The 66,965-nt window shown below is 43.3% G+C and overlaps 1 protein-coding gene across 2 annotated transcripts; it reads right to left on the bottom strand.

Moving 5' to 3' along the window:
* Positions 1-10,876: 10,876 nt before the first annotated feature.
* NCF4 (neutrophil cytosolic factor 4) lies at positions 10,877-45,766 on the bottom strand. Of its 2 annotated transcripts, XM_020982503.2 has the most exons (10): positions 45,423-45,764; positions 39,854-39,938; positions 38,499-38,652; positions 37,317-37,387; positions 31,367-31,494; positions 27,680-27,737; positions 25,684-25,782; positions 23,959-24,092; positions 20,607-20,672; positions 10,877-19,741 (listed from the first exon to the last, which is right to left on the bottom strand). In XM_020982503.2, the coding sequence occupies exons 1-10, from the start codon at positions 45,452-45,454 to the stop codon at positions 19,546-19,548; spliced, it is 1,023 nt and encodes a 340-aa protein (XP_020838162.1). In that variant the 5' UTR covers positions 45,455-45,764; the 3' UTR covers positions 10,877-19,545. The 2 variants fall into 2 exon arrangements, with proteins under 2 accessions (XP_020838162.1, XP_020838163.1); XM_020982504.2 differs by lacking the exon at positions 20,607-20,672 and having other exon boundaries at positions 45,423-45,766.
* Positions 45,767-66,965: the final 21,199 nt, after the last annotated feature.

Below are 66,965 nucleotides of genomic sequence, written 5' to 3'. Positions count from 1 at the left end.
TTTGTTTGTTTATTTGTTTCTGTTTTTGTGGCTAGGCAATGGGGTTAAGTGACTTGCCCAGGGTCACACAGTTAGTGAGTGTTATGTGTCTGAGGCCAGATTTGAACTCAGGTCCTCCTGACTCCAGGGCTGGTGCTCTATCCACTGCACCACCTAACTGCCCCGTAGTGCCTTCCCTCTCAACTACTTCCTATTAAATCCTACACAAAGCTTGTTTGCACCTATTTGTTGTTTCTTGTCTTCCTGGTTAGACTGTGAGCTCCTTGAGGGCAAGGACTATGTTTTCATATCCCCAACACTTACCACAATGTCTGGCACATAGTAGGTACTTAAGAAATGTTTGTTGACCGACTGACTGTAAGAAAGAATGAGGGAAACTACTAGAACATAGCAACTGAGATGCACTCGTCTAGAAATTCACCTCCACTTAACTCTACAGGGAACCACATATGCCATGGATGGAGACATGGAAGGACAGATAGAGCCTGGATGAAAGAGGAGGAAAAGGGATTTGGAGCCTCAAGAAGGAGAAGAGATGGAGATACATAATCTCATTCAAACCTGGAAAAAGGCCCACAGGTCATTCTATCTGTGAAAACGTTTGGCATATCAGGGACACACACACCGAGAAGTAACATGAACCCATCTCTTTGCTGGTAATTTAAGTCATATGGACTGTGTACACCCAGAGGTATGGTGGGATCCATTAGAAGAGAGGGGTTTTTCAGGGCTTCTAGAAAAGGAAGGAAAGGAATTTGAGTATGAACTCATTTCACATTTGTTTAGTTTAAATAAAACTGGTATCACATGCCAAGTCATTGTTGATGAAACTATGAATTGGTCCCAGCAAACAATTGAGAATTATGGAAGAAAAGTTACCTAAGTTTTTTAAAGTTACTAAATTATTCATACTCTTTGGCCTAGAAATCCCACCACAGGGAATAATACTCCAAAATATTAAAAGACAACAAGAAAACACCCATATGTATGAAAAATACTCATAGCAGTGTTGTTTGTGACAACAAAAAGCTGGAGGACCAAATATACCCAATGCTTGGAGAATGGCTGGACAAATAGTAGTATAATGAATATAATGGAAAGAAATACCCTGCTCCAAAAGGAATGAGGGATTTAGAGATGCCTAGGAAGACCCATGCAAAGTAATGTAGATCGAAGTAAGCAGAGCCAGCTGCTAGGGAAGTGTATTGCTCTCCCCTCAGAAGAGAGGTACAGAATACCTCCACGGGTGCAGGATATAGCAAGCATTGGAAGACCTTGCTGACGTATTGGTTTGTTTTGCTTAACTGTGATTCTTTGTTGTGAGCAAGGGTGTCATTGGAAAATGACAATTATGTGTTTTAAAAACTTAAAATTTTAACTTTAAATTAACTTTAAATGAATTTAAATTAAATTAAAATAAAATCTTAGTTTTTTTAAAAGAAAGAGAGCAGAGCCAAAAGAACACTATCCCAATGTCTACAAAGATCTAAGTAAGAAAAGACAACCCTAACTGCTAATAATACTCAATCCGATACCTTGAGTAATGTTAGAATCACGTCACCAAACTTAAAGCACACACCTTTCTTATATTCAGGAACTACATGGAAATCAACATGTGTTATCAGTAACAACCATATCACTGGACAATTTCACGTAACTCTTTCAGGCAATGTAATTTGTCTGAAGGTTGCCTGGGAATTACTTGGGAAATACACTTCCTTCTGTTTATTTCCCATTAGGCTGGAATCAATTACCACATTTTACTTAAATTTAACTTCAAGTAACATGAGTTTAAATACCTATGACCACTTCGTAGGATTAATTATTTGAACTAATTGGGACCTAGCTGTATCCGTTGGTTCCCTGGCTTCCTTCAATTCTGAGCTGACGTCCCACCTTCAAGAAACTCTTCCTGGTCCTCCTGAAATTTAGCACCTTTTTTCTGAAATTATCTTCAGACATATATACACACATACATATAGTACGTATATATGCATGCATGCTTTCATGTGTATACCGTGTGCATGTATGTGTATATTCGTACAGTTGTTTGAATGTTGTCTCCCCCATTAGACTGTGAGCTCCTTCCAAGTATGGAATTTTGTATCCTTCTTTGTATCACCAGAGCTTCACATAATGCCCAGCGTGTAGTAGGTGTCTTGGTAATTGACTTGACTTGACTGTTGTATCCAAATAAGATGTAACCAAGGTTGTTTTTTTTTTTAATCTTTAGTATCAGAGCGTCTTCCCTTGAATGTGTGTCGGGGTGCTGTGTCAATAATGATCTCCCATGGCTCATTATTATTATTATTATTATTATTATTATTATTATTATTATTATTATTAAGATAGCTCCCTCACATATAATACATGAGTGCGTTGCGATGCTATTATGCTATATGGAAAAAGGGATAGTTTCAGAGACTTCTAGGAAGACATGTAAAATAATATAGAATGAAGTGAGCAGAACTGGCAGAATGATTCATAATACAATAACAATAACTTTGAAAGACTGGAAAATGTTCATCGGTACAACATCTGCCGTGATTCCACAGAATTGTTGATGCAGCCAGCTGTCCATCTCTTGACGGAGAGGTAAGAATTGGAGACGAAGAAGGAATCAGACATCTCTGGACATGATCAATACAGGAACGTGCTTTGTGTGAGTCTGCACATTTATTGCAAGGATTTTAATGCCCTTTTTTTCTTTATTTAGCTCTTGTTCAATTGGGGGTGGAGGGAGATGGGAGGTGGGAAACAAATTCTGGCCAATACAAAAAAAATATCTAAATTTAAAAGACCTTACTCTGGGACTCCTCCCCTTCAAAAATTTTTAGCTCATATGTATTTTGTGCTTACGTAGCAGAAGTTGAATAGTTCTATAGGGCTAGCTCAGGTGAGTTTCTAGGGGAATTCCATCAAACACTGCTTGGGATCACCTTCTACAGACTAATTCAACATCTGCTGTACTTAAATTTTGCACCTGTTAACTCCTCCAATAGAATGTAAGCTCCTTGAAGGCAGCTGCTATTTCATGTTTGTCTTAGTATCTCCAGCGCATAGCTGTGGTTGGCACATAGCAGATGCTTAATGAATGCTTATTAATTGAACCAAACTGAATTGAAATGAATTCAATTTAATTATAGTTGATTCCTCCCTTGATGCTTCTCCTAGAGATACCAGGGACTGACCCACATTCCCAGTGTCACTGGGGGCCAGTTTAATGAAGTATAAAAAGTGACACAAAAATAAATATTGGCAGAACTTACCTTAAGGGGCTACAATCCCATAATGATATAATTCAAAAGTCCAAGGACAAGAACACAAGAGATCTGGGTTCTAGTGTCTATTCAGACGTGAATTTGTTATGGGATCCTCAGGAAGTCATTTAATATCCTTCAGTGTTGATTTCTTCATATATATAAATGGGAATAATAATTCTAGTCCTGTAGAACCAGGAAGAGAGCTAATGGGCACATTGGAAATGTTATAGAGAGTTTTTTAAAGAGCCTGAAAGTGACATGTTGAGAGCTGACATAACTGATGCCATTTTGTCTTGTGTTTGCCTTTTTTTTGCTTAGAATAGAGAATGTCAGAACTGGGAGGAACTTTAGGGCAGAAAATGCTATCTGTGAATAAGGCCTTAGCTTTCATATAATCCAACCTACACACACGCACACACACACACACACACACACACACACACACACACACACACACACCCATTCTACCCCTTTCCATGTGTGGCTTTTGGGAAGATAGTCACTCAGAGAACCACATCATGGAATGTTGAATCAAAATAATGATTGCCTTCATAGTATAGTGGAAAGAGCCCAGGAGCTAGTGTCAGAGGGAAGGGGAAGGAGAAGAGAGTGTCTACTTTGTGCTAGGCACTGTGCTAAACACATGACAAAGATTATCTCTTTTGATCCGAAGACCTAGATTCACATCCTACCTTTATGTTTGCTACCTTGGGCAAGTCACTTACCCCTCCCAAACCTTAGTTCCCCCATCTGTAAAATAAAGTAGTACTGGCTACCTTCTGAGGTTCCTTCTACTTCTAAATCTATGACACTGTGATTTTTTTCTCTCCCCATCCTATTTTAACCCCAACTCCCTGCCTGTTACACACACCAATCTTTTCTTCCTACCTTTTCTCCTGGAAAGGGTGGCATATTATAGACAAGTTCAATCAATAAGACCAGTTTAGAGGATGAGATGACTCAAAAAGGGGGTGATAGTTTCACAGAGAAGAAAAAGAGCATAGCTCTGGCTGGAAGAAATACAAAGTTGCCTCCATAGAATCATCACCTCTTAGAAGCAATGTGATATCCTAGGAAGAATGCTGGATTTGAAGTCAGAGAACGTGGGTTCAAATAGAAAGTGACCTTCTAGTCCAATTCCTTTATTTTACAAATGAAGAAAGTGAGGCAGGGGGCAGTGAAATGACTTTCAAGATGATGCAGCTTGTTAGTGGCCCAGGATTAAAAACTCACTTCCCAGTGCTCAAACAATCCATCAAAAAGCATTTATTAAGTACCTACTGTGTTCTAGGCACTGTGCTGTGAGCTGGGAAAGAAAATGATATAGTTCCTGCCTCCAGGGCCAGATCCATACAGAGATGAGTGAATACAACACGTATACAAAGTACACACAGAGTAATTTCCAGGGTGACAGCACTAGCAACTGGGGGAATCAGGATGGGCTTCCTGTAAGAGATGGTATTTGACCTGATTTTTTTTTTGGAAAAAAAAACTTCATTAATTAAGAACTTGCTAAATTTACATTTAAGCACTTCTTATGAGTCCAGAACTGAACTAGCACTGGAGATACCAAGATAAAAGTGGAAATAGAATTGTCTACTACACACTTCTCTCTTCCCTCACTAAAGGCACTATCTGAAATGGACCCTAGAAATTCACATGACCCAAACCTTGTCATGAACAGGCTTACAGAAATGGGTTAACCAGCATTTCACAGGAACATACGACCGTCTGGAATTTTTCCTAGGGTCACTCCCAGGCCTGCTATAGCTGTATCAGCATCCAGACTTACTAATCCCCTAGCAATGAGGTGCTTGGGAAATAGATAGTCACTGAAGGGAAAGGAAGCCTGCTCTATTTCTGAGTAAAAGGCTTTTTTATTATTAGAATGAGATACTTGGAATACAGGAAAAGGGAAGTTATTTTTCTAGAAATCAATTCACATTCTGGAGCAGCAGAACCACCAAAAGGTCACAGTGAAACAATTTTCCAGCGTAAGACAATTTAGAGGTCAGCAGAAAAGGTCTGTCTCACTGGAGTGCCGATCAGGATCACAGCAGTGTAGTGCAGGGCAATGCAGGCTGTGCCCCAGCAAGCCAGCAGCAAGCTTTGGAGACAGTGCTAGCAGCAGCAGCAGCTTCAGGAGCTCTCAGCCCATAGACAATAAGAGAATTGGACAACAGGTCAGAGGAGATTATAGGTACTCTTTGCTGGCTCTGGGCACAAGATGCTATTTCATTGCCCATACACAGTTCCAGGTCACAGTGCCAGGGTGAAGAGGAGCACTTGTGCACTAATGATTGCTGCTGCAGGGTAACAGGGAACTTGTTCACAGTTCCAGGAAGAAGAATGTCTGTGGTTGCTCACAAAGGAGCATGTATCCGGTCTCAGATAAAAGGTAGAAAGGAGTTTGTGGCTGCAGGAAAGCAGGGGCCCAAGTCACATTTCCAGGGACACAATGAATAATAGCATTTGCAGCTTCAGGGGAGAAGGAGCCCTGGTCACAGTTTCAAGGCACAGAAGGTTCTTGTGGTCACTCACAGAACAGAGTACAGACCAGGAAAGCAATGACCACACCTCCATTTAGACCGTAATACCTTGAAAGAGCCAAAAACTAGCTCTGAACTAGCTCTGAAAACAGCAACAAGTGGAGGAGTCACTGTCAGGTTTTTTGTGCTGAAGCTTGGGACAGTGACTCCTCCACCTTGGGAGCAGAGCTCACCTTTAATATAAAGCTAAAAGTCAAGAAATAAGATGGAAAAATGAGCAAACAACAAACAAAAAGAATCTGATCATAAAAAGTTACTATGATAACAGGGAAAATCAAGATACAAACTCAGACAACAATGTCAAAGCAGCTACAGGCAAAGCCTCAAAAAATGTGAACTGAACACAAGCCCAACAAGAATTTGTGGAAGAGCTCAAAAAGGATTTTAAAAATAAAATAAGAAGTAGGGGGGCAACTAGGAAAATAAATGAGAGAGATGCAAGAAAATTACGAAAAAAGAGTCAATAACTTGTTAAAAGAGGCACAAAGAATACAGAAGAAAATAACATCTTAAAAAGCCAAGAGAACATCATATACAGTAACAGCAATATTGTTCAAAGAGTGACTGTGAATGACTAAGTTATTCTGAGTAATATGACTATTCAAACCTACTGCAAAGAATTTATGAAGAAAGTTGCTATCTACCTCCAGAGAAACAACTGATATATTGAAATATGTATTGTATAGTTTCACATATATATCTTTGCCAAATATTGGCCTTCACTAGTGTGGGGTCGGGAGGGAGGGAAGGAAGGAGAGAACTCAAAAGGTAACAAAAATTACTTTTTAAAATTAGAATTGGGCAAATTGAAGCTAATGACTTTGTGAGACATTAAGAAACAATAAAACAAAATCAAAAGAATGAAAGAAATGGAAGAAAATGTGAACTATCTCATTGGAATAAGAACTGACCTGGAAAACAGATTGAGGAGAAATAATTTAAGCATTACCGGACTACCTGAAAGCCATGATCATAAAAAGATTATCTCAATTGATGCAGAAAAAGCTTTTTGACAAAATACAACATTTACTCCTATTTAAAAAAATCACTAGAAAGCCTACCAATAAGTGGAACTTTCCTTAAAATGATAAGTAGTATCTATCTAAAACCATCAGCAAGCGTCATATGTAATGGGGATAAACTAGAACCTTTCCCAATAAGATCAGCGTGAAGTAAGAATGCCCATTATCACCACTATTATGCAATATTGTACTAGAAATGCTAGCAATAGCAATAAGAGAAGAAAAAGAAATTGATGTATTAGAATAGATAATGAGGAAACAAAACCATCACTCTTTCCAGATGATATGATGGTATACTTAGAGAAGCCTAGTGAATCAACTAAGAAAAATCAGTTGAAATAATTAACAACTTCAGCAAAGTTGCAGAATATAAAATAAACCCACATGAATCATCAGCATTTCTACTTAATACCAATAAAGTCCAGTGGGAAGCTTCCATTTAAAATAACTGGGGACAATGTAAAATACTTGGGAGTCTACCAGCCAAGACAAAACCAGAAACTATATGTTCCAAGCCCTGCAGTCCCTTAATGTAGAAGCTCCTAAATCTTGTGTTATCCACAATACTTGTGTTTCTACAGTACTTGAATTGTTTCTTTCTGGCTGCTTGCAATATTTTCTCCTTGACCTGGGAACTCTGGAATTTGGCTACAATATTCCTAGGAGTTTTCCTTTGGGGATCCCTTTCAGGAGGTGATTGGTGGATTCTTTCAATTTCTATTTTGCCCTCTGGTTCTAAAGGTATCAGGGCAGTTTTCCTTGATAATTTCTTGAAAGATGATTTCTAGGCTCTTTTTTTGATAATGGCTTTCAGATAGTCCAATCATTTTAAAATTCTCTTTCCTGGATCTATTTTCCAGGTCAGTTATTTTTCCAGTGAGATATTTCACAGTGTTTTCTAATTTTTCATTCTTTTGAATTTGTTTTACAGTGTCTTGATTTCTCATAAAGTCACTAGCTTCCAATTGCTCCATTCTAATTTTTAAGGAAGTCTTTTCTTCAGTAAGCTTTTGGACTTCTTTTTCCATTTGGCCAATTTTGCTTTTCAAAGCATTCTTCTCCTCATTGGCTTTTTGGACCTTTTTTGCCATTTGAGTTAGGTTATTTTTTAAGGTGTTATTTTCTTCAGTATTTTTTTTGAGTCTCCTTTAGCAAGCTATCGACTTGTTTTTCATGATTTTCTTGTATCACTCTCAGTTTTTCCTCTACTTCTCTTACTTGCTTCTCAAAATCCTTTTTGAGCTCTTCCATGGCTTGGGACCAATGCATATTTTTCTTGAAGGCTTTGGACGTAGGAGCTTTGACTGTGTTGTTTTCTTCTGGTTGTATGTTTTGATCTTCTTTGTTACCAAAGAAAGATTCCATGGTCTGATTCTTTTTGTGCTGTGCATGATCCCAGCCAATTACTTGAGTTACAAACTCTTTGTTAAGGTGGGAGTATGCTTCCAGTGTGGAGAATGTACTGTCCGAAGCTTCAGGAGTTTTGTGCAGCTGTTTTCAGAGATACTTCTAGGAACCTGTAAATTTTCAGTTCTTCCAAGGTGCTATGATCAAGGGCTAGGTGTTTACTCCTTTCCTGTCTTGTGCTCTGCTCTATGAGTGACCACAAGCACTCTTTTCTGTCCTGGAACTGTGAGGAGGATTTCCTCTGTACCCACCACCACAAGCTCCACCACGCCAGTGCTCCTATTTGCCCCAAGACCACCACCCAGAACTGTGACCCAGATCCAAGCACTGCCAAAGCAAGAGAATCCTGCACCAGCAGAGAGATCCCTGCAATCCCCCTCTGATCAGCCACTCAATTCCCCCTCAGTCTGTGGGTGGGAAGCTCCAGAGGCAGCTGCTGCCCCGAGGTCACACTTGGGGAATGAGGCTGGGACCCTAGTTTCTCTCTCACCACCACAGAAACAGACTTTTCCCACTGACTTAAGTTGTCTTTGGCATTCGTGGGTTGAGAGGTCTGGAAACCACCAAGGCTGCCCATGATTCAGTTCTCTGAGGCCTGCTCCAGGTTCACTGTGGCCTGCATGCCCATGCTGAACTATGCTCCTCTCCCGGCTGGGCATGATATATCTTTCTGATCAACCATCCAGGTTGTCTTGGGCTGGAAATTTGTTTCATTCTGTCTTTTTGTGGGTTCTGCTGCTTTAGAATTTGTTTAGAGCCACTTTTTACAGGTATTTGGAGGGGTTTGGGGGAGAGCTCAAGCAAGTCACTGCTTTTACTCTGCCATCTTGGCTCTGCCCCCCAACCAGGAACTATATGAACACAATTACAAAACATTTTTCACACAAATAAAGTCAGATCTAAACAACTGAAGGACTCTTAATTGCTTGTGGGAAATCTGAGTCAATAAAATAAAAATGGCAATTCTACCTAAATTAATTTACTTATTCAGTGTCATATCAATCAAACCACCAAAAATTATTTTATAGAGCTAGAAAGAAATAATAACAAAATCCATCTGGAATAACAAAAGGTCAAGAATAACAAGGATATATATACATATATATATATATGTATTAATGTGAAAGATGGTGGCCCAGCAAATACCAGAACTGAAACTTTATTGCAAAGTTGGTGATCATCAAAACAATCTGGTACTGGTACTAAGACAGATTGGTGGAATAGATTAGGTGCACAATACATAGTAGTAATTGACCATAGTTATTTAGTGTTTGATAAACACAAAAATCCAAGCTTTGGAGACAAGAACTCAGTTTGATAAAAATTGCTGGGAAAATTGGAAATCAGGTGTAGCTATATACCAAGGTAAGGTCAAAACGGTACATGATTTGGACATAAAGGGCAATACCATAAGCAAATTAGGAGAAGCATGGAATATTTTACTTATCAGATCTATGGATAAGGAAAGAACTTATGACCAAACAAGAGATAGAGAGAATTATAGGATGTAAAATAGAAAAATTTTATTTATATTAAATTAAAAAGAGGTTGCACAAATAAAACCAATGCAGCCGAGATTAAATGAGAGCAGAAAACCGATGTGTGGTGGTGTGTATGTGGGGGAGATTTTACAGCAACTTTCTCTGAGACCTCCTTTCTCAAATATAGAGAACTAAAGAATAAGAGTCATTCTCCAATTGATAAATTGTCAAAGGATATGAGCTGACAGTTTTCAGATGAAGAAATCAAAGCTATCCATAGTCATATGAAAAAATACTCTAAATCTCCATTGATTAAGGAAATGCAAATTAAAACAACTCTCAGGTACCGCCCCACACTTATCAGATTGACTAATATAACAGAAAAAGAAAACAACAAATGTCAGAGGGTATGTAGGAAAAAATGAGGCACTAATGCATTGTGGTAGACTTGTGGACTGATCCAACTCTTCTGGAGAGCAATTTGGACCTATGCTCCAAGGACCATAAAACTGTGCATAGCCCTTTAGCGCAGCAATACATCTAAGTCTGTATTCCAAAGAGATTTTTTTTAAAAAAAGGAAAAGGACCTCTATTACAAAAATCTTTATAATAGATCTTTTTGTGGTGGCAATTGGAAGTTGAGAGGATGCCCATTAGTTGGGGAATGGCAGAACATGTTAAGTTGTGGAATATGAGTGTGATGGAAAACTGTTGTGCTATAAGAAATGATAAGCAGGATGGTTTCAGAAAAATCTGGGAAGACTTCTATGAACTGATGCAAAGCAAAATGAGCAGAACCAGGAGAACATCATACGCAATAACAGCAAGACTGTATGATGATCAGCTGTTACGCTGTTACTGTCTTAGCTATTCTAAGCAATACAATGATCTAAGACAATTCCAAAGGACTTATGTTGAAAAATGCTGTCTATCTCCAGAGAAAGAACTGATAAAGACTGAATGCAGATCAAAGCATACTTTTTAAACTTTCTTTATTTTTATTGCTTTTTCTTGTCTTTTTTCTTTTACAGCATGACTAATATGAAAATAAATTTCGCATGACTGCACTGTATAATCTATATCAAATTGCTTGCCTTCTCAAGGGGATGGGAAGGGTGGGAGACGAAGAAAATTCAGAACTCAATTTTTAAAAATGAATGTTAAAAATGGGTTTTACATTTAATTGAGAAAAATAAAGAAGTATAATCACTTAAGAAGCATATTAAACAATATTCAATTATGTAAATAAAAAACAACAGTAAAGGTGTTCTGAACCCCAAGAGCAACTTAATATACTACTCATTACATTCTTTTTTAAAATAAGTTTTTATTGACATTTTCTCTTATATCACCATAATTATCCCATGTATTCCACACTTTCCCCCTCCCAGAGAGCCATCCCATATGACAGTATTTTTTAGAGAGGAAAAAAAATCAATAGAGCCAACTGATACATCAGAAAAGTCCAATCTATGTGCAATGTGTAACCACTGTGAACCTTTCATATCCACAAAAGTGCAGGTTGGGAGTGTCTTCTCTTAGCTCTCCATTTAAGTCCTGCTTGATCTTTATAATTTTGTTACATTTGCCTTGGATTTTTGGTATGTAGTTGTTCTTTCCATTTACATTGTTGTAATTGCTGTGTATTTTGTTTTCTTGGTTCCATAATATTCTCTTAGATGTACTCATTAAGAGCATACAGTACCTAAGAGGATAACAAACTGATAATCCTTCAGATATGTCCATGCTTGTTGTCATAAAGGAAAACTATTTTATAATGTAATTGGGCAGTTATTTACTGAGTAAGGTGCCATGAAGGAATTTTTAGCATGAGCTCCTTGAGCCATCATCTTGAATCCCTCAGGAATTTGAAAATCACTAAATGGGAACCATTGCTTTAACCTATCCTTCTATGGCCTCAGCCAAAATGATATTTTCTCCAAATCCCAAGATCACAACATAATTTTTAAAAACCTGTGTTGAGGAGCTTCAAGGCAATCATCGTTTCTGATCCAGTTATTTTAAAAACTTGTTTATTTCATTAAATATTTCCCAATTATATGTAAAAAAATGAACATTTTTTAAAATTCTGAGCTGCAAATTCTCTCCCTCTCCCTCGGCCCCCTTCCTTGAGAAGGCAATCTGACCCAATTGTTGCCCAATAAGAGGAAATGTCAGAGACAAAGGAGTAAGTCACCCCCACTTCCTGGCTTCCCCTCCCCCAAGTCTTTCTCCTAGGGATAAGGTCAAAGGCATGACATTGGGCAGCACTTCTGTGGGGGAGGGGGAGGGAAAGCTGGAATCTCTAGATGTTGATGAAAATAGAACAAGGAAAAGGAGGGGCAGGTTCCTGCCATGCCTTTGGAATAGAACCAACTCATCACCCTCTTGGGGTTTAGATGAACTGGCCCCACTGCCTTGCCTCAGGTTCTTGTAAAGCCCTCAGTTGGACTGAGTCTCTAATCATCACTGGACACATTTCCTTCTCTTAACTCTGGCCCACCCAAACCCTATCAGTTTCCAGTTATCAGTCTGACTCAACAGAGAGAAGACAGATCCAGAGATTTCTGATGTGCTGGGTGGAGAGTGGGGGGTAGGAGAGAGTCCAATGCCTATCTCAGTCAGAGGCTTGAAGCTGAGGACCCAGGTCCGTGGCTCCCCTTAGAGAATTCGACCTGGTGCAAAGACAGCTGGATTAGGCGGCAGATTCACCAGCTCAAACCCTGGCCCTAACATGTATAGGGTGCATGAAACAGACATTTAACCTCGATAGATCTTGGCTTCCTGAAATTTAAAATAGAAATCCTGACACTTTCACTGCCCTCATCTGGGCTTCTTTCCCCCATGACTTCTAGTGATACAGAGCCCACTTGCCTCCTCAGGTAGCTCAGTCCACTTTGAGACAGCTGTTTGGTATGGAATCTTTGGTTAGAAGAGTTCTAAGTTTGCCTCACTGCAATTTCTGTTCCTCATTCCTCCCTCTGAAGCCAAAAAAACAACAACCACCACAACCACCAAGTCTTGATCTCTTCTCTATCTGTTAGCCCTTCAGACGCTGAAGGCAGCTTTCTTGCTCCTCCAAAACCTTCTATTCTAAAGAAACATCCCCAGTTCTTCAACTGAACGAAGGGAACAGAAATTTTTAAAGTGTCTACTATATGCCAAGCATTGTGCTAAGCATAAAGCACATCTCATTTGATCCTCACAACAATCTCGTGGAGTAGGGGCTATTATTATCCCCATTTTATAGTTAAAGAAACTGAGGCAGATGAAGATTAGATGACTTGCCCAGAATCACACAGCTAGTAAGTATCTGAGGTTGGATTTGAACTCAGGTCTTCCTGAGTCCAGACCCAGTGCTCTATCCACTTTGATAATGACCTCACTATGCTATAGTTGTAAACACTTCCTTAACTTCCCACTTTCCTCTTCAGATTCATGGATTTCCCCACAGTTCTTTGTTTATTTTAATGTTCTGTACTTAACAGTGCAGCTTTGCTCTACCCCACCCCCTTTTGACTGGTCATAGGGTCATAGATTTACAGTTGGGAGAAACTTTAGAAGTCACTGATTCTAATGCCTAGCCCTTCCTCCTATTTAATAGATGAGGGAACTGAGACCTCAAAGAAGTGGAATGACTGCTCAGAGTCACATGGATAGGGAGGGTCAGGGGTGAATGTGAGCAGACTGCAGTGTTTAACCAATAATGAATCCCAATGCAGACCAGCAGATGTCATCAAGGAAGCGTGTGCCAGGAAAAGAGAGTGGCCAAGTGAGAAGGGCAGAGATGACAGGCTGGACAGCCAAGAGATAATGAGGATGAACTCATTGGAATACACAGGATGGGCAGGTGGGGATCAACTAGTCAGTCAACAAACATTTATTAAGCACCTACTATTTGCTAGATTAAGTACTAGGAACACAAATCCCCAAATGAAACAGTTCCCATCATGCAAGCTTTGTCCAAGGTCACCCAGGTAGTAGATGTCAGTGGTGGGATTTGAATCCAGGTCCCTCAACTCAAGAGTGAGTTTCATAGATTGAGCCAATGCAATGAGATTATCCTTTAGCTCTTTCCATATTCCATGAGTCCCATCACTCAAGCTGTCCCTCTGTTTTCTCTCATTCTCATTTCAAGATCATCCCGCCTCCTCTTATGGACACACATCTCCTTCATGAGGCATCATTTACGCTATTCTTGCATGTAAGTTATAGTTTCTCATATGCTGCCACTTCCTCAAGCTGCCAACTACAGACCTTTCCATTTCCCTTATTTCTAACTATGACTCTATTTAGATTGGGGAAAACATGAGTAAAAACCACAGAGGGTCACTGAGAGAATATTGGAGTTTTAAAAAATGAGGGTCATCTTCTTTTTAACTCCACCTGCTATTCTGGCTAGATCCCCCTCCCTCCAACTTTCGTCCTGGCTCTGACTTGGGGAGGTACCTTTTCTGCAATACTACAGTTCTAATTTAATATCCTTCCTACTCAGTCTAGACCCTATGACCATGAACCGGGGGACCATTAGCTTTCAAGGCTTGTGGACCTGGCTATGATAGAATTAGAATTGGGAAGGACTTTCAAGATCACCCATCTCCTGCCTATTTTATAAATGAAACTCAGAGACAGGAAGGATTTACCCAAAACGAAAACTCTTTCAGTAGGGTAGAAATCTCAGGACCTTCCAAGAGGGAGCAAAGTGGCTTTTTATATAGAGTTTTATAATTGGAATCAGGAAGACTTGAGTTAAAATTTTGTTTTGTTTGGTTTTTGTTTGTTTTTTTTTTTGTGAGGCAATTGGGGTTAAGTGACTTGCCCAGGATCACACAGCTAGTAAGTGTCAAGTGTCTGGTCAGAGACTGGATTTGAACTCAGGTCCTCCTGACTCCAGGGCCCATGCTCTATTCACTGTGCCACCTAGCTGCCCCTTGAGTTCAAATTTTGCCAAAGGTATTTACTAGCTGTACGATCTTAGGGAAGTCAGCCTCTTCCCAAATCAGTTTCCTCATTTGTAAAACAGGAGTGATAATAGCATCTACTTCACAATGTTATTGTGAAGACCAAATGAGATACTATGTAGAAGGTATTTTGCAAACACATAGAAAAGTTAGCTAAGGTGCAATCTTCCAAGCACCAGGCTATATCCCAGGTAAGCCTTGCCGTGCCCATAGCCTGTCTCAAGTAAAATATTGCTAGTTATTATTGTTAATTGTCACTCTAGCTCCAGGGACTGGGACTGACACAAAATTAAGGGAAGTTTATATATAGTTTAATAGAAAGATGAGTCACAGACAGAGATAACTATGTAATAGAGGTTAAAGAATTGAGTGAAATACTGGAATTAATAGTTCAGATGAATAAACATTCATCCTGATCCGTGAGAGGAATTTGGGCCTCTTGCAATATTTGAGCCAGAAGGCAGTCTGGAATCACACCGAAGAGATCTCAGAAAGCCCCCCTCCTCTCTCTCAGTCTGAGTCTAACAGATTGGCTATATCCCTTTCAAGAATTCCTGGGTATTAGTCAAGTCTGCCTTATGATTCATAGACCTCAATAGTCCTACATGACGCTTATGGCTGAATTACAAATCCCCCCAGACTTCTATTTTAAGGATGGTGCTGGGGCCAAGCCATGTGTTTATGCCTCTACAGGTTATACTCCTGACACAACCAGGACTTTCTCCACCCTGCCCTCAGTGTGCATCTTCTTTCTCCCCTCTTTTCTGTTCACTTGAGTGTGCTATCTTCCCCTTTTAGAATGCAAGCTCCTTGAGGGCAGGGGATTGTCTTTCTGCTTGTGTTCCCAGCACTTGGTACAGTGCCTGGACCATATTATTGTCGTTCAGTCATTCGGTCCTGTCCAGCTCTTCATGACCCCATGAAGGTTTTCTTGGAAAAGATGCCAGAGTGGTTTGCCATTTCCTTCTCCAACTCCTTTTACAGATGAGGAAACTGAGGCAAACAGAGTGAAGTGACTTGGTCACATAACCAGTAAGTGTTGAAGGCCAGATCTGAACACAGCAAGATGAGTCTTCCTGACTCCAGGGCCAGCACTCTATTCACTGAGCCACCTAGCTGCCTACTATATGGTAGACAGAACACTTGATTTGGAATCACAAAGACCTCAGATGCTTTGAAGCTGTGTGTGACCCAGGGCAAATCACTGAACCTCTCTGGGCCTCAGTTTCCTCATCTGTAAAATGAGCGGATAGGACTTAATGCCCTCTAATATCTCTTCAGCCATACAACTGATAGTGAATCCTGATGTGATGTAGCAGAAAGAATTTTGGCCTTCTGTCAACAGACTCACGTTCAGACCCACACTCTAATTAATATTGACTCTCACAGGCATCTCTTAGCCTCTGTTTTTTTTTTTATATGTAAAATGGGGACAAAATAATGAAGTGCTTTCCTTCTCAAGGCTTTTGACACTAAACTAAACCACAGCCTAGAGGACTGAAGCTCAGAACACATCAAGAAAGACCCCTGCCACCTCCTAGCTAAGCAAGTGATTCCAGGAATTTGAAAGAAGCATTCTATCAAAACCCTGAGAACCTATCAGGATTATATTAAGAAGTGATTGTTAACAATTCAGGATTAGTGAGGAAAGTACTGAAAATATGCTTTATTAACCGTTGCCTGGGGCTAGAAAGTTTTTTGACTAGTGAGCAGAAACCACTTTGCATGGCAGTTTCAAACCCCGGAATCAGGCTGTTAACAGGGATTACAATGCTCATGATGTTCTACGGCCCAGTTCTCTCCCACCAGCCTCCTCTCATTTTGGTCTGTGCATGTGGCTTCAAAGACTGTTTCCACTTTTTTTTTTCAGCCCACTTGCTCAATACTGAACTTCCCTGAAAATATTCATGGAAAACACCTCACTTGAGGAAAGCTTTCAAAGATCTGTACGATGATCAACTATGAATGACTTAGTTATTCTCAGCAATACAATGATCCAAGACAATTCTGTAGGACTTAGGATGAAAAATGTTATCCACCTCCAGAGAAAGAACTGATGGAATCTGACTGAAGCCTACTTTTTAAACTTTCATTATTATTCTTGGGGTTTTTTTGGTTTGCTTTTTCTTTTGCAACATGGTTAACATGGAAATGTTTTGCATGACTGCATATGTATATTCTATATCAAATTGCTTGCCTTTTCTAGGAGGGGGAAAGGGGAAGGAGGGAGGGAGAGAATATGGAACTGAAATTTCCTTAATGAACTTGAAAATTTATGTTCACATGTAATTGAGGAAAAATAAAATAAATATATAGCATGTAAAGGGAGAGTGGAGGATCTATATTGTTCTGCCAAGTTAAAAAAATAATCAATGAATAACAAGCCCAGCAGGCTCATATAGCCCCTGATCCTTTTAGTGTGGATGATGTAAAGGTTTGCCCACTGTGGAAAATTATCTGCAACAGCCAGCTGTTCCCTTCTCATGTTTTCATCAAGGATACTCTTACTTTCTATGTAGACCATTTTTATCAAGATTCCATACAGGTGAGAAAGCAGCCATGAGGTGGCTTCTTCTTTGCCTTGTGTAAGGTGAAAGTATTACGTGAGCCCATAGTCACATGACAATCTTGAGGCACAGGTTAAGTTAATTTAGATCAAAGAGTACCAATCATTAAATTAATATTTGTAGATGATCTAAGAACTGTCTAATGCTAAACACCCTCTTTCCCATTTTATTTCTCTCTGTTGGCACCATAGGATCAGAATTGTAGAATGGGAAGAAACGTTCACTGCACACAGGAGGAGAACAAAGTCCCCAGAGGTGAGGTGACTTGTCTGAGGTAATAACGTAATCATATACAGAGCCAGAATTTGACCTCAAGTCTTTCGACTCCAAAGAACTTCTCATTATGCCACACTGACTGCCCTTCCACTCACAGCGGAAAGAGAAGGGAACCCAAAAGGACTATGAAGCATTTTGTGTTCTTGTTCATTTCTTGGTCCGCTGTGCTCAAAAATAAAAGTAAATTTAAAAATCCATCCTTTGATGGCCAGCCTTCTGGCAATGAGCCTCCCTGCTCTTAGCAAGGTTGCTCCTGGGACGAGACATGGGCTCCACTGCCAGGTTTGTACACAAAACCTTCCCAGCCTGGAAGGGACCACTGGCACTTTTGATCCACTGGCAAAAGCCTTCCAGAGCCAAGCTGAGGCTTCAGAGGAGAATGTCAGTAAATGCCAGAGGAACTCTGCTTGGATACCGCCGAAATGAGTTAGAACTGTTCTCCGTAAATAAAACAGTAAAACCATTTGGTCCCTCCCTCTGGAAAACTCACTGATGGATTCTAGAAACTGTTGCATGAGAGAGACAACAAAAACAGCAACAACAAAGCTTTCACTGATCAATCAACCAACAGAAAGGGCTGAGCCCTGAAAGCAGCCCCCACCCCATGGAAGGCTGCCGCCACCTGCCCACACATCAGCAGTTCCCAGCCTGGCTGAGCCTCGAAGGCACCAGGGGAGCCAGAGCAGGCACCTGCTCTTTTCTTTTCATCCCTTTTTTTTTTTAATAAGAAGCCAGCTTCTGAAAGTACAGAAAGGGCTCAGAAATGACCGCAGCAGTAACTGGGCACTCAGCAAATCGGAGCAGAAGAGCCCAGGTTTCCCCACCCCTCCCATCCCGATGGTTCTAACTTCCTTTCAAAAGTGACCTTGGACAAGAGACTACTTGTCTCTGAGTCTGTTTCCTCACTTGTGAAAGGGAGATGATAAAGGGGGCATGGGGTAAGAATTCAGAAGATCTGAGTTCAAATGTTACTTCTGTTCCTTACTCCCCGTGTGACTTTGGGTGAGCCATTGAATCTGACCTTTTCACTTTCTCCTCTGTAAAATGGGGGCATTGACCTAGCCAGCCTCTGAGCCCCTTGCAGTCCTAGATCTAGGATCCTATGATCTTTCTGGGCCTCAGTTTCCTTATCTGTAGAATGAGAGGGTTGGACTCAAGGGCCAATGAGGCTCCTTCCGCCTCTAAATTGATAATCCTATGATTGGCTTCCCCTCTGGCCCTTAGTTTCCTCAATGTTTTTTTTTAAGGCAGTTGGGGTTAAGTGACTTGCCCAGGGTCACACAGCTAATAAGTGTCAAGTGTTTGGTCTGAGACTGAATTTGAACTCAGGTCCTCCTGACTTCAGGGCCGGTGCTCTATCCACTGCGCCACCTAGCTGCCCCAAGTTTCCTCAATTGTTAAACGAGGCGCTTCCACACCTGCTTTCTAAAGTGCATCCTAGATCTCCAGTCTGGGGTGCTATTTAACCAAGCCAAGAACTCACTGACAGCTCCAGATCTACTTCGATAGCTCGCCTAGCCTAATCTCCTTTTTCCTCCCATTTGTTTAAAGTCTCTTAGAGAATAGCACCCGTAGATTGTAGATTTAGAGCTGAAACAGCCCTCAGACTCCAATCTAGTTCAATTCTCTCATTTTACAGATGAGGAAACTGAGGCCTGGAGAGAGGAAGTGATTCGCCCAATGTCACACAGGGAGTAAGCATCAGATATAGTACTTGAACCCAGGCTTCCCAGCTCTGATATTCTCTGGTCTGAGGGAAGCAGAAAGGAGTACGGATGGAACTTGAAACTATCTGTCTTTCAACTCCCCCACTGGGCTGCTTTGGGGCTGATGCTGCAGACTGTCCTCTGTTTATTTCATTCAGGCTGGGGAAGTTAGGGGGGAAGTGGTATGGGAGCTGAGCACCTGGAAGAAGAGGCTGGCTGGGCTTCATCAGGTCCAGGATGGGGAAGGTGCCGGTGGAGGGGATCATTGGCCTTTTTCGGGTCCCATCCCTGTCCTGCCCCAATAAATGCCTTCTCAAGGGGCTGTGTTGTAGACATGGAAAGCGTTCTCCTGTGTGATATGGAGCTTCCAAGGGAAGAGCTGCTTCTGAGTGGGGTGGGCCCAGGCCTGCTTCACCATCAGCTCCACGTCCTGGTCTGACAGCAGGCGCACCAGGTCTCCCTGGCTGTCCCGGTAATTCAGAGCAATGTCGCTGCGCTGGAACTCTCGCCTGGTGGGGAAAAACAAGGGGAAGGGGGCAAGGGCAGGAGGCTTATCAGACAGTGGTGAGGAGAAAAACATGGAAGAGATTGCTGGGTTTTGGATTAGAGGACTAGTGTTCAATACAAGCTTTACTGATCCTTAGGATTAATATATAATAAACATATTATATTATGTATAGTAAATAAAACATGAGTAACTGTTTATTGATTGATTCTAACTTTATCATTTGGTAGACAGGGAAACTGAGCCCAGAGAAGATATTTGCCCACTGTCTGTCATACAAGTGGTCACTAGTGGAACCAAGATTTGAACTCAGGTCTTCTGACTCCTATTTCATAACCTTTCTGCCGCACTGTCCAGATGTTTCTCATGAACTATCCCACTCTGGTACTTCCATTCTACATAGCCTTGACAAATCACTTCATTTACCTCTCAAAGCCTGTTTCCTCACCTCTGAAATGGGAATAATGGTGCCTACTTCATGGGATTGAGAAGAAAATTATCTACAAACTTTACAGAATGTGAATAAGTAGGACTTCCCCTCACTGAATCTGCACCTCCCCAAGCCCTCAGTTGGAGAACAAATAACCAGCTAGTTGGCATCTTGCCACCACTACACAGGGTTTGATTTCCCTTCTGGACTCAGCTTTTTACCAGGAAAGTTTTCTCTGCCCATTACTTGAGAATGGATCTTAAAGAACTGGAACTCATCCTGCTCAAAGAAGGCAGAGCCCATGACATTCCAATTCCTCAAGCCTCAGGACCCTTAGTGTGAAGGGCTGGCTGGGGAGCTGGCTTCTCCCATCTGCTGGACATCAGGTTACTGAGATGTCTTGAGAGCATTGCTTTTATCCTTTTGGGGGCCCCCTCACCTGATTAGATCCATCAGGTCTTTATACAATGGGGTGCTCCTGATGTCTTCTTCTATAGCAATGTCCCTAAGAAGGTGACACAGAGAAATAAGAGATCTGTCAGTGTGAGCTTGTGAAGATGGATGCCCACCTAGACCCTGCACCCCTTTCCTCTGCCATATTCTACCAAACATGAAAGAGGAGTTAGCTTTGGTCCCTTTCATCCAGGTGACAGAATCAAGAATAGTGGGTGGAACTTGTCTATTCAATGTTCCCAACATTTCATCTTCCTCCTCCATGGCTCGCACAAACTATCCCCAAGGGCTGCTCACCCTCTGTTTCCTGGAACGCTAAACATCCTTCAAAGTTCAGTTCAGATGCTGCCTCCTTCAAGAGGCCACTCATCCCTGATTCCCTCAGCTTGCCCCATCAAATAAATGTGTAATTATTTTGTATGAGAGATGTACACCCACTAATACCCTCCTGATGTCAGGAGAAAATGAGGAAGACTTGCAATACGTTGGGTGGATATCCCGAGGCAAGATGACAGAAGGGTCTCAACAAGAGTCAAACAGGAGGGGTGGGCAATAGAAGGGTCATCATTGGCACTGTTGGGCAGAACTCTCAAATGGAAAATACCATATATCTATGGGAGCTTTTCAGTACTCTGCACTGACTTCTCTGCAAATATGTTGCATTCTCTGTTGCCACTCTCCCCCGACACACACACACACACACACACTACCAGTGTGTGGGGGGGAGCTTTGGGGGTAGGGACCGTCTCATGTTTTTATTTGTATCTCCAGTGCTTGGCACAGAGCAGGACAATCAATACACACACATGATCAATATTTGTTGATTGTTGGTTGATGGATTAAGCTACAAAGGGGGAAATTGAGGCTTGGGGTCAGGAAAAATGTCCTAATAGTTAGGGTTGTCCAAGAGTTGAATTGGTTACCTAGGAAGGTAATAAGTTCCTTATCACAGGAGTTCTTCAATCAGAGGCTAAATGATCACTTGACATTTGTGTTATAGTGGGGATTCCATTTCAAATTTCAGTTGAGCTGGCTGGCTGCTGATATCTCATCCAACTCTCAGGTTGGGGTTGGGGGTGACAGGAATATTTTGGCCACATATAGGATATAGTATATCATAACACTGTGTTGACCCTCCTGGTCTGCTCATCTGGAATTTCACTGATGCCAATAGGATTGCTCTCCTCAGTCCAGAATGACCTCAGAGCTGACATTCATTTGGCAGATAGTATCATCCAATCACTCTTAGGTTGACTTCTAACCTCCGTTGGGCACCATAATGATCCTTCCCCCACAGAATGAGTGTATGATTCAGCATTAGTGGCTAAGACAGCAGAAGGCGATCAAAGACTCAGGCAGGCAGGGCATGGGAACCTCCAGAACAAAAAGACTGACACTTCTAGAAAGCCAACTGAAGTGAGTCAGACCAAGTGCTTACTCCCTCTGGTTCCTACATTTGACTTCCTACTGTTCAATTCTACAAGCATTTATTAAGGAAGAATCTCTAGAGGCATCACGGTACAGGGCAGAGAGCCCCCTGGTCCTGGAGTCACTGATTGCGGATACAACTCTTATCTCTGAGGCAGGTGATGCAGCTGCTAGAGCACTCTCCCTCCTTCCTTGGAGTTATGAAGTCCTGAGTTCAAATCCTGCCTCAGGCATATAAAGTTCGTGGCTCTGGGCAAGTCACTGGACCTGTATCAGCTTCAATTTCCTCAACTGTAAAATGGGTTGTCATAAGGATCACATGAATGAGATAACATCAATTTCTTTGCAAACCTTAATGTGCTCTGTAAATTTGGATTATTATTATTTCTACCTTGGACAAGTCACTGAAGTTTTCTGTTCCTCAGTTTCCTGAACTGTAAGATGAGGAAGTTCTGAGCTCCAGGACGATGATCCTAGTTTTCTTCAAGGTTCACTTCAAACACCACTTTCTAGATGAAGTTTTTCGACTCCACCCCTCTGCTGGTGCCTTACCCCCAAATTACTTTGTCCCATTTGGCTTCTCCCTAGATCTGCCCCTGGTATCTCCCTCTGCTGCAGCGTAAGCTCCTTAAAACGACTTTTTCTTAGGCTTGGTATCCTCAGTACCTAGCACAATGCTCTTTCCCACTGGCAAGATCCTTTCTCCCCATTGCCACTTCCAGACCCTCCCTGACCCACTGTTACTGAGCAGTGGCCACCCTTCCTCCCTGGATGCTCACTTCCCTTCTCTATGGCTAGCAGCTGCAGGTCCTTCTCCCTCCCTTCTAGAGGAATTCAGGCTGAATCACAGCCTCTCCTCCCAAACTCACACCCTGCTCTCATTCTGGGACACTTCAAAATGTAAAGCGATCTCCCCTCCAGCATACTCTTCCACCATCCATCCAAGTCAGCAACCTCTTCACTTCCCATGTGATTCCCATGTGACCTGCAACGTGATTGGTGCTTAATAAATAATAGTCAATTTTTAAAAAGCTAGTTTATAGTTTCAAGGTTTGCAAAGCACTTTATATATGTTATCTCATTTGATCCTGATAATAACCTGTGAAGTAGGTGCTATTATTATCCCCATTTTGCTGATGAGGAAACTGAGGCTGATAAAGGTTTTGTGACTTACTCAGAGTCACACAGCTAATGAGTGTTAGGGACAGAATTTTAACTCAGGTCTTTCTACCTCCAAGTCTAATACTTTATCCACTGTTCCTCCTATCAGTCACAAAATAATAAATGCCTATTGATTGAGTGATGAATTGATTGCAAAGCACTCTGCTGGCCAAATTCCCATGACTTGAACTATCTGATCAGTGAACTCTCCATCCACTCTTCTTAGCCCCTTGGATAATTGAGCCTGGAAGTAACTCAGTGTTCTCCCACCTGGAGACTCATCTCCTCTGTCCCAAGTGAGGATGACTTGGGTATTTCCCTAATTACTGGAGCGAGCTAGCTCTTTTGTGGGTGGAGACAATGATGCCCACCTTAGGAGGGTCCATACTTTGAATTGTAAAGTGGAGGAAGAGGAGTATGGAATCATCTCGCCTTTTCACCATGCCTGTATTACCCACAGGCCCAGATGGGATTAGGGCTACTATATATGGCCATTGAATACAGTAGAGTTTGCGGGCCCAGTTGACAACCAAACTCAGCATGCTGGCCTTGGCACCACCCTCCACCCTCTAAGTTACCCCATCATGGGCTATGGGGATTGCTTTCGCAGAGCATAAAAAGGAGGTCAGGAAAAAAAATGACTCTGCTTTCTCAGGGCCCAGGTGAGGTGATGGGGGAGGAGACCAGCACCCATGGGAGCTGGGAGCAGGAAGGGAAGGCCATGGACCCCAGCTCCTGAGCCTCAGTACCTGATGGTGCTCACTGTGTCTTCATAGTAGTAGCATCGCAGCCAATTTGTGAGGCTGTCCTCCTTTTCCGGGAAGTCCTTGATAATCTTCACAAAGGAGGCTGGGAAGATCCCTGTGGCCCCATGGGTAGTGCCCTGGGAAGACAAAGACAGCATGGAACCTTGGGAGGCAACATTGTGGCCTGCTCAGAGTAACTGAGGTGAGGTTTTGACTGAGGCACTTAACAAGTGTGTGATGGTGACCAAATCGTCTGACCTCGCAGAGGCTCAGCTTTCTCTTCTGTAAAATAGGGGAGGCTAATACAGCCCCTATACACATGTACCTGCCCTAACCTCACAGTGTTGTGCAGAAAGTGTTTGAAAACCATAAAGTGCTATTAAGATGAGAGTTGTTGTTTTGCCCAATGTCTCTTGTACCAGTTCACTCTTATCCCTACCAGCCTAAGTCAGTCCTTTTAATAGTCATTGTGGTAAGGTAGCAAGAATGGTGAATTTGAAGTCACAGGGTCTAGTTTCATATCCTCCCTCTGCCATTCACTACCTGTGATGGCTTCAAGCAAGTCATTTCACTTCCCTGGGCCTCCATTTCTTCATCTGTAAAATGAGGTGATTGAATTAGACGGCCTTGGAGGTCTCTTTCGTCACTAGATTTATGAGCCTACGCTTTACTACTGGTGTGACGTTGGCCAGATTTGACCAGTCAGATCTTCCTGACTCTAGGACTAGCATTCTATCCACTGATCTTCTAGCTTCCTTAAGGCAAGTTCAAGGACCCCCAGGTCAAGAACCCCTGCTCCAGAATACTTTTTTTAAAGCCAGCTTTTATATAGGATCTTAAGGTTTAGAAGACACTTTACATCATTTTTAGTTGAAATATATTAAAGGCTCAGAAAAGTTTTACTTGAAAGAAAATCTTTCATAGAATAGTTCATGTGTTTTCCTTCTCCTCTCAGACCTATTAGAATGTAAGTTCCTTGAGAATGAAGGAGATTCCTTCATTCTTTGTCATTTCTCCAGAACCAAGGACAGTGTCTGACACAGACAAGGCATAATAAATGTTTATGGATTGGGACATTGATTGATTGGGAGAGGAATGGAGGGAATAAGCATTTATAGAGCGCCTACTATATGTTAGGCACTGTGCTGAGTGTTTTTTTCCCACAACTATTATCTTGTTGACTGATTAATTCTATCTCAGTTGCGGGTATCTGTGTGTGTGTGCATGTGTGCACATGCACGCATGCCTGTCCAGTCTGGAGTGCTCCCAAACTCCATACCTTGCTTGAGCAAGCTCACACACAAGGTTCTGAACTAGGCAACTAGAATACAAAGACAAATAAAATGGTTCCTGCCCTCAAGGAGTTTACATTCTGTTGACAGGAAAGAACCCATTCATGGTCAATTAATACAAAATATAAAGAGTTCTCTTTCTGAGGCCTCTCATAATAATGCAATCTCTCTTCCACATAATGATCTTCATCTCTTTGAAGATCAACTACTCAATCAGTAAGCATTTATTGGTTGCCTACAACTACAGTGACCAAGGACAGAACAATCTCTGTTCTCAAGGAATTACAGTAATGTCAGTCAGTCAATAATCAAGGTGCCTTAATTCTCTCCAGGTATCCTCATGGAACATGGTTTTGAGTTACTTTACCATCTCTACTCACTACTTCCTTTCTTTTCCTCACCTCACCCTCAAATAGCCAACACAAAGGCATCTCACCTCCAGCCAGTCCTTGTTGACTCGGCTCAGCAGGAAAATCATGTCTTTGGCCTTGAATGTCAACTCCAGTTTGTTGTTTCCAGTGAAATCGAACAAAGCCTGAGAATACATGAATGTAGCTGGGATTAATAGGTGAAGATATGTTCCCAAATCTCTATAATCCCTGGGAAAGCGGGGGAAGGGAAATAAGCATTTCTGAGGAAAATATAAATGTTGTGAAATAAAAAATAGTGACTTCTGGGTAACAGTATTTTAAGAGGTCTAGTTATTGAACTTGAGTTCAACATTGTATAAGTAAGAATCCATCCCTTGACCATCTGATTTCAGCTGGTCTCTAAGAAAGCCTGCCCTGAAGGATGAGAACTAACCTGGTGACCTTGAAGTTCAGAATTCTGAAGTGGTAGCAGTGATGCTGGCAAACTAGATAGCTCTGCTGCAACAAACTGACATTGTGGTATAGTGGAATGTGTACTGAATCCGGAGAAATGAGTTCAAATCCTGCCCGGGCCCCTTATGAACTGTGAGCCTGTTCTGGTCACTCAGTTTCTCTGAGCCTCAGTTTCCTCATTTGTGAAATTAGAAGGTTGGACAAGGTGATCTCAGTACTAGACCTATGATCCTACGTGTTATCTGCCCAACTAGAGTCGTGCACTAGTAGCTGACATCTGAATTAATGAAAAATCATGTATTAAGCACTTGCTTAATAATTAATAATTAATAATTGAGCACTCTAAGGATTTTGTTGCTGTTAAGTTGTGTCTGACTCTTCGTGACCCCATTTGGGGTTTTCTTGGAAGAGATACTGGAGTGGTTTGCCATTTCCTTCTCCAGCTCAATTTACAAACAAGGAAATTGAGGCATTCAGGGTTAAGTGACTTGCCCAGGGTCACACTGCTAGTGTCTGAGGCCAGATTTGCACTCAGATCTTCTGGACCCCAGGCCCAGTGCTCTATCCACTGTGCCACATAGCTTTATGTTCATTATCTCATTTAAGCCTTACTACAGCAGTGCCTGGCACACAGTTGACAATAGGCTCCTCACTCTGGAGCTGGCAGGGATGTCAGAGGCCCTCTGGTCCAACCCCCTCATTTTACAGAGGAAGAACCAGGCTTAGGACCACTGGACCTCAGGGACCATGTAACCCAACCCCTCATTTTACAGAGGAAGAACCAGGCTTAGGACCACTGGACCTCAGGGACCATGTAACCCAACCCCCTCATTTTACAGAGGAAGAACCAGGCTTAGGACCACTGGACCTCAGTGACCATGCAACCCAACCCCCTCATTTTACACAGGAAGAACCAGGCTTAGGACCACTGGACCTCAGGGACCATGTAACCCAACCCCTCATTTTACAGAGGAAGAACCAGGCTTAGGGCCATTGGACCTCAGGGACCATGTAATCCAACCCCCTCATTTTACAGAGGAAGAACAAGGCTTAGGACCACTGGACCTCAGGGACCATGTAACCTAACCCCTCATTTTACACAGGAAGAACCAGGCTTAGGACCATTGGACCTCAGGGACCATGTAACCCAGCCCCTCATTTTCCCGTAAAGAAGTTTGCTGATTTGAGAAGATCAGATAAGTTACTGAAGGCAAAGTGCTTCACAAACCTTAAATGGCCATAGAAATGTCAGCTATGATGAATAACAACTCTGTGAGGTAGGTTCCTATTTTACAAATGACTCAGCTGAGACTCAGAGAGAATGAGCGATTTACTCTTCATCACACTGCTAGCTGGTGTCAGGGGCAGATTTCAAACTCCTATCACTTTTCCCCAAATTCAGCTTTTCTCACTATATTATGCATCCTCGCAATGCATAGCCCCAAGCCTGTATACTAACACATCCACACTCCTACACACAGTCCCAGAGCACAGAAGGCACCCAGTAACAAATGTCCTTGGAGGGACCGATTGACTGAAAAGGCGCTCTCCATGGTGGAGCTTGAGAAGCCTTGTAGGTGAGGTATAAAGGTCAGACAGAACACATACCTCAGCACACGGTGCACCCAGATGGTCAAAACCCGGAGCTTGAGAAGAGATGTTCTTGCTGCAAAAAGAAAACAGAAGCTCTACACCCACTTACTTTGATCAAGGTCTACACGAAGGACAAGCTCCCGAGGCTCCTCCTCCCCAAGGAGATGCTTCCTTTGGTCCCATTTGAATGGAAGCTCCTTGAGGGCAGAGCTGTCTTCCTTTTAGCTTTCTTTTTCTATCCCTAGCCCTTAGCACACTGTCCACTGCTTAATGATTGTTGGCTGACTGACAAAAGAACAAGGCTGGACAGACTCTGCTGCATGGGACCTGGAAAGGAAGCAGAAGCTGGAGCATGAATGACCAGCCTCTCCCTCATGACTTGAGAACAGGACCAGTTCCAATATACGGAATATAATATAATGGAAGTACCTTTATTGTTGGCCCCAAACCCCCATCCTTAGGGTTGGTGATTCAGAGCTGGAAAGGACCTTCAATGAGGAATCATACATTAGGAAAGATGTTGGTGAGTGGAAATCCATCTAGAAGAGGGCAAGCAGGGAGGTGAGGGGACCTCTCCCTATACAAAAAAATCTCCATTGATCTACTCTGTGTATGCCTATTAATGTATGTATTGTCTTCCCCTTTAGAATGGAAGCCCCTTGAGGGTGGAGATTGTTCCATTTTTGTCTTTGTCTATTCAGTGCTCAGCATGGTAAATGGTACATACTGAGGGTTTCATAAATGCGTATCGGCTGACATGTATGTGTGTACTATGTGCATATGTTTGCATGCATGTGAGCATAAATGTGTATGTGTACATGTATGTTGTGCTCGTGTGTATATATGTGTGTGCCTATATGTGCACATGTAATCCCCTGCCTTAGCATGTAAGTTCCTTGAGGACAGGCAGCTTTCCCTTTTGTCTTTGTAACCTCAGTGCCTAGCACAGTGCCTGGCATGCAGTAGTCACTTAATAAATGTTTGCTGATTAAAAGATTGATTGGAGACCACGTTGTATGAAGACTGGATGGATAGATGGGAGATTTTTCACCTGGAGAAGAGAAGACTTTGGGTGGACATGATAGAGAGCTGTTTTTCACTTTTGAAGTGATGTCACGTGAAAAGAAATTAGACTTATTTTCTTGGATGCATGGTGGCTCAGAGGAAAGAGCACTAGGTCTGGAGTCAGGAAGACCTGAGTTCAAATCCAGCCTCAGACACTTACCCTGGGCAGTCATTTGCCTCACTTCCCTCATCTGCAAAATGCGGGGCCAATCACAGCACCTACCTCCCAGGGTTGTTGTGAGGCTCACATGAGATGTTAATTGTAAAGCACGGTGCCTGACACATAGTAGGTGCTTAATAAATGCTCGTTCCTTTTTTTCACAGGGTAAAGCAAGGAGCAATGGGTGGAGAGAATGAAGAGGAAGATTTAAGCTTAAGATTTCCAAGCAGAGCTGTCCAAAAGAGGAGTGGGTAGCCTGGGGAAATTAGGATTTAGAACTGAGGGAGACCTTGGAGATTGCCCATTCCAACACCTCCATTTTACAGATGAGAATACTGAGGCCCACAGAGAGTGACTCTCCCAAAGCTGCATAGGCAGTAAGTAGCAGGGCCAGACTCCAGACACTGTCCTCATGCTGCAGTTGCAGGACTCTTCACTGTACTGCACCACAAGGCTCCCTGGCTCACATCGATCCTGGAGGGCCAGGCTTTTCTCCTTCTGCAGCATTCACCTGGCACCTCCCCTCCCTGCCCATGCTGCGGCAGAAATCCTCCTCCAATGTCTCCCGCACGTGAGCCCCTCATCTCCTCCTTGAGACCTGCAGTGATCCAGAACTCACTACCTGTGTGATGCTAGGAAAGTCACTGGGACTCTCCGGGCCCCAGTTTTTCATCTGTAAAATGAGGGGATTGGACTAGATCACTGCTAAGGCCCCCTTCTGTTCCAAATCACACGTTTCTATGAATTTCCTGATTTCCTGGCTGTTCCACGTTTGGATAGTACTAATCATCAGGAAGGTCTGTTTTTATTCATTCATTTATTTATTTATGTACTTATTTTATTTGTTCATTCATTCATTCATTCGTTTGTTTGTTTGCTTGCTTATTTATTTGCCTGCAGTCAAGTCACAATCTGCCTCTGAAACTCCCCCTCATTGCTCTCTGGGACCAAACAGGAGAAGTCTAACATCTCTTCAAGTGGCGTCCTTCGCGTGCCCCTCAAACATTCTCTTCTCCAGACTTAATATTCCCCTTTCCTTCAGCCAGCCCTCGTATGGCACCGTTTTCAGTCCCCCTCACGATCTTTGTCACACTCTTCTGAATTTGTGCCTGGTTGTCAGTTTCCTTCCCAAAATCTGGTCCCCAGGACTGAACGCACTACTACAGAGGTTTCCCGGCTGGGGTCGAGGGCAGTAATGCGGCCCTGCTCCCTCCCTCTGGACACAACGCCTCTATTAATTGTTCTATGTTAAAGCATTAGTTAGAGGTTACCACAGTCTAGACCCTGCAGGTCTCCAAGACCCTTTCAGGATGCCCTCCTGATCAAAACTACTTTTATAATACTAGTTTTGATCATGACCAAGTGATTTGCTTATTAAAATATTTTTTTTATCTTCCAAGCATGTATTTGTATGAGAACAGATATGCTTCATATCCTTCAACCAAAACAACACTAATTGAATGCAGAAGCAGATATGAGAATCCAGCTGTCTTATATTAAATTAGATATTAAAGACATTTGCAAAAAGATGTAAAACAATGCCACTCAACTTGCTAATTTTTTGTTTAAGAGAATATAATTATTTTCCATTAAAATGCTATCTTAACATGTAATGGGTTTATCATCATTATTTTTAAATGATTCAATAAATGTTTTAATTTTTAAAAATAAATATCAATAGATATAACTCCTATCAACAAAAGCTCTTTGAGGTCCTCAATAATTTTTAAGTGTGTAAAGGAATCTCTGAGGTTGAAATGTTTGTGAACCACTAGTGGAAAAACAGCCAGCCTTTGTGTCAGAAAGATGTCATCCCAAGTCCCCCTTTGACACGTAGTAGCTATGTGACTGGATAAGTGCCTTTACTTATCAGCACCTCCAGGCTACTACTAGAGACTAAATTAGAAATAAATTGCTACTTTGCATCAGTGAGGCAGCTTGGAGGCACAATGGATTGAGCTTCTTGACCAAGAGTTAAGAAGACCTGAGTTCAAATCTGACCTCAGACACAAGCTGTGTGACCCTGGGCGAGTCACTTATTTTGTCTTCCTCAGTTTCCTCATCTCTAAAATGAAATGACAATATTACCTATCTTCCAGGGTTGTTATGAAGACAAAATGAGAACTTGTAAAGTGCTTTGCAAGCTTGAAAGTGCTATGATGATGAGGATGATTATCAAAGAGATAAATTTCCACAGTGTGCTCCCCATAGAATAAACAAGACCAAGGCCTTTCTCCGAAAGGGAGGTAGCGTAATTGGGACAGAATTTGTGATGTCATCGGTCCTCTGAGAAGGAAGGACGCACAACAACATGGACAAGGGCTTCCCCAGGGGAGTGATGCTCTAACAGGAGTTTTCTGGAGATAGACTGAACCCTGTAGAGTGACTCTAATGCTGGCAACGAGGGTCTGTTCCACCCCTTCAGAGACCCAGCCCTGATATAAGGGGCTAGGAGCCGGGTGGGGTTTGCCACTCACACTTTCCGGGTCCGAGGCCGGAGCCGTCTTAACGCCTGGGGGATTTGCTCAGAATCATAGGAAGACTGGTAGAAAAAGATCCGAACATCTTCATCCATCAGTACCCAAGGAGGCAGGCTGAGAAGTTTCTGTGTTTGGAAAAGGAAAAGGGGGTGTTAAAGGAGGCACGGAGAAAGTCCCAAACAATGTCCTTGAAATGTCTCCCTCCTCCTCACCCATATCCTTCTTCCCCTAACAATGGGGGTATGTGGCTAATACACTGGACATCAGATGCTATAGGAACGGGGGTGTCTGCTTTGAAAGGCAGAGACAAAATCAAACTACGGACAAAAGGGATCCATATTGATAGTGGAAAAAAACACTCCATTAGGAGTCAAAAGATCTAAATTCGAATTCTGGCTTTTCCCTTCTCTGGGCTTTATCTCCCCTAACACATCCCAGCTCCTTTTCAACCTGAGGTCCTCTATAAGCATTTCTGGCTAGGTAGCTCAGTGGATAGAGCTGGAGTCAGAAAGGCCTGCTTCAGACACTTAGCTGTGTGACCCTAGGCAAGTCACTTAACTTTTGCCTTCCTTAGTTCCCTCAGCTGTAAGATGGAGATAATGATAGTGAGGGCGCTAGGCCGCGGTGCCATAGTGCATACAGCACTGGGCTTTAAATCAAGAAGACTCCTCTTCCTGAGTTCAAATTTGATCTCAGACACCTACCTGTAGTGTGACCCTGGGCAAGTTACTTAACCCAGTTTGCCTCAGTTTCCTCATCTGTAAAATGAGCTGGAGAAGGAAATGGCCAACCACTCCAGCATTCTTTCCACTGTACTCCATAGCGATACCCAAAGAAACTAAGTGATTGGGCCAAGGACGTACAGGTCATACAACTCAAAATGCAGGGAAACTGCTAACATGAGCTTTAAACATTTAGCGCCTTAAGCTCCAAGCTACAATATTTGGATTCTTGCATTTTAATTACAAATTAGTATTTCACAGCCTTATGCAGATTTGCTTTCTATTTGCTGTTGTTACAGTGCCCCCTGCTGGAGCAGCAAAGCCATTACTGTTGAAGCTGACACTTTCCCTCCTTTGGGATTCTGGGGACGGCGGAACAGTTCTAATCTTTCCCCAGACCCCTACCTAGTTTACCCAACCAAAATCCCATGACCATAGGTCAGGGCCAGAATCTTTGGGTCCCAGTATGTCGACAGTTTGAGACGGTCTGGTAGAATGGCAAGAGAGGGGTATGGTGGAAATGTCACTCAATTTGGATTTGCAGGACCTGAATTCAAATTCTGGCTCTGAAACTTCCTATATGTTGGGAAAGTCCCTTTGCCTCTCTAGTCCTTGTCTGTGAAATGAGAGATTTGGACTAGGAAACTCTAAGATTCTTTCTAGATTAAATCTATAAGCCTTTGATGAGAGAGAGAGATTCTGGGTTTTCATCCCAGCTGACTTTTGATGCCTTATCTCTTATTTATCCTATCTACATCTTGTTTGCATATAGTTGTTATCTCCCTTGCTATCTCCCTCATTATACTGTGAGCTTCCTGAGAGGAGGGATTGTATTTTTGCCTTTCTTTGTATCCTCAGCCCTTAACACAATGCCCAGTGCACAGATTGCAAGTGACTAATGGTGAGTCTTTGGGCAAATCCCCTCCCCTCTTGTCTAAGATCATAGATCCAGAACTACAAAGGACCCTAGAGGTCAGCTAGTATGGCCCTCCCATTTTACAGATGAGAAAACTGAGATCCATGGAAGTGACATGACTTCAAGGACTCAACTTCACATCCTCTGGCTCCCCTGCTTTGTCCTGGCTCTAGCCCCAAACTAATGTCCTTGTGAGTGAAGCATCCCCATCCTCTGTTCATTTTTGGACCTGAAATAGCAGCTGCAGTATGGACTGGAAGGTCATAGATGCTCAACTAATATTTGGGAGGTGACTGGAAATAGACTAACTATGAAACACTAGGCAGGCAGGTGGTTATTTCCGGCACTAATTGTATGGAGTCAGAAATAGAAGACTGTCATCCCCACCATTACCAGAGGAGAAAAGCGAAGGTGATAGAGCAAGGACTGATTCCAGCAGCCCCTCCTGCTAGGTCCTTGAGCAAATCATCAGAAAACATTCTCATTATGGTGGTAAGGGGGTGCGGAGTGGAGCTTTCTCCTTCAGGCTTAGAGCTGATCAGAGTCTCTTCAGATCTCTCTGTGGGTTTCTTTCTTTTTCATTATTTCCACAAGCTTCAAACTGTGCTAATCACCATGACCCTGGGACATGATACCAGAAAATCACATATATGTTGATGAATAAGAGGAAATGATGATGGGCTTATTAGGAGGAATTTTACTTAATACTTCAAGGATCTGTGATTTGGGGGATGAAGACATTCCCTCCACTGGCTTTGATCACAGCTTGCTTAACACTCACCAGGTGGTTAGTCTCTGAGAGTTATCATGGCCTAAATGTCCTCCACCACCCCGCCCTGTGGCCAATCTCATGACAAGTGTCTGAATTTATGGGCATGTGGCCTGAGACAACAGATATGCAGTCGAGCTTGGGCTGTTATGAAGACAGAAGCATGATACAATGGAAATCCCATGGATAGCAGTGCCAGAAGACTGATGTTTCTGACATTTAATACTGGAGGGATTTTGAAAAACCCCTTTACCTTTATGACCTTTACTTTTCTCATCTATAAAATGGAGGAGATAGACCAGGGGGCCTCTGAGGTCCCTTTTAGATCTAGATCTAAGATCTAGATGGTACCTTGGCCAGGTCACTCAGTTTCCTCATCTATAAGATGATGGAGATAGACCAATTGGCTGATGAGATTCCTTCCAGATCTAGAAGTATGATTCTATGTGTGACCTTGGGCAACTCCCATAAGCCTCAGTTTCCCCCATGAAATGAGAGCAATAGATGAGATGGCTCCTGAGGTCCCTGCTAGCTCTAGATGTAGGGTCCTACTCTGATCCCTCATGCAGAGTAGCCTGACAACTCCGCCCTTAGTGACATTTTCCTTCATTGCCAAAACTCCTATCAACAGCCCTACCTCCTTCACAGAATCATCCTTAAGAGCTGGGAGGGTCCCTGAAGTCCACCCTTCTCTCTTTCCTCCCATCTTCTGGTCTTCTCCGAAGCTGTCAGTTTGCCCTCTAGTTATCTCTGTTCGTCATTTTTGTCTCCCCAGCTGGGGCACACTCCAGGATAGGACCCCAAAGACTCTTCTCCTCTACCTCTCACACCCCTGAGTGTCTCTGGGAAATGGACTCTCAGCCAGTTCTCATTCTGGCCTTATACTAACCAGCCCTTCGGACTTGGGCTGAAAGGAGAACTAAGTGATGTAATGTCAATTGCATTCTAAAAATGAAATTTGATGCAGAAAACCATCCTGGATGTGTTCATCCTGAGGCCGGTATGAAGATAACTTCCTGTTTAAACTTTCTCTTCTTCCAAACTTCCTTATTTCTGCATCTCAGTTCCCAGGCTCCCAGGTTCATCACCTCAAAGTCATCTCTGACTCTGCCCTCCCCCTCACCCTGAAGCACCTTGTTAGCTACCAAAAGTTGTCAGTCCTAATAATAATGAGAAGAGCTAGCATTTACTATCTAAAGAGAACCTATCACTTTATAGCTGGCAGAGTATCTGACATGACATTTCAGCTTATCCTCACCACAACCTGGTGAGATGGGTCCTACCCCATTTTACAGATAAGGAAATTGAGGCAAAGAGAGAGATTATGTGACTTGTCCAGGGTCTCACGGCTGGTAAGTGTCTGAGGCAGAATGTGCACTCAGGTCTTTCTGCCCCTTAAATCTACTCTGCCATTCAGCTACCTAGTTCTAGTACCACAGTATCTCTCCTATATGTCCCCATCTCTTCATTCACATGATCATCACCCCAGCTTGGGCTCTCATCCTTTCTAGCCTGTACTATTGCAATAGCTTCCTCATTGATTTCCATGCCTTAAGTCTCTCTCCAGCTCCAATTCATCTTCCATACAGTTGTCAGAGTGATTTTCCTAGATCGTAGGTCCAATAAAGTCACTCTCCTCTTCAAGAATCTTAAATGGCTCCCTATGGACTCTGGGATAAAATATGAATGTCTTCGTTTGTCACTTACTAGGTGGTGCAGTGAATAGAGTTTTGGACTTGAAGTCAAGAAGATCTGCATTCAGATCCTGCCTCAGTCACTTACTAGCTTTGTGACTATGAGAAAGTTAACCAACTGCTATCTGCCTCATTTTCCTCATCTGTAAAATGGAACTAATAATAGTACCTACTTTGTATGGTAGTTGCCAGCAAGCAAAGCACTTTGCAAACTTTAAAGAGTTCTTTAAACTCAAGCTATTATGACTGTTGCTGCCACATTTAAAGCCCCTCCATCTGGCTCCAGTCTATCCTTCCAGAATTATTTCATATTCCTCCCCTTCATATACTCTATGTATACTAGTCCATCTGGCTTTTCTGTGCAGTTTCATAAACTCAGCATCTCCCACCTCCGGGCTACTGTTCAGGCTGTACCCTATGCCTGGCATGCTCTTTTTCCTTCCAACCAATAGAATCCTCAGTGTCACTCAAGTGCCTCCTTCTACAGGCAGCCTCTGCTGATCCCACTAGGTTTTAATGCTCGCTCCCAGATTAACTAATCACAGAACATAATCCCCCCAGTAAAATGTCAACTTGAGGGCAGGGACTGATGGGTTGGGTTGTGGTCCTTTTTATCCCCAGCACCTGGCACAAGACCTTGGACATAGCTTGTTGAATTGAGGCAAGTAGGTAGTCCAAGCAAGTAGGAAGTATCATCTCTGTTTTGTATATGAGGCAAATGGTATTCAGAGAGGTTAAGCAACTTACTGAAGGTCACATAGCTCTTTCCATCACATCACCCTGCCTTTTTCTAACTATGGCACAGTGGAAATAACGCTGGCCCAGGCATAGGGGACCTCAAGTTCAAAGCCCTCATTTTACAAAAAAAGGAAACAGGTTCAGAGGGGAAAAGATTTCAGATCAGAGATTCTGAGCTGGAAGGAAACCTCAAGGCCATGTAGTCCACAACTGCGTCATTTTACAGATGAAAAAATGAGTCTCAGAGACATTCAATGACTTAAGTCACATAGGTAAGAAAGGAAGAAATCACCATTTATCAAGCACCTACTATGTGCCAGGCACTGTGTTAAATGCTTTACAATCTCATTTGATCCTGCCAGGTGCTATTATGATCCTCATTTTACAGAGTAGGAAACTGAGGCAAACAGAGGTTAAGTCACTGGCCTAGGGTCACACAGCTAGTAAGTATCTGAGGCTGGACTTGAACTCAGACCTTCCTGACTCCCAGCCCACTGCTCCATCCTCTTAGGCACTCAGCAGCCTCGGAGCAGGCATCAGAGGTGAAAGCATTCTTCCCTAACCCAGTTCCAGTGTCTTCCCTCTGTTAATAATGTCCTATTTATTCATTATATAATTTGCTTTGCATATATTTGTTTACACATTGTGTCCCTTATTAGATTGTAAGCTCCTTTAGGGCAGGGGCTCTCTTTTGCCTCTTTGCACTTAGTACAGTTCCTGGCACATAGTAAGCATTTCATAAATATTTATTGAATTGAAAAAAAAGAGAGATGAAAGCATTCTCTCTACTATTCTCTCAAATGCAAATGAACATTCCCTGATACAGAAAAAGCAAGATACCATGGATGATTCTATGCTCTCCATCCCCCTTGCTTGAGGATCAACCCAAAGGGGTTACTGAGGGAGATTCTAGAGCACTCACTGTGCTTGGATGGGACAGATGGAGCCCCAAGATCTAAAACAGAGACTCCTTCATTCCTGTGCTAAGGGGAGAGGCGAGTGGCCGCAGAACTGATGGGGTCAGAGCTGCCATCTGCACCAGCCCCTTAGGGCCCTGCTTGCCAAGCTGGGACCTGAACCCTCCCTTTTGCCTGATGCTCAGAAGTACCTTCATATAGTAGTTGAGGGCTGGGATCCGGCTCTCAGCGATTTCCTGCTTGATACCAACGTAAACCTTAGCTGCAGGAGAGAGCAATGATTAGTGCATCAGAGTCAGGTGAAAGAAGTGAATACTTACAGATGTCAGAACTCTAATCCATCAGTAGTAACCAATGGTGACTCTAGAAGACTGACAGGTCTGCCTCAGTGGAGAGGTGGTGGACTACAGGTAAGGAATGAGGCATACATTATTGGGCAGGGCCAATGTGTCGATTTATTTTACCCATATTTCTTTTTTGCAGATGAGTGTCCTATTTCGTGTGGATGGAGGGAGTGGGACTATTAGAGATATTCAAAAAGAGAAGCAATAACATTTTTTTAATAGTCTAAGATTCGTAGACATAGAAAATGCCATTTCTCTAGACCTTAGACACCATTTGGCTCTAATTTACTCATTCCACAGCTGGAGAAACAAGAGAGTGATTTGCCCAGGGCTGCAGCAGAGTTCATCACAAAAAACACAGAATTCCAGAATCTCCAATTTAGAAGGGATCCCAGAGGCTACATGGTTCCTGAGAAGTGGGCACCAGCCTCTGTTGGGGACCTCCAGTGAGAGGAAACTCATTAATTCCCAAGGCAATCCATTCTACTTTGGGTTAGCATCCCCAGAGAGCAGTCATTCAGGCTCTTACTTGAAGACCTTCAGTGATAGGCATCTCACTACCTCTTGAAACCATCCAAGTAAAGCTCTAATCATTAGGGAGTATTTCTTTACTATAACTTGACATCTTCCAGCTCTACAACCCCTTCTTACACCTCTTCATTTCTGCCCTCAAAAAACAAATAGATCACATCTAAGGCCATTCCATGTGAGAGCCCTGAATAGAGGTAGAACTAGAACCCAGGTCCCCAGATTCCCAGCACAGCATTCTCCCCAATTGACTACAACAGGAGTGCTCTGGTGGCCAGAACAGTCTGAAAAACAAGACTCTCAGCTCAAGGGAATCACAGAATCATTCCGGAGAAGGTTCCCTTCCTGTCCCTAAACCTTTATTCTACCCTAAAAGGACAGAGGGAGGCTGGGGCAGCCAGAAGGGCAAAGGGATGAAGTTACTGCTCAAGGGTAGGACTAGAGCCCTAATAACCTATCTGGCAGTGTAGGAAGGGTATAGACAAAGGGGGCGGGGCCTACCTGGCAGGGTAGGGAGGGTGCAGGCAAAGGGGGCCGTCTTGCTCTCAGCCCCAAACCTCTCCTCCAGTTTGGTCTGTAGGGCATAGAATTGGCGGTATCGGCGGTAAATGAGGTACTTGGCTCCCCCTTTCGTCTTCACCTCAATGACAAACACCTGAGGAGGGACAGAGTTTCAGAGGCTGGTCCAGAGGCCGCGGGAGAGGCAGCCGAGAAGACAGAGCAGACGAAGCTTAGAGAGGGTCTGAGGATCAAAGACTTGGGGCTAAAAGAGAACTCAGAGGAAACTAGGTCAACCTCTTCATTTTATGGATAAGAAAACGAAGGCGCAGAGAGGTTAAGCAATTTGCCCAAGGTCACACACGAAGTGAAGTAGACGCCGAATTCGTTGTTCTTTCTCCTGTCCCGGGCTCTCATTTGGATGGTTAAATTCTGTGATTCTGTGGCAGTGGGGTGTAAGTCACGTGACCAAATTGTCCTTATGAGTGTTCCTTACATGTAATACTTCATTTCCCACCTCGACACCTTTGCCCAGGCTTCCCTCCTGCCATGTCTGGAATGCCCTCCCTCCTCAACTCCACTTTTTTGAATCCCTGGTTTCCTCTGTTCAAGCACCGCCTTTCACATTGGACTTTTCCTGTTTGCCTCCCCGAACTGTGGGTGCCTTCCCTCCAACAAATCATCTTATATTTATGTATTTATTCTGAACATACTTCTTCACGTACAAGGTGTCGCCTTGGTTAGACTGAGGGCATCAGCATTTGCTGATTGATTAATTAACTTGAATCTTCCTCCATAAACTGGTTACTGCATCTGAAATCCTCTAGTAGTTCAGACCCTGAAGGTCTGCGCTCTTTATGGTTTACTAACATGTAGATCTGTCAGCCATGGCAATGTGAAGTGCTGGATTTAGAGTTGGGGGATCTGGATTTTGCCGTGTGACCTTAGACGAATTACTGCCCTTCTCTGAGACTCAATCTCCTCTTCTGTAAAATAAGGTTAGATGAGCTAGTCCCTATCCTTAACACCTCTAAATCTACGATTCCCAAGGTGAAGATACATGAAGCCATCACCATCTTAGCTTTCTTTGATTACTGTATCTGATAAGCTTCATTCATCTCCAGGATGCAGAAAGGTGGGAGGGGGTGGGCACTGGAAGGGTAAATTGCATTTGAGTTGGGGTCATTGGCAAATGGAAGTATCCTCCGTGCCCCCTGCTCAGAGCAAGCCTGACAGTGAGGGCTTTGGAGGACTGTGGGCTTCATCGCTGACCCAGGAGCTGGTCCCCGTCTCTCCTTCCCTGCCCTGCCCAGAGCAGGCTGAATGCCCTGGGTCAGGAGTGCAAGAGTCTCTCTTACAAAGTAGCTGGTGAAGCCCCTCTTCTCTTCAGTGTCAGCGATGTTGGCTGATATAGGCACGTCATCTGGGAGCTGGTCAAAGTCACTGGGGAAGCAAAGAGAAAAAGGTCATCAGGGTCATGAGGCCAGAGATTCTCAGAGAACCCTGATTGGAGGTCAGAAATATCCAAAGACTCACATTCATTCAAGCAGCATTTTCTGGGCACCTACTGAGTGTTGATGCTATGGGAGATACGAGGATAGAGAAGACAGTCAATGCCCCAGGAGAGCTTACACCCCAACAGGCAGATAGAACAGACGCATAATGAGCTACCGCAGGAGCAGGAAGGAGCTAAGGGTGTGGTTCAGCTCACCTGAATCTACGTATTATTAGAATCATAGACCATCAGAACTGGGAGAGCTGCTCTAACAGAGAATGTTAGAACAGGGAATGGCAGAGCTGGGAGGGGCCTGAGAACAGGGGATGTCAGAGCTGGGAGGGGCCTGAGAACAGGGAATGGCAGAACTGGGAGGGATCTTAAAATATGGGAATGCCAGAAGTAGGGGGGATGGGCTTAGAACAGGGAATGGCAGAGCTGGGAGGGGCCTTAGAGGGATCTTAGAAAATGAAATGTCAGAAATGGAAAGGATGTTATAGATCATCTAATCCAATCCCCTCCATTTACAGAAACTGAGTTCCAGAAAGGTTATGCTGTGGTTAATTGAATATTCTGGTGAAGAAGTCAATTGAATTAATAATAATTCTTTAATATAAAATGAACTTAATTGAATTTTTCTCTGTGATTCAGGAGGCCTTCCAGAATCTTGTAAGACATAGGAATTGTGATTATAAAGATCAGTGTTCATTGCACAGGACAGAAATTTCAAGTGATTAAGCTCTGGGGTTGGTCTGTTTCTGGATGAAAGGGGACTCCCCTGGAATGCTACATCTTAATGTCTTCTAAGTAGAAAGCACCATGTGCTTGGAGTCAGGAGAGAACCTGGGTTTGATTCAGCTCTGACACATACTGGCTGTGCAACCCTGGTGGAGACACTGCACCTCAGTTTCCACATCTATAAAATGGGGATAATAATAGCGACATACCTGCCTTATGGGGTACACTTCTATTCCACAGTTTTTTAGCATGAATTTGACAAATGTGAAGCACTAGGGGTAAGGAGACAGAAACAAAACCACCCTTGCTCTTAAAAAGCTTACATTCTGCTGAGGGGCTCTGATGTTTACACAGATAAGTTGAACACAACATATTCAGTGAAGGGGGCAGTAGGGATCTGATAAAATGTTCTAGGATTATCTGAGGAGATTTGGAGGATCCAAGAAGGCAGAATGGAAGAAGAGGCATCTGAACTGACACTCCAAGGAGCCAATGGGACTAAGAGTGGAGGTAAGGTGAGAGGGCACTCCAGGTGGGAGGCACAGCCTATTTAAAGGCATGGATGAGGGAAATGGAATGACAGGTTTGGGAGCAACAAATCAGACTGTTTGATTAGAAGGAAAATGTGAATGGGAGTGACATGAAAAAAGTGCAAGTGCAGGTGGGAGCCAATGTGTAGAGACCCTTAAACAGCAGGTGACTATGAAGAAAGCTCTGTGAGAAATCTTCAAGCACCACAGAAATCTAAAATGAGGAGGAGGGGGAAAAGGAAGAGGAGGGGGAGGAAAAGGAAGAGGAAGGGGAGGAAAAGGAAGAGGAAGGGGAGGAAAAGGAAGAGGAGGGGGAGGAAGAGGAGGAAGAGGCAGAGGAGGATCCTTTGCTCCAGATCTCTGCTTTCATTAGTGAAAGGGGGAGAGGGTCTCTCCCATGGAGAGAAATCCCTCTACCAAGGTAGGTCAACTCCTGCTGTGCAATTTTTGATCCTAGAGAGTTGCCGGGGACTCTGAGAAGTCCAGTGATATGCCCAGAGCCCTAGGACCAGAGATCCAGGGTTGGAAGGGATGCTGGAGTCCATCAAATCTAACCTCATTTTACATTTAAGGGAAGTCAAAGGTTAAGTGACGTGCCCAAAGTCACACTGATGGTATGTGTCAGAGAGGGTCTTCCTCAGTCCAAGATCAGCTCTCTATCAACCCCACTGACTCGCCTCATTAAAGAAACTGATTGTGGAGAAGGTGGAGAGGAGCAAAGGTGAGCTAGATGACCTCTGAGCTCCCTTCTAGTCTATGATCCCATGAAAGGCAGAATAGATAAGCAGCCTGCCTGGGGTCACACAGCTGATCAGTGTCAGAGCTCCATCTACCCTGACCACAGGAAAGATGACAAAAACTAAAAGACTGCAAAATTTGAGAGACAGGTCTAGCCTCCCCCAAGAGCAAAGTAGTTACTGACCCAAATAGTGCCCAGGTCACTCCCTAGAAAAAACAGGGGTTCACTTCTTCTTTGAGAAAGCATATGTCATACTTCGATGAAATGAACTTTTATTCCCAAATCATGCATGCATGCGTGTGTGTGAATGTGGGTGTGTGTACATGCACATGCATGTGTGTGTGTGTTGTGTGTGTGAACCTACTCCCTCCTGGCTCCACTCACCATCCCCATAACTTTTCTCATCAGAATATCCCTCCCTAGCTACCACTTCCCTTTATGCTTTGTCTCTTCCTAGTAGAATGTAAGCTCCTTGAGGGCACGAACAGTCTTGCTTTTTGTGTTTGTACATCCAGTCCTTAGTACAGTGCTCAGGACTTAGAAACCACTTAATAAATCCATGCATTCATTTATCTAAATGCAGTTTTTCTAGTCTAACAAGAGTACCAGACTCCTAGGGTTGTGACCTGGAAGGGCCCTTACAAGTCACTTCCTCATTAGAGAGATGCAGAAGTGGAAACCCAGAGAGTTACAGTGACTCATCCAAAGTCACAGAGACAAGAAGTCATGGACCCTGACCTGCTCATTATCTAGGGCCCTTTCCACACCAGAATCACGAAGGGAGGGGGCCTTGAAAGGAGGCATGTTCTCAAAAACCAATGAATCTGGCTGCTTGAAAGATCTCTGCTCTCTAGGGACCCAACTCCTCCTGCCCCCAGGGAACCCTCCCTCCTCCAATCTTCTCCTCGGACCTGTAGCCACTGCTGAGCAACTCAGAAATTATTTCTTTCCACGTGTGGATGTCTTGTTTCCTCTCCAAACAGTAGACTGTAACCATGTGGGTAGACACCACGTCTTCTCTCCCATACCTCCTACCCAAAGAACCCCTCGGGCCTTGGGGATGTGGTCCCGATAGACACAACTCCAAGTTTGTGAGGACACACAAGGAAAAGAACCCATGGGGTCAAAGAATCAGAGCTGGAGACATGGCACAGACTGTAATGTCACCCTTATGGTATGATCCTAAGTCATGGAATCATAGATTTAAAGCTGGAAGGGACTGCAGTCATGTAGCCTTTTTGCAGATAGGGAAACTGAGGCCCGGGCAAGTGAAATGATTTGCCCCAACAATCATACAGGTAGGAAGGGATAGAGGAAAGATTCAAACCCAGGTTCTCTGACTCGACAACTGAGCCTCAGTTTTCTCATCTGTAAAATGGGAGGAAAACGAAGTCCCATCTTCACAGCATGGGTGTGATGTTCAAATGAAATAATGCATACAAAGTGCTTTGCAGGCTTCTAGTCAAGAAAACCAGCTGAATGGAAGACAGACCACCCAGCTTCCACATACCCACTCCAGCAAAATCCTGAAGTTCAGACCAGAGCAGACAATCATGAAGGAATCCAGTAAGAAACCATAGTAACTGACTTCATCTGAGGGTAAAGGAAAGAGAGAAAAAATCTCCTTCTGAAAAGATGTCCAGAAGAAACATTTCTAGGAATGTAAAAGTCAAAATCCAGAGCTCCCATGTCAAAGAAAAACTATTTCAAGCATCCAGGGAAAAAAACAGTTCAAGTACCCAGGAACTACAGTCAGGATTACACAAGATGTGGCAGCTTCTGCTGAAAATCAGAGGAGATCTTGGAATACAGTATTCTAAATGACAAAAGATAAAGGCTTACAACCAAAAATAGCATACCTTGCAAAACTGAGTATAATCCTCTAAAAGGGGAAGGGAATAGAGGACTTAGAAGTATTTCTTATGAAAAGATGAGAGCTGATGAGGAATTTTGAAATACAAACATAAGAGTCCAGAGGAACCTAGAAAGGTAGATTTATTTGAGCAAATTAGAAAGAGTTATATTATAACATAGTGCTAATGTTCTAATAGGGGAAAGAGAAACAGGTGTCCCTTCAGAATCATGATGTCTTTGAAGGTTATTGAGGAAGAATAGAGGTCCTGGGGAGGTAGAATTGGTTCTGTTTTGAGGGTTTGAAGGAGTGAGAAAAGACTCAGATGAAAGCAATGGGAAACCATGTCTCCGAAGACCTATTACAAAGCACATCACCCACATCCTGACAGAGGACACAAGGTGCAGATTTTTTGACATAGCCACTGTGTGGATTAATTTTGCTTGGTAATGCATATTTATTATAAGCAGGTTTTTCTTTCTTTCTCTGAGCTTTTAATTGGGAAGTAAAGGGAGGGTTAGCAATTCTGATGGAAAAGAAGAGGGACATTGTAAGATTTTTTTTTTAAATGCACGGAAGAGAACAGAAGGAAATTCAGAAAGAACAGCTAGCAGTACAGTTACAAAAGTAACATGTAGAATTTAGAACTTTTTTTAAAAGCAAGCTTTATGAAATGGAGAGTCAGTGTTTCATATAAAACTCCTTTTTTGAGTTCTGCTGACTGTATAGAAATGATCTTTTCATTGTTTCAGTTCAAAATATAAATAAATTTAAATAACATATTTTTGCAAATCTTAAAGTATAAATGCCAACTATTGTTATTAAATATCAATAATTCCTCAAGTTTTCCAGTGGATTTCAGAAAGGAATGGTCATGGTCAAGTCTCAATCCTGCTATTATTCTGGTACATTTAATGGTCGGCTTCTCATTGTACCTGTGGATCAAATTGCTACTTTTTTTCTTGTTGTTATGGCCTCATCACCTTGTTCAATGACATTCAGACAGCAAAGACTCCTGAGACAATCACTGTGTTTAACATTCTGCAACCAATGACATGGGCCAATATCATTATCATCATTACTATTACCACCCATCATCACCACCTCATGGGGCTGTTGGGAAGAAAGTGCTCTGTGAGCCTTAAAGCTGCTGTGGACCATCCCTTAGATATGAAGGTCTAGTTCAGGTCTGGGCACATGGTAAGTTCCCAGCCTTTGACCTTGCATTGGATTTGGATTCAAAAGACCTGAGTCTGCCTCTTACTATGTGACCATTGGCGGGTCACTTCCTGATCTGAGCCTTAGTTTCCTCAAATGAGAAAGCCAGACAAGCCAATCTTCACTTCATTCTGTGATCAGTGCATCAGAAAGCAGTTTCTATCTTTAAAGAAACTTACCAGAATTCCTCATTTACCAGATAGGCTCTGACTCAACCTGGTCTTCCCTAGCTTTGCCATCAGTTCCTCCACCAGAGTGACAGGAAGCTCCCTACGAAGGACCTTCAGGGGATGGAGGGAGACTCCTACCCAAATGACAAAGTCAGAGGATGTGCTTGAGGTCCTTATCCACTTACCTCTCCTCTCGAAGCTGTCTGGGCAGAGACATGGCTTTGGATGATCAAGGGAAGAAGCTGGAGGACAATGAGGCCTGGGCGACTCGGGCTGCCAGCCGGAGCCCAACCTCTCACTTCCCTCTGGTTGCCTTCTTGGTCTGTGTGAGCTCTGGGATTCCCCAGGGCTTCTTAGTTCTTTCTGTCTTGGGATCCCCAGAGTATCCAGAGCCCTAGGAAATCTGGGAAATACCTCCTAAGCAACCCCACGTTGCATCCAGGCCCCACTGGCACGATTTCTATCAATCCCAGAAGCCCTAAAGCCCTTTGGGGCCCTTCCTGCCTCTTTAAGATTGGTTTCCTTAAACCCTCCCCTTCCCCCACAATTTGGGGAAGTGCCACTACAGATGTGTTTACACAGGCAGTCAGTCAGATTCATAAATTATTTGAGCTGGAAGGGACCGCCTAGAAAGATGATCTAGTCCAACTGCCATATTTCACATACAAGGAAATTGAAGCCAAGAAACATTTGCCCAAAACCACACAGTAGTTGGGTGGCTGAACCAGGATTGGAACCCGAGGTATCTTAGTGCTGGGGCTTTTTTCCCAAAAGCTTATTTCCTGGCCCCTGTTTTAAAAGCAAAAACTTGCACTAGGCATAGAATGAGGCAAGCCCAGGTTTGACCAGCCCCTCCCCTAAATCCCAGACATCCAGAGTTCCTACTCCATTGGCCTCCCATTGGTGAGCTTAAAGGAGCAAACCCACTCAGCCTGAGAAGGAAGGGAAGGAAGCTCTTGCAAGGGCAGGTCAATGAAAGGAACTAGATGGGGGAAATACCGTGTGTTAATCCATCATACCCATGGCAGCAATCGGGCCATTGCCAGAGTCTTCACATCTCATGGGACTTTTCTTACCCTACACTGATTTGTGCCCCCAACTCCTGATCACTTCATCGCATATGATCACGGATGTAGAGATGGAGATGGAGATGGAGCTGTAGCAGTGGGATTGAAAGCCCACTCAGAAAGATGGGTTTATATTTTTATATTAGTGGTAACTGGGAGCCATTGAAGATTTCTGAGTCAGGGATGGAGGGTGACATGGTCAGATCCCTATTTTCAGAATATCAATACGGCAGCAGCTTGGAGGATGGGCTGAAGAAGCCAGAGACTGGAGGCAAGGAGATAATTGGGAGACAACTGCAATAGTCCAAGTGAGAGCTAATGAGGACCTGAGCTGGAGTGATTCAGAGTACATTTTTTTGCCTTTCTTTGATTTCCCAGCATTTGGCACAAAACCTGACACACAGTAAACCTCTTAACAAATGCTTACTGACTGGTTATGGAGTGAATGGAGAAACAAGGTCAGATGCTTAGAGATGTCAGAATAACAAGACCTGGCAGTTAACTAGGTACAAGTTCTAAACCATTTTTGTCTAGTGCAGCTTATGGACCTCTTCTCAGAATCATATTTTTGAATCAAGTACATAAAATTACAAAGATAACCAATTTTATTATAATATAGTTATCTATACTTTTTAAAGTTCAAGGACCTCAAGTGAGGAACCCCTGATATAGGGAGAGGAAAGAGTTAAGGATGACTCAATGGGTATGAACTTGTTTATTTAGAAGGATGGTGAGGCCATAGATAGGAAAAAAGAAGTTTGAAAGGAGGGTGGGAGAAATGTACAAGAGCCATGTACTGTGTGACTGTAGCATGGTTCCATCCCACCCTTCTCAGGAGATTTGGCCAAGAACACACCTAGAGGAAATGTGAGAGGTGGACCTGAATGTTTGGCCTAAGCTGATCCCCCCTGACCCCTATGCCCAAGCCCAATTCCCCATCCCTACTGGAAGGTGAATGCAGGTATCAGACCATGACAGTTACAGTCCCTTTAATGGTAGCACCTTCCCCTCTCCTAGTTACCCTGAAGGGTTGAGGGAGGTGATGTCCACACTGGGAGGACCTTACACTGTCTTCCACACTGATGACTCTCATCACTTTGTAACATCCTTCAGGGCTCAGCTCAAGTGCTCCACCATAGCATTTCATATATGCCATTGACTTCTTTGGCAGTTCGGTTTTGAAGCCCATGGACCCCTTCTCAGAATCAGGTTTGTAAATGCATCAAGTAAAATGCATAGGATTATAAAGGAAACCAATTTCATTGAACTAAAGCTGTATTTTTTCCATTGCAAGTTCATAGGCTCCCTTGGGGGATCCATGGACCCCAGGTTACAAGCCCTGGCTCTACATGAAGTCTTTCCTGAGCCCTGAGCTTCCCTGTATCTATTTTGTGTCTATCTATACAGGCACATTTTGTCTCCCCCAGAGAGATTCTAAGTTCCTCAAGGGCAGCCTAGCATAATGCTTGGCACATAATAGGTGCTTAATAAATGCTTGTTGACTGATTACAAATTATATTCCTCCCCAGGAGGAAGTAAGTAAGCTCCTTTGGACTAAGGATTCCTTGCCCCACTTCCGGTTTGTCTTTATACAACAATGGCTTTTTGTAGCGTTTTCCTGTTGCTAAGGTAGGTACAGTTGGCCACAGCTCTCTCTCCTCCCCCTCCTGGAGACTTAATCAACCACACCCTCTTAAAATTACTAGGGTTTTTTTTGGGGTGGGGGGTTTAGTCTATGGTCAATATGCTGGTCCCTCCCCTTTTCTGGTGTTTTCTTCATGTTATATTAAACAAAAAGTTAGGAATTTAATCACAAAATCTCAGAACCACCATTTAAGCAAATCCCTAACATTTAGGCAGATTTTTGTCTCTCTATAATAATTTAAATTTATGTTTGTTTTTTAATAGCCAGTTTTAGCTAAGTCATAGCCTTCTTATGGTTTTGGAGGTAGAGAGGAATGGGCTGCCAGAACCACTGGGGCAAAGGAACAAGTAGAATACGTTTATAGTCTCTTTTAATGAACAAGCATTGGTTGGGGAAGTTGAAAGAAGATTGAATCTTTTCTTGGAACTTCTTCTCCAAGATGGCCCAAGAGGCCAATGACCCTGCTGGCAGCCCAGCCCTATCCCTTCTCCTTTCACCTGTTGCCCCTTTCTTGCCAATGCTTTCTAGCTCAGCTTTTAAGGTCTCCCTCATCCCTAGTCTCTCTCATAGACTATAGATGTCTTTTTTTTTAACAACTCCAGGGCAGGAAGACTCAACTCTGCCTTCCAATAGTCCAGGGGTGGGGAATTTGTGGCCTCGAGGCCGCATGTAGCCCTCTAGGTCCTCAAGTGAAGCCAATTCCAGATTGTTTTGTGAAGTTTGGATATGGTCAAAGGGCCGCACTTGAGGACCTAGACGGCCACATGTGGCCTCAACGCTGCAGGTTCCCCAGTCCTGCTGAATAGTCCATGATTGCTCACTAGGTTGAGCGGGGAACATTTGCCCTGTCTACAAATCCCAAGATGCCAGGCAGTTCTTAAACCCCTATGCATTTGTATTTCCTGGCTCTTGCATAGGGTAGGCACTTCACGAATGAATGAATGTGAGCTCAGGTGTTTCCGAGATTACAATGCCCCTGACCGTTTCTGGCAAGGTGTGCCTCAGAGCTGAAGGACTCAAACTGAGGTGACAAAACCATCTCCTCATGGCCCTTGAGCAGGATGAGCCAGTGACCCAATGGGTCTTTCAAGGGGGTGGCCTATCTTCATTTCTTCTACTAGCTGGGGAGCACGAGTTCCCTCCGCTGCTCTCAGTGGAAGTGTGGGTGACTAACGGCCAAAATAGTTCAAGTCTGAACTTGAACCTGAGCCCTGGCTGCCTTTTCTGCTTTGTGTTTCCTTTCCAAAGTAGGTGACCAAGTAGTGATCTTGAGATGGACACGTCCAGGCTCAGAGACAACCTTGGGACTTCGAGAGGTCTGGGAATCCTGATCCCTTAGAGGGGAGAGGGCTGGTGGCAGAGCTAGCTTTTGTGTCAGGGAAGATGACCACCAACCAGAAGAGTAGCCCAAGCCCTGGCTTGATTGGCCAAGAGACACAGGCTCGGTAGGATAGCAGTAAAGAGCTGAGGTAAAATACAACAATGCCTATTCATCAGTCCTGCAAACTCCTCTGTGTTCTGATGGGGTTTATATCTCCACCACCCAAAGGAGCAGAGCTGTAATTCTATATTTTACCAAACACAATTATAAAGCTTTCTGTCAGCACAGGTTTGTGAGTAATTTGTGTTTAATATTTCTTTTGCTTGTAGGAAAGAAATACCTGTTCCATTGCTGATTCATATCATACAATGAGTATGTTGCTCCAGTTATGAGTCAAAACCTAAGATTTAAGTAAATCGTTTTTGGGGATGTAATGATACAAAGAGCATGAGAAAAGCCTCTCATTAGAGACGAGGCTCCTTCAGGACTGAGCCAACGTGTGGGTCCAAAGCACAGGACTTCCTTAGTGGAAATGGAAAGGGGAGCATCTCAATCTCTCTCTCTCTCTCTCTCTCTCTCTCTCTCTCTCTCTCTCTCTCTCTCTCTCTCCCCCCCATAGATTTGTTTTGTATAAACAAAATATTAATAAAAATAAATATATCATTGCATATGTCATTTCTCTCTATGTAATCAATTTGCATATATCTCTCTATATAGAGAAATTATATATATGCTATCATGTATCATACATAATTTTCATCAATATCTTTCATTTAGCTTCACTTCCTAGTACATCCCACTCCTATCCCCCCCCTAGAAAGTTACCCTTTATCCAACACTATGTACAATGTTTCGCCCTCATCATTCCCTACCTCTGCAAAGAAGAGAGAGAAGTATAATTTCATATTTCTTCTTTGGGGACCTTTGGTCATTATAATTGTACACCATTTGGTTGTGATTTTTTGTCTTTTCATTGACATTGTTATGGTCAATGTGTCTGTTGTTTTCCTGGTTCTGCCTTCTTTTCTTTGCATTGGTCCATCATATTCATTGTTTCTTATGGCACAGTAATATTCCATTACATTCACTTACCATAATTTATATTATCATTCCTCAGTTCATGGACATCCATTTTGTTTCCAGTTCTTTGCTACCACAAAACAAATGCTCCTAGAAATATTTTGGTGTATATGGAACTTCCTTTCCATATTTTACCTCCTCGAGGTATATGGACAGCACAGTGACTGGAGTATGGAAGATGCTTAGGAAATACTTAATGATTAATTGATTGATTGCTAGGTCAAAGAGATTTTATATATACACACACACACACACCCCTACATATATACATATATATATATATATGTATGTGCATGTATATATGTATATTTTAGACTGCCTTATCTTCATTCATTTTTTTTGGTCTTCTTCCAGTAGTATTACAAGGTTCTTGAGGGAAGGGACAATTTCATTCTGGTCTTTTTATCCACAGTGCCTGATACATGGTAGATACTTAATAAATACCTGCTGAGTGAATGGATGAGTAAGCTAGCCCCAGTGATAACAGGTGATGTTCCCAATCTCCCTCACAATTTATTGACCAAACAAGGACCCTGGTCATTTCTTTCTCTCACTCCTGAAGTACAATGTATTGGAAAGAGCGTTGGATTTGAAATCTGAGGAGACAAATTCAAATTCCAATTCCTACTACTCACTAGTTCTAAGACTGTAGGCATATCACTTACTCTCTTTGGTCATCAGTCTCCTCATCTGAAAATGTAACGAGTGAGCCTTTGATGTATAAAGCCTCTTCCACTTCACATCTTATGAACCCAGGACTACCAATTATCTCAAGATTACACTGGCCAGCAGGGGGCAGAGTATGTTAGCATGAAGAAATGCCTTTCCAGTCCCTAGCTCTCAGCATCAAGCCAACCCCTCACTTGATAAGAAATTGGGTAAATCTGATGAGTTGCTAAGTTGGTTGATCGGATAGGCCTAGCTGTTCTGAGTCATTCAGTTAAATGTAGTACGGGCAGGAAATCAGGAGACTGGTTTTCCCACATGATTCATTAAATTAGGCTTCTATAATAGACTAGATTCTATAAGGAATATAATATAAAATTATTTGAATACCGAGTCACAAAATTTCTGAATCACTAGAGCTGAAAGGAATCTTAGCGATTACCAATGGGGAGGGGCCTGCATTGCCAGGCACCCATGGCATCGACTCAAGGGGTGACCAGTCAAAGAGTAGGAGGTTGTATCTCATCCCACTCTCTTCACATTAGCCAGTCAATAGAAGAGTGGCATGGCAGATAAGGCACTGGACTTTGAGTCAGAAAGACCTGGAGTTCAAATCCCACCACAGATACTTTCTAGCTTTAAGACCCTGGGCAAGTCTTTCACCTCTCTCAGCATCAGTTTCCTCATCTGCAAAATGATAATGTTGATCTCTAAGGATCTTCACAATTCTAAATCTAAAATCTTAGTATCCTAGAACAGCCACTTGGGGCACCTGGCTCCAGCACAACTCCACCCTACCTTAACTCATTATCACCCAACACTTCCCCTCTATACTCCCTCCCTCTGTTGGTAGTGCCCTATATCTTCAACCTTTCTCCTTCTGCTTTGGATATCATAACCTCAAGAAGGTTATAATATAACAATAACCCAAGCACCCAAAAAAAAAGCAACTGCACAGGTAAAATTCCTACCTGACCTCATTGTCTGCCACTCTCCCACATCACTTCACAGCTGCAGCAGACAACCCTTGGTGTAATCTGAGCTCCTGGGTAATGAGGGCAGTGAGTAAGAATCCTGCCCTACCCATTTCATTTTTTTGGTGGGACCAAACAAGATGAGCACACACAGATGCACTGAAATCTGCATTGCACATATCATTATATGATCTTTCTTCTGAAATTCACTTCTCTTCTGAACTTTCTAATTTCTGCCAAGGAAAGAAGGAAACAAGCACTTTTTAAGGATCTACTATGTGCCCAGAAATGCGTGACATGCTTTAAAAATATTATCTCATTTGACATTTACAACAATCCTAGGATTGTAGGTGCTATTATTATCCCTATTTTACAGATGAGGAAACTGAGGTAAACAGAGATTAAGTGACTTGCCCAGCTGGTACATGTCTGAGGTCAGATTTGAACCCAGGTCTTCCTAACTCTAGGCTAAATGTGCCACCATCCACAGTGCCTCCTAGCTGCCTTGCCACCATCCCTCCAAGTCACCAAGGTTCTTAACCTTTATATTTGTTCTTTCCACTGTAGCCAATTAATTGCCAAATCTTGTAATTTTAGCCTTCATAATATCTTTTCCTCCTTTCCATTCCCATAGGCACAACCCTAGTTCAGATCCTCATCTTCCCTCATCCTGATGACTGTTCAGTTCAGACATTTTTCACTCATGTCCTACTCTTCTGTGACCCCATTTAGGGTTTTCCTGGCAAAGATACTGGGGTAGTTTGCCATTTCCTTCTCCAATTCACTTTACAGATGAGGAAACTGAGACAAACAGGGCTAAGTGACTTGCCCAGGCTGACACAGCTAGTCAGTGTTTGAGGCAAGATTTGAATTCAGGCCTTCCTGGTTCCACGCCACACACACTATCCAGTGTGCCATCTAACTGCCCCTGAGGACTGTGGTAGCCTCCTAACTGATTTCCCTGCCTCCAGTCTCTCTCCTCCCTGAACCATCCTGGATGCAGGCGCCAAAATAACATTCCTAAAACACAGACAGGTGTGATCACGTGACTTTGGGACTCCATACACTCCAAGGAATCTCTATTGATTACAGGTTTGATTATTATTTCATTTTTTTCTTAATATGTTTAAAATGTATATTTCCAAGCATGTTCTCTTTCTGTCCTTCATGCCTGGAATGTTCTCTCTTCTCATCTCAGCTTCCTACCCTCCAAGTCCCAATTAAAACCCCACCTTCCACAAGAAGCCTTACTCCTAGTTCTTTCCCTCTCCTAATCATCTCCTACTTGTCTTGTCTACATCTTGTTTGTACATTGTTGTTTGCATGTCGTCTCCCCCATGTGGGCTCCCTGAGGGCTGGGGCTTATTTTCTTTTCCTTCTTTGTATCCTCAGAGCTTAGCCCAGTGCCTGACACATAGCAAGAGCCTAATAAATGATAGTTGATTGACCAATCAAAATGTACACAATGATTAGTTATATAATTTATATAGTTAAAATCACATAAAATTGTATGTTTATAAATAAGCAAATATACATGTATTGGAGAGTGTACATTCAAAATCTTTTTTACTGATAGGGATGAGCAAAAGAAAAACATTTAGAGACTAGTCTAACTTCCTTAGTTCACTAATAAAGAAACCAAGGTTGAGAAAGAGGGAGTGAATGACACAGAAGAAATAATAAGCAGTCAAAAAGTCAGGACTGGGAACCAGCTCTTCAGACTCCCAATCCCTGTCTAATCCAAGAAACATTTGTTAAGTGCAATTTACAAAGAAAACAAAAAACAGTTCCTGCCTTCAAGAAGTTTACATTCTACTCAGGGAAATTAACATGTACACAGAGTATTAAATACAAAATCATTTGAAGAGGGAGGCTAATGCCTGAGAGGGAGCAGGAGAAGCTTCTTACCAGAGGTGACACCTGAGATGAGCTTTGAAGAAAACTAGGGACCCTAAGAGGGGGTGAGAAAGGAGTGCATTCCAGGCATGGGGGACAGCCCATGCAAAGGCAAGGAGGTGAGAGATATAGAGTGCCAAGTTCAGGGAACAGCAAATAGTCTATTTTAGAGCACACAGCAGGGAATAATAGGAAATTAAACTATAGGGGTAGGCGGGGCCAAACTGTGAAGGGCTTTAAATAATAAACAGAGGTGTTTTCTCCCAGGGAAAATTATTTTATTTTCTCCCAGAGGTAAAAGGGAGCCATTGAAATTTCTTGAGCTAAAGAGTACTGTGGCCAGATGTGTGCTGTTAGAAGATGATTTTGGTGGCTTTGTGGAGGGGTAGCTGGAAAGGAGAAAGATAGGAGGAGCAATGAACAGGTACAGTCATTCAAGAGAGAGGTGCCGAGGACCTGAAGCTGGGTGGTGAGTGGTGTTCTTTCCACTGGCACTTCTGGCCAAGAAGGCAGTGTCCTCAACAGTCAGGTCAGACAGTGAATTGGGATTTATCGATCCCCTTCTGCCTTTCCAGCCTAATGCTAGATGCTGGTGTTAGCAACAAACTCTGGAGCTCAGCTGCGACTGAGCACCAGAGGGGAGTGGACAGTTAGAATCATAAAGGGAATATGAAGGGAAAAAAGGTCATCTGAGGCCATGCAGCAGAAAGGAGCATAAGAGCTAGGAGATATTCAAGCCAGGTCTGTCCTACTGCCTTCTGGGCTGTGAAACCAAGGCACACTGGCCTGGCTCTTGGGAGATTTTGAGTTCTGAGTATGAGAGAAAAGGGAGGTGGACAGAGGGGAAATCAACAAGAAGCCCTCAGCTCAGCTGGTGTGTGATGGTCTAGGACTCCCCCACTCTCCCCTGCCACGACCATTTTTCCTTAGGATAGTGGCATGTGGCCCTTGCTGCCCACCTTCAGGGGAACTGTCAGCTTGAAGCTCATATGACGTCTATGTTTCCCTGGGGGTCTTGTGTGGTCCCCGCCAGGTCCTGTACTGCTTGGAAGCCAGGACACAGAGTACGTCCAAAAGGGTATTTAAGCACCGATGATGTATCCTACAAATTTGGCCTCTGCTCAGATACTTGGCTGTTTCACAGCTGAGCTTCCCGATTACCGGGTGAGACAGCCCAGTGAGGGGGCATCTTCAGGATGATAAGAAGAAAGACCGAGACAAGGAACGAGGGAGAAAAAGACATGGTCCCAGACCCCAAGGAGCTCATAGTTAGAGGAGATGGTGAGGGTGGTGTAGTAGAGAGATCAGGGGACTTCATTACAAATCCCATCTCTCATGTTTATCTTGCCTTAAAGAGTCCCTCAGGGGACTAGAGGGCCGGATCCTGTGTCCAACCATTGTGTTTGAGGTTTTATCCTGGATACACATGAAATTAGGGGGATTAGGCTTTCCATTCTCACACTTCTGCCATACTAGAGACAATGCTAATTAGAGTCAAAGTTAGCAAATGGACAGATTCCCCAAAATGTAGTGGTGGGAATAAAAAAAAATATCCAATGCACAGTACGAATCAGATGTGAAATGTGTATTTCATTGCTTTCATTTTTAACCTTTTTTTATTTAAAATTTTATATTTCAATTTCTAAGTATTTTTAATTAATCTGTCCTTCCCACTACCCACCATTGAGCAAATTTTAAAAAACATACAAATCTTTCAAAACATATCCATTTAGTTCAGCAAAATAAATTCTCACATTAATCACACACCAAAGATGTCTCTTTCTGCATTTTAGATTTTTGTTAGGAGTTGAGTGGGATTATTCATCTTCATTGTTCTGGACTTTTGTTTTGATCAGAGTCCTAAAGTCTTTCCAATTTGTTGTCCTCTGTAATGGTATTATTGTATAAATTGTTCTCCCAGTCCTGCTCACTTCACTGAGGTAGTTTATTCCTACCCAGAAAGAGATGCTAAACATAGAATCCCAGTACATATTTCTGGAGTAATTTAAACAGGATTCAGTAATTTAACTTATGACTACTGCTAATATCTTATGAGGTTAATACTTAAGCCAAATAAGCCATTTGACATTTCACGTTTATTTCACACTGTTCAATCCACATGTGGTACAAGCTTGCTACTCCCTACACACACACACACACACACACACACACACACACACACACACACTCACACACAAGACAGAAAGATTCCAATGGTGGCTTCAGTGGGAAAGTGGAAGATAAAATATTATTCATTACTGATCAAAGTTGAAAATGGAGGAGGAAATCTGTAAAATATCAAATTTAAATTAAATGAGAAATGCTATGTTTCTTCTCAAAATTAGCCAGTATTGTTCAAAGCGGAAGGTAGCAGAGTCAGGGGCTAGTGTCAGGATCCCAAGATCCAACCTCCCTCCCTCAGCCCTACCCTTACACTCTCCATCTCAGGGTCTGGGCCTCATAGGAATTAGTATATGCCCATAAACCTCAGTCTCTTCATCCATACAATGGGGACACTGGACTCTTTACCACTTAACTCTGCATCATCTGCCTTGTGAAAGAATACTTCACTCCTGGGCCAGGAAGGGGCTTTCACAATAATATAACTAGGTCCCTATCAGTGTGAATAAGAAATGCCTTTAAGTGGTTTTGTGTATTTGAATTTGCATTATTCGAAGTTATAATTGCATAAAATAGGATAATTGGTTCCAGCCCAATGGAAATATTCAGTGTTAATTTGAATAATGCAGCCACTCAATGCCTTCCTCCTCCTCTTCCTCCTCCTCCTCCTCCTCCTCTCTGTAATGGGGGTCTCATTTGGGAAATGTTGAGTTTGAGGTATTGGCAGAACCTCCAACTATATGCAAGCGTAGGAATACAATGAGAAAAGGGAGAAGAGGAGGTTGAGATGTTCAGTTGTCACTGACAGATGCATGTTCAGGGGATGTATAACAATGGCTTGCCTCCTTCACTACATTTTTTTCTAGTTCGTCGTCATTTATAAGACAGTCCAGTGAGAATGTTTGGACCAAAATGGGCTCCATGGCCCCAGCCTCCACACAGATCCCGGGGCCCATTTGTTTGTTTGGCAAAGTCCCCTGAAATGGGTTTGGGGCATCATAAGATCCTCATAAGAGGCAAATGGGGGGCATTATGAGGAATTTCTAACTCTGAGTCAGATAGTTTCCTGGTATGACAGACCTCCCTTTAGCCCCAGATATATTAGGACCAAAAACCAGATTTAACTTAAATTGGGGGACACTCTGGTTTTGGATAGTTACCTCATGAATCTAAGCAAGAACAAAAGCTAAGAAAATGTGTCAAGGTCATTGTCCTTCAACTATGTAATCCACCTGCCTGCCTTTATTATGTAAATCTGCCAGCAGGGAGCGGGCCCCTGTGCAGAGCACTTCTGATCGCATCTCCCCACAAAGAGTAGCCTTCCTAGGAAGGCTACTTTGGAAACAGTCAAGACGGTGGGTGATGGAAGTGCCTTGGAAGGACTCCGGAGCACGTGTGGGCATTCTAACCCCTTGGTGAACGGAAGGCTATTTGATCGGATGCAGAGGTACTGCAGTGCCTGAGTCATCCTTGAACACTCATTTAACCATTCCACCATTTTTCTCTTCAACGACATTCATTCCATAACTGCTTCTGGTAAGAGACCAGAGTTTGTGCCGTTTTAGGTGAAAGGATTGGAGAGCTGGGTCCCAACAACACGGTGTCTCAGCAAACCAGGGTCTGGGTTTGTTTTTTTTTCTCAGAGAGACTAAAATGATGCCACAGTTATCTTACCAACTCCATTCAAAAGAGTCACATTATGAAGAACAGTGAGCAAGGACTCTCTCTCTCTCTCTCCCTCCCTCCCTCTCTCTCTCTCTCTCTCTCTCTCTCTCTCTCTCTCTCTCTCTCTCTCTCTCTCTCTGTGTGTATTGGGAGGAGGATGCAAAGACATGCAGTTTGCTGATCTGGTCATAAGAATTCTCTTCTACACGGTAATCTCAGGGTATTGGCATTTAATAAATATTTGATTAATAACTTTAATTAATTCACTAGAGAAGAGGGTTGGAATCAGGACCATAGAGATTATCTAGTCCAACTCCCTCATTCATACTGGGGGGAAAATTTGAGGTCTCGAAAACAAGGGTCAACTGAATTCCCACAGTAAATAGCAACGTTGGCAATCATGGTGCGGAGAATAGGACACTAGGCTTGAAGGCAGAGAGCCTGAATTCAAATCCCATCCCTATCTATTCCTCCTCACTCTGGAACTTCCCTCCATCACTGCCACCCTCTTTGACCACCGGGCCTCCATTTTAGGGAGCAGCCAGCCTGGCCATCCTTCACTCCTCCGCCATCTCTGCTTCTGAGCTTCTAGCCTTTGCCACCATGCGCCAGCCAGGGACCCTTCCTGTCTCCCCTCAGATTTTCCATTGTTCTTTAGTATGTTGGATTCCCTTATTAGAGTATAAGCTCCTTGAGGGAAGAGGCTGCCTTTTGGCTTGTATCTGTATCCTAGAACTTAGCACAATGTCTGGCACACAATAAGCACTTAATAAATGCTTATTGACTGACTGGCTACCACTGACTATGTGTGTCCTCAGTTTCCACATCTGTAAAAATTGGTGGGGAATGTCTCTGAGGTTTTTTCCAACTCTGGACTGATGATTCTAAGTATCTTGACCTCTCTGGGCCTCAGTTTACTTATTTGTAAAATGAGGGGATTGGACTAAATGCCCTCTGAGATCCCTTCTTCCTCTACGATCTCCTCATATTGCCTGGGCCACAGTTTTCTCATCTGTAAAATGAGGGAGCTGGGCTACATGGTGTCTAAGGTTTCAAATTTATGATCCAGGGACTAGAACCCACATTTCTTAAACCATGATGTGAATAACCAAGGACTGTTCCTGGTCTCTGTCCAATTATTTTACAATTTGGTTGTGGGCTGTTTGCCCTGTAGGTAGGAAAAGAGAAAAAAAAAACAGAAACCTGCTGAACTTTTCATAGCCCTAGAGGTGGAGGGGGGCCTCATAGGCCATCTAGCCCAATGCCCTCATTTTACAGATGGGGAAACTGAGGCCCAGATATCATGGGATCATAAGAGCTTGGATCTAGAATAGGAAGGGGTCTGAAAATCTATCTAGTTCAACACTCTCCATCTTACAGATGAGGAAACTGAAACCCAGAGGGGAGAGATCACTTAGAATCATAGATCTAGAGTGAGAAGGAACCTCAAAAGTCATTTGTTCCAACCCCTCACTTTATAGAGGAGGAGCTTGGGTCTAGAGTTAGAAGTCAACTCAGGCCATTTAATCCCCCCTCATTTTTACAGGTAGGAAGTACCAGAAACCACAGAGTTCCTCAATTAGATCAGAATTGATTCTGTTTCCTCACCCTAGTGCTCAAAAAACTGCTCACACAGCTTGACTGGTATTGGGACCATGAGGACTTCAACGACCTTAATGATTGGGGTCAAATCTCTATACCGATTCAATTGAGAAAGAAGCTGGTGGAGAGAGCAAGAAAGACAGGATTCATCTTTAGTACTGTGTAGGTGGGGAAAGTGATCTTGTTCTATGAAATCACATGGGAGAAAGGGAATTCATATAAGTGCATAGGCATGTGCAAATGAGATCACATGTGTGTGCACGGAGAAGATGTACTATTGGACAGTGTGGTGCATATATGAAATGGTTATGGTGGGTGGGTGGGTACCTGAGGCTCATGCTGTGTGTGTGTATATGGGACTGCTGTATGTGAGGCAGCAATTGTTGCATAGTAGGTGTGTTACCGATATGTGGCAAGAAATAGTGGTTATGGTGGAGAAGCAGTGCAAAGTAGTGGTTAGAGAGACGGTCTTAGAATCAGGAAGGCTTGGTCTAAGTCCTGCTTCTGACACATGCCGGCTGGGAGATCCTAGGCAAGTCACTTACTACTTCATTACCTAGGATAACCTCTCCAGGCCCCAGTTTTCTCATCTGTCAAACAAGGGGGTCAGGTTGGATGGCCTCTGAGGCCTCTTCTAGCTCAGAAGCTTTGATTCACCTCTTGGTGACCCCAGGTAGATGATAAATAAAAGTACGGGTGCCCTCTGCATTAAACAGAGGGATGCTTTCCTCACTAGGAGCTAGTTCTGTATACCAGCAAAATCAGAGGACCAGACCAAGATGGTGGGTGGGATGACTACATTTCAAGATGATTGATTTCCTTTGTGTTCCGATGTATTTGATTTTATGAATTTAAATGCATGATGCTTAGAAGGGGTCCATAGGCGTCACCAGACTACTGAAGGGGACCGTGACAAAAAAGGTGAAGAATTTTGTCACAGAGGGAAGATGCAAAAGGAAACAAGCCCCAGAGCCCTCCTTACTGGGCCAGCCCAAGTCTTGGCCCCTAGGGGCCATCCTGTCTCCCACCCCTCTCCTAAGCTGCTCAGCCTAGAGCCCCAAACTCGGGTCCATGTTCCCCTCTCTCTTTCGAGCCATTTGAGGACCTGGCCCAGTGAGAGGATGGGCTGCCCACTTCTGCCTACTCTGGCCCACTTTCCTCTTCCCTTCTCTCCCTCTCTCTGCTCTTCTTTCCTCCTGCAGTTCTGCTGAATGTAACATTTTTCCCCTAGTGCCTTGTACACAAAACACTGCTTCTAATTTTATGCCCAGAACTCTGATCCTGTGTAATTTGAGGCCAGATGCTCTTCGAGTGATTGCTGTGCCAGCCCTGAGGACTCACACCCTCATCCTCCTCCTCCTTCTCCTTGTCATCTTCCCTCTCTGCCCCTTCCCCAAACTTCCTCCCTCCCCTTCTAATCTCTCAGTCTGAAATCTAGATGGCCACTTCCTCCAGGGAGTCCACCTTGACCATCTCACTTGACCATGATCCCTCCCTTCCCCCATTCCTCTGGGCTCCAACAGCACTGTCTCTAGCCTCTCCTTGAATACTCCGGCAGCTAGGGGGCACTACAGTGGATAGAACAGTTGACTTGGGAACACCTGAGTTCAGATCTGGCCTTAGATACTTACTAGCTGTGTGATCCTGGGCAAGTCACATTGCTTCTATCTGCCTCAGTTTCCTCATCTGTAAAATGGAAATAATGATTGAGCCTACCTTGTATGGTTGTTATAAAGATCAAATGAGTTAATATATTGAAAATACTTCATAAACCATAAAGCACTATACAAATATGAGCCATTATTATTCCTTAGCACAGGATGCTAGGAATTGTTAAGTGGATTTTGTGGCATACACAGTGGATAGAGTGATGGACTTAGAGGCTCAAAGACATGGGTTCAAGCCCCACCTTTGGCATGCTCAGGTGATATGACCATAGGCAAGCCAGTTGTCTTCTCTATGCCTCAGTTGCTCATCTATAAAATGGGAGCGTTAAATTAAATAACCTCTAAGGGTCCCTCCCAGCTTTAACTCTGTGGGAATCCTGTGATTCCCTGTGACAGAGTGGACAGAGCCCTTGGAATCATAAAGAACTGAGTATGAATGTTTCCTTAGACACTCCCTAGCTGTGTGACCCTAAGTGAATCACTTAACCACCTTCTGCCTCAATTTCCTCATCTGTAAAATGTGGAAAACAATTCTATCCATCTCTAAGTATGTAAACCTCTCTCTGCCTGTTTCTTCATCTGTTAAATGAGGATAATAACCACACCTACCTATGGGGGTTGTTGTGAGAATCAAATGAGATGATACATATAAAACACTTTGCAAACTTTAAGGCCAGTCAGTCAATAAATAGTGGATTAAGGTTGTTGGGAGGATCAATTGAAATAATTGTAAAGCACTTAGCCTGTACCTGGTACATAGTACGTGCTATGTAAATATTATTATTATTATTATTATTATTATTATTATAAACATTTGTTTAGCACCCACTTCATGCCAGACGCTGTGCTGTGTCTATTGTTATTACAGCTTCCCTCCAAGGAAAGGCAGAGATGGGACCAATCAACAAGCATTTATTAAGCACTTACTATGATTGTGAGTTGCAACTTTTAACCTCTCAGTTTTCTAAGCAAATCTCTGAAAAGATTTGAAGCTGCATTGGTAGAGGGAGTTTTCTCATCTGGGAGTTCCCTACAATAATGAAATCACAGCCTCAATCTCTATCTCCTATTCTCTACATGTCAGGTACTGTGCTAGGCACCTGCCCTCAAGGAGCTTCCATTCTAAAGGAGAAGATAATCTGTGCATAAACTGGTACATACAAGACACATGCAGAGTAGATAGAAAGGAACCTTAGGAAAAGAGATACTGGAAGGTGGGGGTGGGGGCAGGAAAGACCTTCTGCACAAGAGTATTGAAGGAAGCCAGGGAAACAATTTGAGGTCAGGATGGAGAACATTCTAGCAATAGGCAAGAGCAATTGCAGAGGCCTGGAGAGGGGGGGCATAGCATCACATGTGAGGACCAGTAAGGGCCATCTTTGTTCTTGTATCCTGCATGGTGTCCTGAATAAAGCTGGTACCTGATAGACACTCCCCTCCACAAAGTAGCTGTGCTATGTTGCAGAAATAAGACTGGGTTTGGAGTTGGAAGATTTAGGCTTGGGTCCCAATTTTTCTACTTACTGGGCCTTGGGCAAATCTCCTCCTCTATGAGAAGTCTGAGAAATAAAGATAAGCATCTTTTTAATACCTACTTCACAGAGTTGGGGAAAACTCACTTTTTAAGTCTCCAAACACCATGGAGGTATGAATTGTCAATGCTGCCTCACTCCTCTGAGCTTTTTCGGGCCAGGGCTGGAGAGCCGTATATATTCCGGATTGAACAGCTCAAGGCTCTCAGGGAAGCCCAGGCACCACATTCCCAAACTGTCCCACATGTGTCATCTCGAATCCTAATTTACGAGGAGAATTGCTTTGGGCCAATTAACTGGGTCATAAATCTCTCTCCTTGGCCAAGCCTCCTGAGCATCAGGCACTTTTGGAGGACAAAGGGGCTGGAGAAAGAAAGGAAATGAGCTGAGACTGAGCCCGCTTGGGAGCCCCTTGTGGGCAGAGCCTTTGTTTTCCCCTTTTCTTCTTCCCCACAATGGCTAGCACAGGACTGGGCACACAGCAGGTACCTATTAAGGAGTTACTGATGAAGTAAGTGAAGATCCCACCACCAAAGACCATCTTGCAGACAGAGCCCTTTCTCCCAAGCTCAGCCCTGTGCCATGGAAAGAGCCCTGGATTACAAGTCAGAGAACCACAATTGTAGTACCCACCCTCTACCATTAATTAGCTGTGTGACCTCGAGCAAGGGCTTTATTGATTTAGAGTCTGGAAAGGACCTCAGAGGCCATCCCAGCCTGCCCCCTTAACAGATGAGGAAACTGAGGCCCAAGGAAGAAAAGAGACTCACTCAAGGTCACACAGGGAATTTCAGGGGTGGCATTCGAACCCAGGCCTTCTCATTCCAGAGCCAATGCCCTTTCCAAGCCACTTAGAGTAATTTCTCTGGTTCTCATTTTCTTCTTTGTTAGAAAAAGGGGCTCACATTGAATGAGCTTCAAGGTCTTTCTAAGATCAAAAACAAGAATTGTTCACATGAGTCCAAGGGGTTGGTGGATAGGTTTCAAAGGGTCTGTGAACTTGGAACTTTTAATACATCAATGACCACTTGCTACTGTTCAGTTTATATTTTTTCAGTCATGTCTGACTCTTCATGGCCCCATTTGGAGTTTTCTTGGCAGAGATACTAGAGTGGTTTGCTTTTTCTTTCTCCAGTTCATTTGACAGATGAGGAAACTGAGGCAAACAAGGTTAAGTGACTTGCCCAGGGTTGTAAAGCTAGGAAGTATCTGAGAACAGATTTGAACTCAGGAAGATGAGTTTTCCTGACTTCAGGCCTGGTGCTCTATGCACTGTGTCACCACCTTGCAGTTCACTGATAACCACACTTTAACATAATTGTTTTCTTTTATAATCCAATGTATTTCATTTTTATTAATTTAAATATGTTATTCTGACTCCAGAGACCTCACCAGACTGACTGTCAAAGGGACCATCTCCTCCACACACACACACACACACACACACACACACACACACACACATGAGTTAAGAACCCCTGTTCTAAAGTATATACTCCTCTGATCTCTCCCAGGATGGTAAGTCCATTCAAACATTTATTGAAAGTCTCCTGTGTGCACAGGATGGTATTAGGGGCTAGAGGGAATATAATCTAGTAGTGAGGCAGAAAGAACAATGCAATTCAAGAGCTGAGTTCTAATCCCAGATCTCCCACGCTTGTTACATGACCTTGGGCAAGTCACTTTCCATGCCTGAGCCTCAGTTTCCTTATCTGTCAAATAAAGAACAGGCCAGGTGATTCCTAAGGGTGTTAATATTCTATGGTCTCCTCCAAATCTCTTCCCCAGGATGAATCTCCTAAGTTTCTTCTGCTGACCCTTCTATAGTCTAGTCTCCTGTTACCCACTACCCTGATGGCATTCCTCTGCCTCTAGTTTGCAAATGCCTGACCAAAATGTGATGCCTACAACTAACCAATCAATAAGCACCTACTACTATGTGCACCTACTATGTGCCAGGAGCTGGGATAGGTACTGGAGATTTCAAGACAGAAATGAAACAGTTGAATTTATATTCTGTCAAAAGGGTGTGTGTGTGTGTGTGTGTGTGTGTGAGAGAGAGAGAGAGAGAGAGAGAGAGAGAGAGAGAGAGAGAGAGAGAGAGAGAGAAGAGAGAGAGGAGAGAGAGAGACAGAGAGAGAGAGAGAGAGAGAGAGAGAGAGAGAGAGAGAGAGAGAGAGAGAGAGAGAGAGAGAAGAGGGGGAGAGAGAGAGAGAGAGAGAGAGAGAGAGAGAAGAGGGGAGAGAGAGAGAGAGAGAGAGAGAAGAGGGGAGAGAGAGAGAGAGAGAGAGAGAGAGAGAGAGAGAGAGAAGAGGGAGAGAGAGAGAGGGAGAGAGAGAGAGAGAGAGAGAGAGAGAGAGAGAGAGAGAGAGAGGAGAGAGGGAGGGAGAGAGAGAGAGAGAGAGAGAGAGGGAGACATGGGAAGGAGAGAGAAGGAGAGAAAGATTCAAAATACATACAAAGTACATAGAAGGAGATTTCCCTGAGAAGGCTCTAGCAGCTGGAAGGGCCAGGAGAGGCTTCTGTTGGAGAAGACTTGTCAGCTGGCCTTTGAAGGGGCTTGCAACTGAACAGAATACTCAAGATTAGGAAACTGAGGCCCCCCAGGATACATGATACGTTTATGTGGGACTGTAATGTATCTGATTCTAGATGTTTTGTTTCTAAGAAGATGGGTAGTGAGTGAGGAACTGGTCCTAAAGTTAAGAAGATGTGGGTTCAAGTACCACCTCAGACACTTCTTAGGCAGTCAGGTGGGCAGTAGAGAGAGTGGCCAGGAGCCCCTGTATTTAAATCCTGACTCAGACATTTACTAGCTGTGGGACCCTGGGCAAGTCACTTAACCTCTGTCTGCCTCAGCTTCCCCATCTGTAAAATGAGAATGATAACAGCACCTACCTCCCAAGGTCATTGCGAGCATCAAATGAGATCATATTTGTGAAGCCCTTTGCAAACTTTAAAGCACCATATAAATGCTGGCTGTTCTTACTAGTTTGTGACTCTGGGCAGGGCCCATAATCTCACCTCTATAAAAGGAGGGGGTGGTGATGGTGATGATGACTATGGTAGTGAGGATGACTATGATGATGATAGAGGTGACAGTGATGATGCAAGCAACAGTGGTGGTGAAAGCAGTGAGGACAGCGACGGCACCAATGGTGATCACAATGATCACTTTAATACTCGATCCCTTGCGGGAGCTTCCTTCACTACCATAGACCCCAACTTCTCTCCAGCTTAGCAGAAGGCCTTCCGGAGATGCTGTGACTACCTTCCTACCTCCCATTTCCCATGTCTGACCTAGTGATGGAGCTCTCCACAAGAACTCAGCAAGGCTGGCCCTCCATCCAAGATGGCCTGGGAAGCCCTTCCAGTTGTGAAGACCTGCCAGAGCTTGGATCCACTGGCCAAGCCTCCGAGAAGCCAAGGTCTGTCCCCTCCACACCACAAGGAAGCATCCTAGAAAGACCTCAATGGATCATATTATTAAATTACATTTTCCTCAGTTGACTGATCCAGAAACTTTTAATAACTTGTCCAATGTTACGCAAACACTTCATACCTGGGACCCAGATTGCCTGATACTTCCTTGAGAGTAAGGCTATTTTTAAAAAGAAAAAAAAGTGAGTGGGGGAGGGGAAGATGGTGTTGGCTCAGAGAACAACCTAATTGGGATAACACTGACTTTGAAATTATTTGCCTACTGCTCATTCAATATCATTGGGGGCAGTCCCCTCTGCCGCTGCTTCCTGGGCTCCCCACACTGGTGACCATCCCGGCCGAGTCCCAGAGAGCATGTGGCTTATTAGGCAAAGACCCAAGACAGATGGGAGGGTCAGATCACATGAGATAGGCAGGCAACAAATATGGGGGAAAGAGGTCAGCCAACTGGTTGCCAAATGAAAGGTCATATAATGGGATTTTTGAGGGGGTTCACTTGGTAGTCACTCCATCAGGAGAGGCATCACCCTCATGGGATTTCAGGATTTATAACTGAAGGGAACCTACAGGGAAATGAAGTCTAGTCCTCCTTCCCCATGTTCTAGACTGGGGCACAGAATGGGATCATAGCATCATAATAGAGAGTTGAAAAGGACCTTCAAGGTCATCCAGTCCAATCCCTTTATTTTTAGAGGAGAAAACTGAATCCTAGAGGTTAAATGACTTGCCCAAGGTCACCCAGGGAGTAAGTAGCAGAGGCAGGATTCAAGCTCAGTCCTCGGGCATCAAATATTGGTTTTTTTCGACCATATCAGAAAAGCAGGATGTTTGAGGGATTCAAGGCAGGTGACGTCAGCCAAGAGGGATGTCAAGACAAGGAAAGTGGCTAGTGGCATGCCTGGTGGTCTGCAAAGACCACTTGAATCAGAGACTGGAAAACCAGACTCGGATACTGTATCTGACATTTATCTGCCATTTGGCCCTGAATTTTTTCATTTGTCCTTGTTGTCTAGTTTCCCCATCTGTAAAATGGAGATAATCATTGTCAGTC

The sequence above is a fragment of the Phascolarctos cinereus genome, unplaced genomic scaffold (assembly GCF_003287225.1).
Source record: "Phascolarctos cinereus isolate Bilbo 61053 unplaced genomic scaffold, phaCin_HiC Scaffold_1;HRSCAF=81, whole genome shotgun sequence".
Taxonomy (NCBI): Eukaryota; Metazoa; Chordata; class Mammalia; order Diprotodontia; family Phascolarctidae; genus Phascolarctos; species Phascolarctos cinereus.
This window is presented reverse-complemented; position numbering and strand designations above follow the sequence as displayed.

Bases quoted from the DNA above. Each gene is read 5' to 3' on its own strand.
- NCF4 (XM_020982503.2), bottom strand. From the start codon at position 45,454: ATGTCTCTGCCCAGACAGCTTCGAGAGGAGAG. The intron at 31,495-37,316 runs GTACTTCTGAGC...TTCCAAACACAG, and splicing joins CCCTCAACTACTATATGAAG to AAACTTCTCAGCCTGCCTCC. The intron at 19,742-20,606 runs GTGAGGGGGCCC...TTTCCCCACCAG, and splicing joins GACCTGATGGATCTAATCAG to GCGAGAGTTCCAGCGCAGCG.